Genomic DNA, 72,089 nt, shown 5'->3' on the forward strand with positions numbered 1-72,089 from the left:
TATATGTTTTTACATATTCTGAATCTGCATAAAAAACTGAGCCTAACCCCAATTTTTCAGAATTTTTGGAGCCCCAGAACTATTTTTAATTTGCATTTTAAATTTATATGGGACTAAAAATTTGTTCTTATGCTGCATGGGCCAACTGTCATTCTATGAATGTTAGTGTCATTCTATCGATTGAAATGGATTATTGTTTGCTGTTCAAAAATGTAAATAAAAGGTTTACAAACAAAATAAAAATATGTTGGAGATCAGGAAAGCATACTCTTTATGTTAAACTGCAAAAAAAGTAGATATTTTTCTGAGCTAAACAACCCAATTGAGCATTGTATAGCCACCCACGATTTGTACAATCACATATCTGCCATAATCTGGAAAAGTGACGTAACAGCCATTTTACAACATGCATGTTTTACATTTTTCTGTTAAAGAGCTCGATGAGTAGTACTCGTTAACACCATTTTTGGAAAATGGCGTATACGTTACTTTTTCAGATTACGGCAGATATGCTATGCTATGCTATGCTATGAAAAAACATGTCCCAGCAATTATACATAATTTGCTTGCATTCGTCGAGGATTGAAGAATTTAATGTAAATAAATATTATTTATATGGAAGAGAGATTATCACCGCTAGGTGGATTATTCTAGGTTTTTATTTTTTCCGTGTGGTGGTAACTAATCAATTTTTGGATGTTTCTAAAGGGTACGAAACTTTTCTATTTCCTGAATTTTCAATAAACTTTGTTGCAAGCTGATGTTGATTGACAGATCTACAGAGACGTCTCTCACTTCTTCGCCGAACAACAGAAGGTGCAGTAGAGTTTTTTTGCACCTAAAATTAAATTAAATTTCATTTTCTTTTTTCTAGTAAATTCCAGTGATAGTAACGAAGGTAGTGAAGTATCCACTGATTCTGGCGACTATTCCATTACGAACAGCAAGCAAATAATCTGCCATGGCCGCAAGTGCTAGACTTTTTTCTCGAGTGAAAGGTAAGTTAAAATCGTCCTCCATTAGACAATGATTTGCCTTCTTGTGGAAGAATTATGTAATCTGTCTTCTAAAATTAGGTCCAATCAACTAAAACATATGTTATTTCCACCACTAATACTGTGTGACAAAAAAAAACAAACAAAATGTTAGGACTTGAGAATGACCTTTGAACATTCAAACAAAAGTTTAATGCTGGACGCGAATCGAATGAATGATGATGATTCACACCACATTTTCCTGTATGCCATATTTCAGACGGTTTCACAACGAGTGTTCGATTCGCGAGTTATGAAAGCACCCGCAAGAATCTGAAGCTGAACTCTAATTCCAAAGTCATCTGCCAAGGATTCACGGGAAAGCAGGGCACCTTCCACTCGCAGCAAGCTCTGGAGTATGGATCGAAACTGGTCGGAGGAGTGTCCCCCGGCAAGGGAGGCCGCCAACACCTAAATCTGCCCGTGTTTAACTCCGTGAAGGAAGCGAAAGCTGCCACCGGTGCCGATGCAACTGTGATTTATGTTCCACCACCTGGTGCGGCCAATGCCATCATGGAGGCCATCGAGGCCGAGGTACCTCTGATTGTTTGTATCACAGAGGGGGTTCCCCAGCACGACATGGTCAAAGTGAAGCACGCTTTGTTGGCACAGGATAAATCTCGCCTTGTCGGCCCCAACTGCCCGGGAATCATCGCTCCTGAACAAGTAAGTTGCGTTATCTATTCGAGTTTATTATTTTCCTTTATGCTCTTCATGCGCTTATCAATGAGCAAAAGTCAATTCGGGTTCAAACATCATTCGTTGGTAATGACGTTGTTGTTTTGCTTCTGATCAACGAAAAGCTATTGCATTGTATATTCTTATTAAAAGATAATAAAAGTGAATGTAATGGGTGATCGAAATGTTGTATTACACGTGTTGAATGAATATGAATTTTTCGAATAGAAAACAAAATTACTGGTACATACGCGAAGCCTAAGAGAAATCTGTGTGACTCATTGCACAATTAATTATGGAAACCCTCATCTTTTCAAATTTAATAATTTGTCCAAGACTTTGGCACACACCTTTAAATCAAATATTTATAATAATTTATTTCGATAATTATTATTTTTGAAATTTGTTTTCGTTAATTATAATTGCTGATGAAAAGCTTCGTGTGCAGTTGTGTATTTCGTGTTGACAGATGACAGGCAATCAATCGCACAACCAGTATGTGCGTAGAGTTATGACGTTATAAGAATAAGATGTTTTACTGGCATTGCATCCCACAACTGTGATATAGCTATCTTGCAGTTCATTATTCAATAAGCACCCTACATTTGTATATTATTAACATATTATTGTTCATTTTTACTTGTAGTGCAAGATCGGTATTATGCCCGGACATATTCACAAGCGCGGCAAAATTGGCGTTGTGTCACGTTCAGGAACCCTGACATACGAAGCCGTGCATCAAACGACGGAGGTGGGCCTCGGTCAAACGCTTTGCGTTGGTATCGGAGGCGATCCTTTCAATGGAACGGATTTCATCGACTGCTTGGAAGTCTTCCTGAAGGACCCGGACACGAAGGGAATTATTCTGATCGGTGAGATTGGCGGTGTGGCCGAGGAAAAGGCAGCCGATTATCTGTTGCAATATAATCAGGTGAGTGAATAGTAGAATAGATCAGACAATCGTTTTAAGATCGAACAAAATTGTGTTGTGCTGTGCTGTTTTTGGTCATGTAATCATGCTAGTCCAATAATCGAAAGAAAAAAAAACGAGTTTCTGCGCGGTTTCTAGAGAGATGTATTTAGAGTATCTAAAAGATCCGGTTCTTCTTATTTATTGGCATTACATCCCCCACTGACTGGGACATTGCCGCCCGAAACCCGACGGGAGGTTAAGGTATTATTATTATTATTATTATAGAGTTTTGGCACTTCCTCAGCAAGCGTGCTGGGAATTTTCACCTACCCCGGGCAATCTGAATGCCAAAGGGGATTAGGCTCTGTGGATCTCATTCGCCGGTTGACTTAAAATCCTATAATAAACGTTTGCACCGGATGTATTAGTTATGGTGGTTCAGGAATCTTCTTACGATGCTGCAAGTTCCAAGAACCACTGTCTTTTGGATGCTATGGAGGTTATGAGATAGTTCCAGCTCTCCTAAGGATCTCAGAAGAGATTTCCGGACGATTCCGGTTGCTGAGATAACAACCGGAATTATACGCACGTCCTCCAGGTGCCACATCTGCTTCAACTCCTCCGCCAAGTCGTGGTACTTCGTTATCTTGTTGGAGAATGTTGTTTGGACATTATGGTCTAGCGGTACAGCAATATCGATGAGGGTTACCCGCTTCATCCTCTTGTCGTAGACCACAATATCGGGCCGATTGGCACGAATGAGGACATCCGTTATGATCTCGCGATCCCAGTACAGCTTCACGAAACTATTTTCCAGAACCGGGACAGGCACATATTTGTAGTAGGCGACAAACTGATTAACCAAGTTGTGCTTTAAAGCAAGCTGTTGGTGCACAATCTTGGCTACTTCGTTATGACGACCGAGATAGGCTGAATCAGCTAAGGCTGAACACCCGGACACGATATGTTCGATCGTCTCTCCTACTGAATTGCACTTCCTGCAGCGGTCCTCCACGTTTTCGTGCAATATATAGTGCCGATAGTTCTTCGTCGCAATTACCCGGTCCTGGATGGCTACCATGAATCCTTCTGTTTCCGAGAAGAGTTCACCCCGCACCAGCCACGTATTCGACGCGGCTTTGTCGATATATTCCAGCTCCAGTTGATGGGGGTGCGTCCCATGTAACTCCTTCTGCTTCCACGATGCGATCATCTCGTCGACAGATTTGATGTCGCAATTCAGCTGATAGTCCTCCTGCGCCAGATGCAGGGCACTGAATCCGTGGTCAGCTTCACACACAGCGCGATAGATTTCGTGGCGGTTCTGGCTTTCCACGAAGTATCTTCGCAACTGCTGGATCTGGGAAACACATAGTGTTTGTATATCGGTGACGCCTCTTCCTCCTACTGTACGTGGCAGGGTGACTCTCTCAATGGACGATTTTGGATGGCGCATGCGATGCTTAGTGAACGCCACTCGTACTGCTCGTTCTAACGCCTCCAAGTCAGTCTTGGTCCACTTCACCACCCCGAAACTGTATGTCAACAAGGGCACAGCAAACGTGTTTATCGCCTTCACCTTGTTGCCGGCCGACAAGAGGCTCTTCAAAATACCGTTGACACGATGCAAGAACTTTTCCTGCAGCTCTTTCTTGATCGTTGTATGGCGAATTCCTTTCAGTTGCAGGAAACCTAGGAACTTGTACGTTTCGCCTTCAACCATGTTTCGAATCTCCTCCTGTTCGTTGACGCGGAAACTGTCGGCATCCACCAGGTGACCCCGGTGTAGATGTATGGATCGACATTTATCGATACCAAACTCCATCCGGATGTCGTTGCTGAATACCGTTACAAGCCGCAGAAATTGGTGCAGCTTCTCCACAGATTCCGCAAACAGCTTCAAGTCGTCCATAAAGAAGGTGTGGGTAATGTTTGTACTCCTTTCCCCACTCTTCAAATGATAGCCATAGTTGTGTTGGTTGAGTGCTCTGCTAAGAGGGTTCATGGCAAGGCAAAACCATAGAGGACTAAAGGTATCGCCTTGGAATACCCTCCTGATGCTGAGAGTCCTGGACCGTAACACCTTTTCTCCGTCGGTAATGTGTAGGGATGTGCTCCACATCCCCATAGCGTGCTGCATTAGCCTGATGACGTTACCGTCTATCTTATACAACTGCAGTACCTCAAGAAGGTACGAGTGAGGTACTGAGTCGCGTATGCCTTTTTATAGTCGATATACGCCATGCTCAGGTTTCTTTGCTTGTGGGTGGCCTGCCCAACAACGACTGCATCAATGATGACCTGATCCTTGCAGCCTCGTGTGTTACGTCGACAACCTTTTTGTTCCTCGGTCATCAGGTTGTTGACGTCGCAATGGTTCTGCACCCTCCTCGCTATTACCGATGACAGCACTTTGTACAGACTCGAAAGGCACGTTATTGGTCTGTACTTGGCTGGGTTCAAAGTGTTCCGATCCTTCGGCAGAAGATAAGTGACACCTCTAGTGATGAATTCCGGTAGCTGCCCGGGGTTATCTAGTACCGTGTTGAAGCATTCCGCCATCCGCCCGTGGACCGTTGTGAGTTTTTATACCAGAAATTATGCACAAAATCGGGTCCTGGTGCAGCCCAATTCCTGGTATACCGAGTAGCCTCACGTATGTCTTGGGCGGTCACGTTGATAGCGGTCATGTCTCCAATTCCACCACAATATTCCTCTTCTTCTGCCATCCACACCCCATCGCCGTTGTGTATGACGGGGTTCTCCCATAGATTGGACCAAAATTGCGTGACTTCTCCAATCTCCGGAAGGCCCTCGCCAAAGTCGGCTTTGTCATTTCGGATGTGGTTGTAGAACTCCCTTTCGTTGATGTTGAACATTCGATTTTGCTCCTTCCTCTTCGAACATTCTCCATAACGTCGCAGTCGTTTAGCAAGAGCACTCAACCGCTGTACATGGGTGTCGAGGATCTCAGTTATGTTCGCCTCGGTGAGATCACGGAGTTCTGTGGGTTTCACAATTTCAGCAACATTCCGAACTAGCCTGGTTGATCGATTCCCCTGCTTGTACTGTGTTAATCGACCAACCTTTGACCGCAGTATGGCGATGCGGTTCTCCAGACGTCGCATCCACGCGGGTTTTCGTGCTTTGGGGCGTGCGCGTCCATCACTCTCACCTTGTGGGCGCGTTCGCAATCCCAACGTTCTTACAACAGCCACTGCAGCCGAATACACGATAAATTGCAGCTCCTCAAGGTTCTCCACGGTTTCCAAGTACTGTGGCAAAATATCCTGGTTAAGGATGCTTACTGTACTCGTCAACCGATAGGAGTACTGCAACTTGGGTATCCGGTGTCGGGACATGGGGTCTGTCCCACGGAACTGTGTAACTGCTGTGCCCATATGATTAGCTAGTTCGTCCTTCAATTGCTGTCGTTGCAATTCCACTGTTGGGTGCAATCGAATCGCGACGGTTACTTGCGATTGATGCATCCAACCCAACAGAACTCCTTCTCGACGTATCGCTCGATCTTGCCTCCTCCTCCTCTCCTAATTCCCTCTGCACTTCCCGCTTGATGTACTCTACGTCTTCTGGAGTCAGCATATTATGTGACATAATAGCTCTCTGGCGTGTGTACAATTTGTTCTGGTCAAGCTGGGGTGCAAACCGAGGGAACCTCTCATTGAACATCTCCAGCATCGCCGGTCTGCCGGACATATCCGTCTCCATCCTGGTGCAAACGTAGTAGCAACGGATCACGTACTGATTCATCTCCCTTGTCCACATGATCCGTTGCCGTCGGCGGCCCGCTAACGTGAGTGATTGACGTCGATCAACCACAGCAACATCAGCAGGTGCAGCATTGCCTTGGTGATTTCTTCTGCTGCCGTTTCTGTTTTGCCTTGTCGGCACGGGCTGAGCCCGATGACTAGAGGGTCGCTGTTGCACCTCTCCTTCCTCTAGCCGCTGGCCGCTCGCTCTGTCCCCGTTCCAGGACCAGCTCCAGTAGGGGCTCCCTCCTCGGGCAATCGCATGGGTGGTATTGTTCTTGAGCGTAACTCCATATTTGGGTGTGCTTTCATTCCCGGAAGCTACGGGTTCTGTAAAGTTATTTAATTCTTTACAGTGCTAAATAGCTAGGTTCAAACGCCAGTGCTCGCCCGAGGGTGGTCATTGGTGCTTAGGAATTGGGCCTTCGGCTCCCACCTACTCGAAATGGTGGTTTTTCATGGACGCCCAGGGTATTTCACCTGAGCTCCCACCTATTTATTATTATTATTATTATTATAGAGTTTTGGCACTTCCTCAGCAGGCGTGCTGGGAATTTTCACCTACCCCGGGCAATCTGAATGCCAAAGGTAGGCTCTGTGGATCTCATTCGCCGGTTGACTTAAAATCCTATAATAAACGTTTGCACCGGATGTATTAGTTATGGTGGTTCAGGAATCTTCTTACGATGCTGCAAGTTCCAAGAACCACTGTCTTTTGGATGCTATGGAGGTTATGAGATAGTTCCAGCTCTCCTAAGGATCTCAGAAGAGATTTCGGGACGATTCCGGTAGCTGAGATAACAACCGGAATTATACGCACGTCCTCCAGGTGCCACATCTGCTTCAACTCCTCCGCCAAGTCGTGGTACTTCGTTATCTTGTTGGAGAATGTTGTTTGGACATTATGGTCTAGCGGTACAGCAATGTCGATGAGGGTTACCCGCTTCATCCTTTTGTCGTAGACCACAATATCGGGCCGATTGGCACGAATGAGGACATCCGTTATGATCTCGCGATCCCAGTACAGCTTCACGAAACTATTTTCCAGAACCGGGACAGGCACATATTTGTAGTAGGCGACAAACTGGTTAACCAAGTTGTGCTTTAAAGCAAGCTGTTGGTGCACAATCTTGGCTACTTCGTTATGACGACCGAGATAGGCTGAATCAGCTAAGGCTGAACACCCGGACACGATATGTTCGATCGTCTCTCCTACTGAATTGCACTTCCTGCAGCGGTCCTCCACGTTTTCGTGCAATATATAGTGCCGATAGTTCTTCGTCGCAATTACCCGGTCCTGGATGGCTACCATGAATCCTTCTGTTTCCGAGAAGAGTTCACCCCGCACCAGCCACGTATTCGACGCCGCTTTGTCGATATATTCCAGCTCCAGTTGATGGGGGTGCGTCCCATGTAACTCCTTCTGCTTCCACGATGCGATCATCTCGTCGACAGATTTGATGTCGCAATTCAGCTGATAGTCCTCCTGCGCCAGATGCAGGGCACTGAATCCGTGGTCTGCTTCACACACAGCGCGATAGATTTCGTGGCGGTTCTGGCTTTCCACGAAGTATCTTCGCAACTGCTGGATCTGAGAAACACATAGTGTTTGTATATCGGTGACGCCTCTTCCTCCTACTGTACGTGGCAGGGTGACTCTCTCAATGGACGATTTTGGATGACGCATGCGATGCTTAGTGAACGCCACTCGTACTGCTCGTTCTAACGCCTCCAAGTCAGTCTTGGTCCACTTCACCACCCCGAAACTGTATGTCAACAAGGGCACAGCAAACGTGTTTATCGCCTTCACCTTGTTGCCGGCCGACAAGAGGCTCTTCAAAATACCGTTGACACGATGCAAGAACTTTTCCTGCAGCTCTTTCTTGATCGTCGTATGGCGAATTCCTTTCAGTTGCAGGAAACCTAGGAACTTGTACGTTTCGCCTTCAACCATGTTTCGAATCTCCTCCTGTTCGTTGACGCGGAAACTGTCGGCATCCACCAGGTGACCCCGGTGTAGATGTATGGATCGACATTTATCGATACCAAACTCCATCCGGATGTCGTTGCTGAATACCGTTACAAGCCGCAGAAATTGATGCAGCTTCTCCACAGATTCCGCAAACAGCTTCAAGTCGTCCATAAAGAAGGTGTGGGTAATGTTTGTACTCCTTTCCCCACTCTTCAAATGATAGCCATAGTTGTGTTGGTTGAGTGCTCTGCTAAGAGGGTTCATGGCAAGGCAAAACCATAGAGGACTAAAGGTATCGCCTTGGAATATGCCCCTCCTGATGCTGAGAGTCCTGGACCGTAACACCTTTTCTCCGTCGGTAATGTGTAGGGATGTGCTCCACATCCCCATAGCGTGCTGCATTAGCCTGATGACGTTACCGTCTATCTTATACAACTGCAGTACCTTAAGAAGGTACGAGTGAGGTACTGAGTCGTATGCCTTTTTATAGTCGATATACGCCATGCTCAGGTTTCTTTGCTTGTGGGTGGCCTGCCCAACAACGACTGCATCAATGATGACCTGATCCTTGCAGCCTCGTGTGTTACGTCGACAACCTTTTGTTCCTCGGTCATCAGGTTGTTGACGTCGCAATGGTTCTGCACCCTCCTCGCTATTACCGATGACAGCACTTTGTACAGACTCGAAAGGCACGTTATTGGTCTGTACTTGGCTGGGTTCAAAGTGTTCCGATCCTTCGGCAGAAGATAAGTGACACCCCTAGTGATGAATTCCGGTAGCTGCCCGGGGTTATCTAGTACCGTGTTGAAGCATTCCGCCATCCGCCCATGGATCGGTGTGAGTTTGTTATACCAGAAATTATGCACAAAATCGGGTCCGGGTGCAGCCCAGTTCCTGGCATACCGAGTAGCCTCACGTATGTCTTGGGCGGTCACGTTGATAGCGGTCATGTCTCCAATTCCACCACAATATTGCTCTTCTTCTGCCATCCACGCCGTCGCCGTTGTGTATGACGGGGTTCTCCCATAGATTGGACCAAAACTGCGTGACTTCTCCAATCTCCGGAAGGCCCTCGCCAAAGTCGGCTTTGTCGTTTCGGATGTGGTTGTAGAACTCCCTTTCGTTGATGTTGAACATTCGATTTTGCTCCTTCCTCTTCGAACATTCTCCATAACGTCGCAGTCGCTTAGCAAGAGCACTCAACCGCTGTACATGGGTGTCGAGGATCTCAGTTATGTTCGCCTCAGTGAGATCACGGAGTTCTGTGGGTTTCACAATTTCAGCAACATTCCGAACTAGCCTGGTTGATCGATTCCCCTTCTTGTACTGTGTTAATCGACCAACCTTTGACCGCAGTGTGGCGATGCGGGTCTCCAGACGTCGCATCCACGCGGGTTTTCGTGCTTTGGGGCGTGCGCGTCCATCACTCTCACCTTGTGGGCGCGTTCGCAATCCCAACGTTCTTACAACAGCCACTGCAGCCGAATACACGATAAATTGCAGCTCCTCAAGGTTCTCCACGGTTTCCAAGTACTGTGGCAAAATATCCTGGTTAAGGATGCTTACTGTACTCGTCAACCGATAGGAGTACTGCAACTTGGGTATCCGGTGTCGGGACATGGGGTCTGTCCCACGGAACTGTGTAACTGCTGTGCCCATATGATTAGCTAGTTCGTCCTTTAATTGCTGTCGTTGCAATTCCACTGTTGGTCCTGGAGCGGCGGGTGCAATCGAATCGCGACGGTTACTTGCGATTGATGCATCCAACCCAACAGAACTCCTTCTCGACGTATCGCTCGATCTTGCCTGCTCCTCCTCTCCTAATTCCCTCTGCACTTCCCGCTTGATGTACTCTACGTCTTCTGGAGTCAGCATATTATGTGACATAATAGCTCTCTGGCGTGTGTACAATTTGTTCTGGTCAAGCTGGGGTGCAAACCGAGGAACCTCTCATTGAACATCTCCAGCATCGCCGGTCTGCCGGACATATCCGTCTCCATCCTGGTGCAAACGTAGTAGCAACGGATCACGTACTGATTCATCTCCCTTGTCCACATGATCCGTTGCCGTCGGCGGCCCGCTAACGTGAGTGATTGACGTCGATCAACCACAGCAACATCAGCAGGTGCAGCATTGCCTTGGTGATTTCTTCTGCTGCCGTTTCTGTTTTGCCTGGTCGGCACGGGCTGAGCCCGATGACTAGAGGGTCGCTGTTGCACCTCTCCTTCCTCTAGCCGCTGGCCGCTCGCTCTGTCCCCCGTTCCAGGACCAGCTCCAGTAGGGGCTCCCTCCTCGGGCAATCGCATGGGTGGTATTGTTCTTGAGCGTAACTCCATATTTGGGTTACTATTTCCTCGCTATTACCGATGACAGCACTTTGTACAGACTCGAAAGGCACGTTATTGTCTGTATTATTATTATTATAGAGTTTTGGCACTTCCTCAGCAAGCGTGCTGGGAATTTTCACCTACCCCGGGCAATCTGAATGCCAAAGGGGATTAGGCTCTGTGGATCTCATTCGCCGGTTGACTTAAAATCCTATAATAAACGTTTGCACCGGATGTATTAGTTATGGTGATTCAGGAATCTTCTTACGATGCTGCAAGTTCCAAGAACCACTGTCTTTTGGATGCTATGGAGGTTATGAGATAGTTCCAGCTCTCCTAAGGATCTCAGAAGAGATTTCGGGACGATTCCGGTTGCTGAGATAACAACCGGAATTATACGCACGTCCTCCAGGTGCCACATCTGCTTCAACTCCTCCGCCAAGTCGTGGTACTTCGTTATCTTGTTGGAGAATGTTGTTTGGACATTATGGTCTAGCGGTACAGCAATGTCGATGAGGGTTACCCGCTTCATCCTTTTGTCGTAGACCACAATATCGGGCCGATTGGCACGAATGAGGACATCCGTTATGATCTCGCGATCCCAGTACAGCTTCACGAAACTATTTTCCAGAACCAGGACAGGCACATATTTGTAGTAGGCGACAAACTGGTTAACCAAGTTGTGCTTTAAAGCAAGCTGTTGGTGCACAATCTTGGCTACTTCGTTATGACGACCGAGATAGGCTGAATCAGCTAAGGCTGAACACCCGGACACGATATGTTCGATCGTCTCTCCTACTGAATTGCACTTCCTGCAGCGGTCCTCCACGTTTTCGTGCAATATATAGTGCCGATAGTTCTTCGTCGCAATTACCCGGTCCTGGATGGCTACCATGAATCCTTCTGTTTCCGAGAAGAGTTCACCCCGCACCAGCCACGTATTCGACGCCGCTTTGTCGATATATTCCAGCTCCAGTTGATGGGGTGCGTCCCATGTAACTCCTTCTGCTTCCACGATGCGATCATCTCGTCGACAGATTTGATGTCGCAATTCAGCTGATAGTCCTCCTGCGCCAGATGCAGGGCACTGAATCCGTGGTCAGCTTCACACACAGCGCGATAGATTTCGTGGCGGTTCTGGCTTTCCACGAAGTATCTTCGCAACTGCTGGATCTGGGAAACACATAGTGTTTGTATATCGGTGACACCTCTTCCTCCTACTGTACGTGGCAGGGTGACTCTCTCAATGGACGATTTTGGATGGCGCATGCGATGCTTAGTGAACGCCACTCGTACTGCTCGTTCTAACGCCTCCAAGTCAGTCTTGGTCCACTTCACCACCCCGAAACTGTATGTCAACAAGGGCACAGCAAACGTGTTTATCGCCTTCACCTTGTTGCCGGCCGACAAGAGGCTCTTCAAAATACCGTTGACACGATGCAAGAACTTTTCCTGCAGCTCTTTCTTGATCGTTGTATGGCGAATTCCTTTCAGTTGCAGGAAACCTAGGAACTTGTACGTTTCGCCTTCAACCATGTTTCGAATCTCCTCCTGTTCGTTGACGCGGAAACTGTCGGCATCCACCAGGTGACCCCGGTGTAGATGTATGGATCGACATTTATCGATACCAAACTCCATCCGGATGTCGTTGCTGAATACCGTTACAAGCCGCAGAAATTGGTGCAGCTTCTCCACAGATTCCGCAAACAGCTTCAAGTCGTCCATAAAGAAGGTGTGGGTAATGTTTGTACTCCTTTCCCCACCCTTCAAATGATAGCCATAGTTGTGTTGGTTGAGTGCTCTGCTAAGAGGGTTCATGGCAAGGCAAAACCATAGAGGACTAAAGGTATCGCCTTGGAATATGCCCCTCCTGATGCTGAGAGTCCTGGACCGTAACACCTTTTCTCCGTCGGTAATGTGTAGGGATGTGCTCCACATCCCCATAGCGTGCTGCATTAGCCTGATGACGTTACCGTCTATCTTATACAACTGCAGTACCTTAAGAAGGTACGAGTGAGGTACTGAGTCGTATGCCTTTTTATAGTCGATATACGCCATGCTCAGGTTTCTTTGCTTGTGGGTGGCCTGCCCAACAACGACTGCATCAATGATGACCTGATCCTTGCAGCCTCGTGTGTTACGTCGACAACCTTTTGTTCCTCGGTCATCAGGTTGTTGACGTCGCAATGGTTCTGCACCCTCCTCGCTATTACCGATGACAGCACTTTGTACAGACTCGAAAGGCACGTTATTGGTCTGTACTTGGCTGGGTTCAAAGTGTTCCGATCCTTCGGCAGAAGATAAGTGACACCCCTAGTGATGAATTCCGGTAGCTGCCCGGGGTTATCTAGTACCGTGTTGAAGCATTCCGCCATCCGCCCGTGGACTGTTGTGAGTTTTTATACCAGAAATTATGCACAAAATCGGGTCCTGGTGCAGCCCAATTCCTGGTATACCGAGTAGCTTCACGTATGTCTTGGGCGGTCACGTTGATAGCGGTCATGTCTCCAATTCCACCACAATATTGCTCTTCTTCTGCCATCCACACCCCATCGCCGTTGTGTATGACGGGGTTCTCCCATAGATTGGACCAAAACTGCGTGACTTCTCCAATCTCCGGAAGGCCCTCGCCAAAGTCGGCTTTGTCGTTTCGGATGTGGTTGTAGAACTCCCTTTCGTTGATGTTGAACATTCGATTTTGCTCCTTCCTCTTCGAACATTCTCCATAACGTCGCAGTCGTTTAGCAAGAGCACTCAACCGCTGTACATGGGTGTCGAGGATCTCAGTTATGTTCGCCTCGGTGAGATCACGGAGTTCTGTGGGTTTCACAATTTCAGCAACATTCCGAACTAGCCTGGTTGATCGATTCCCCTGCTTGTACTGTGTTAATCGACCAACCTTTGACCGCAGTGTGGCGATGCGGGTCTCCAGACGTCGCATCCACGCGGGTTTTCGTGCTTTGGGGCGTGCGCGTCCATCACTCTCACCTTGTGGGCGCGTTCGCAATCCCAACGTTCTTACAACAGCCACTGCAGCCGAATACACGATAAATTGCAGCTCCTCAAGGTTCTCCACGGTTTCCAAGTACTGTGGCAAAATATCCTGGTTAAGGATGCTTACTGTACTCGTCAACCGATAGGAGTACTGCAACTTGGGTATCCGGTGTCGGGACATGGGGTCTGTCCCACGGAACTGTGTAACTGCTGTGCCCATATGATTAGCTAGTTCGTCCTTCAATTGCTGTCGTTGCAATTCCACTGTTGGTCCTGGAGCAGCGGGTGCAATCGAATCGCGACGGTTACTTGCGATTGATGCATCCAACCCAACAGAACTCCTTCTCGACGTATCGCTCGATCTTGCCTCCTCCTCCTCTCCTAATTCCCTCTGCACTTCCCGCTTGATGTACTCTACGTCTTCTGGAGTCAGCATATTATGTGACATAATAGCTCTCTGGCGTGTGTACAACTTGTTCTGGTCAAGTTGGGGTGCAAACCGAGGGAACCTCTCATTGAACATCTCCAGCATCGCCGGTCTGCCGGACATATCCGTCTCCATCCTGGTGCAAACGTAGTAGCAACGGATCACGTACTGATTCATCTCCCTTGTCCACATGATCCGTTATTATTATAGAGTTTTGGCACTTCCTCAGCAAGCGTGCTGGGAATTTTCACCTACCCCGGGCAATCTGAATGCCAAAGGGGATTAGGCTCTGTGGATCTCATTCGCCGGTTGACTTAAAATCCTATAATAAACGTTTGCACCGGATGTATTAGTTATGGTGATTCAGGAATCTTCTTACGATGCTGCAATTTCCAAGAACCACTGTCTTTTTTGTTGCTATGGAGGTTATGAGATAGTTCCAGCTCTCCTAAGGATCTCAGAAGAGATTTCAGGACGATTCCGGTTGCTGAGATAACAACCGGAATTATACGCACGTCCTCCAGGTGCCACATCTGCTTCAACTCCTCCGCCAAGTCGTGGTACTTCGTTATCTTGTTGGAGAATGTTGTTTGGACATTATGGTCTAGCGGTACAGCAATGTCGATGAGGGTTACCCGCTTCATCCTTTTGTCGTAGACCACAATATCGGGCCGATTGGCACGAATGAGGACATCCGTTATGATCTCGCGATCCCAGTACAGCTTCACGAAACTATTTTCCAGAACCGGGACAGGCACATATTTGTAGTAGGCGACAAACTGGTTAACCAAGTTGTGCTTTAAAGCAAGCTGTTGGTGCACAATCTTGGCTACTTCGTTATGACGACCGAGATAGGCTGAATCAGCTAAGGCTGAACACCCGGACACGATATGTTCGATCGTCTCTCCTACTGAATTGCACTTCCTGCAGCGGTCCTCCACGTTTTCGTGCAATATATAGTGCCGATAGTTCTTCGTCGCAATTACCCGGTCCTGGATGGCTACCATGAATCCTTCTGTTTCCGAGAAGAGTTCACCCCGCACCAGCCACGTATTCGACGCCGCTTTGTCGATATATTCCAGCTCCAGTTGATGGGGTGCGTCCCATGTAACTCCTTCTGCTTCCACGATGCGATCATCTCGTCGACAGATTTGATGTCGCAATTCAGCTGATAGTCCTCCTGCGCCAGATGCAGGGCACTGAATCCGTGGTCAGCTTCACACACAGCGCGATAGATTTCGTGGCGGTTCTGGCTTTCCACGAAGTATCTTCGCAACTGCTGGATCTGGGAAACACATAGTGTTTGTATATCGGTGACACCTCTTCCTCCTACTGTACGTGGCAGGGTGACTCTCTCAATGGACGATTTTGGATGGCGCATGCGATGCTTAGTGAACGCCACTCGTACTGCTCGTTCTAACGCCTCCAAGTCAGTCTTGGTCCACTTCACCACCCCGAAACTGTATGTCAACAAGGGCACAGCAAACGTGTTTATCGCCTTCACCTTGTTGCCGGCCGACAAGAGGCTCTTCAAAATACCGTTGACACGATGCAAGAACTTTTCCTGCAGCTCTTTCTTGATCGTTGTATGGCGAATTCCTTTCAGTTGCAGGAAACCTAGGAACTTGTACGTTTCGCCTTCAACCATGTTTCGAATCTCCTCCTGTTCGTTGACGCGGAAACTGTCGGCATCCACCAGGTGACCCCGGTGTAGATGTATGGATCGACATTTATCGATACCAAACTCCATCCGGATGTCGTTGCTGAATACCGTTACAAGCCGCAGAAATTGGTGCAGCTTCTCCACAGATTCCGCAAACAGCTTCAAGTCGTCCATAAAGAAGGTGTGGGTAATGTTTGTACTCCTTTCCCCACCCTTCAAATGATAGCCATAGTTGTGTTGGTTGAGTGCTCTGCTAAGAGGGTTCATGGCAAGGCAAAACCATAGAGGACTAAAGGTATCTATTATTATTATTATTATTATTATTATTATTATTATTATTATTATTATTATTGCAACAACCAAATCCAAACCAATCGGAGTTCGAATACCGCATCAAGGCTGTGCAGAGGAGTGGCACAATCAAATAACTGGTCAGCCAGCAGGTGGCAATACTCACCGCAACAGTGGCACGGTTAAGAACGATGATCAATGTAGAACCGACAAAGAGCAAGGCCCAGAAAAAGAACAAGGAAACGAGCAAGGGGGAAATGTCAGACAAAACGCACATGGAAATAATCAAAGCGGACAAACCAAGAATGGAAGAATGGTATGAGACCTTCAGTGACAGCGACAACATTGTCGTGACACCAACATAAATTCCAAAACGTGATCCTTCGTCGAGGGATTCAAACGAGTGCAGCGACTACTTCACTAGATTACAAGGCCAGTCTGCTTTTCTTATACACCAGTAATTTCGATCGAGACCACCCTCTCCATATTCAACCCAATTGATAACACTGGAACACATCACAGAAATGTGCAGGTTGGTCTCCCAGACGAGAATCAGTTACTCAAACTACACACTTCCTTTCACCACCCACCAACACGTCTTACGCACTCCGATCGCACAGAAACTTTCAAGCCGCAGACGAGCATCCGAGTAGCCAGGTCCCCGTCAGTGCGAACGTTACACCCTAGCGAGAACTGGTGTCAACTCCCGACACTCGGATGTTATTCCTGCAACCGAAGATCATCATCCGCAAGCCTTCGTACTTGTCTCCCCCGAACACTACGACAGGCTCCACAAACGTAGATTTGGTCCAAACGGTTCCTTTTAGCCCGGCCACTCATCATTAAAAAACCAGAGCTTCACCAGAAGAGCTCTGAGGTGAGCACACCTCCGCCGGACACCGTCTTTGACCCGTCCGTTACGGGTCCCGGACCTGGACCTCAGCACCTGGCAATGCACCATCGGCACTCCAGTGGAACATCCACAGGTACTTCAACAACCCGGGTAACCTGGAGCTGCTGGCAGCCAGCCAGAGAGATGCCGATCGCGATTCAAGAGCTGCAAATGGTTCGCCGCGGTAAGTCCGCGGCGTTGCATTGAGTAGCCCTTCACCGTCACTATCGCCTCAATTTACATCGCCAATGGAAGATGCCAGGACCTCCAAGGCATGATTGAGACAATTTTCGACAAGCTTTCTCCACCTATGGTGTCATCCTGAGCGACGCGAACGGCTGCCACCGAAATCACCCGAAGACCGCGCTGGCTTTACAACCAAGTCGACTGGAACAGCTAGCAGCAGCTGATCAAGGGAGAACTGGAGGCCAGCCCACCGACAACGATCATCGAGTTATTCCAAACAATTCTAAGCCGCACAAGAAGCAATCCCGGAAAAGGCCAAGAAGCGTCTACTGCCAGACAAACCATGCGGGAGGAAAAAGAACGAAGCTGGAGCGATTTTTCAAATGGAATAAGCACCGACTAAACAACAACCAAACTATGGCGTACCCGGCCACTCCGGCGTTCGGGGTTACGATTTCGAGGCCACACTTGCCAATCTTGGGCGCAATAGTAGTTTCCTGAACCGAGAAGTCTTCGGATGCAAAGCTATCCCGATCAGGAATGAAAAACAAAATTATAACAGGGAGAGTTATTCATTAAAAAAAAATGAGTTTGCATTTCTTTGGAGTGATTTAACTTACGAACGGATGGACCGATTTGCAAGATAGTTTGAAATCCGTGGAAATGTAAAAATTGATGAGGTGTGAAGAAATCCAAAACAAGTTTGTAAACGAGTTGTAAGCCCTATGTGTGGCCTTCAATCGTTTCACTTTCAAAGGACATTATGGGCAATATATAGATCGCTGAATAGAAGAAGATGGGGCCCTCCTTAGCCGTGCGATAAGACGCGCGGCTACAAAGCAAGACCATGCTGAGGGTGACTGGGCTCGATTTCCGGTACTGGTCTAGGCAATTTTCATCTTGGAAATTGTCTCGGCTTCCCTGGGCATAAAAGTATCATCGTCTTAGCCTCATGATATACGAATGCACAAATGGTAATTTGGCTTAGAAACCTCGCAGAAACTTAGAAACTAAACTGCAAGGCGGCAATATCCCAGTGGGGGATGTAATGCCAGAGAAGAAGAAGAAGGAGATCTTTAAACTCCACGTATTTAATAATGCAAAGAAGCATTATGTTGCTGCTGTAAACTCGTAATAAAAAAAAATTGGTTTGAAAAATCATTTATAAAACATTGTCAATGCCTCAACCCGCCAGCCATTGCCTCCAGTGTAAGCTCCTAGCATATTGTAGACATCTTCAAGTTACTTTTGATTCAGGTCATCTGTGATCTTATTATTAGCTAATGGAACTTGTTTAAGTCCGAAGATGTATTGGAACCAGTTTTACTAATAAAAGGCTTTTTTTTCTTGAGCAAGGGTAAACGGAAATCTGTAAACAGACACCTGAGGAAGTTAATGGGATCACCTGACCCACTAAAACCAAAACCCTTTCGCCAGTCCATATTCCCCGCCGGCCCGCAATTAAGCAATACATCAGGGTAGGACTATTGAGAACGTTCACGCCTATGCTAACGCAACGTTATAACGCAACATCAACTTCAAGGGTGGTAACCTCACCACCCGTCGATGGCAAGCTATGATAGTAACCTATCGGTCTGTATCAGAAACTCGCGTAGGAGACAAGCACCCCGACAACAAACGCCACGCGTAAACCGCAATGACCTCTATATCTACATACGGAGGTCCCCCTACCTCACCTACACATTCCGGGCAGTCCGCAAAATCTGCGAACCCGAACAGGAACTTGCAGGAACTTTTTAAAGCAGCCATTTTCAGACAACACCTGTGATAGGTTGAAGTTGACCTGACCATGCTTCCTACTAATCCATTCGATACCTCCGGAATCAGTCTGTGGGTCCAACGACCTTTGACTGCAGTGTCCCACGCTCTTTGCCATTTGAGCAATGAAGCTGCACTCTTGACATATCGCATTTGCAGCAAGTGCCTGTCGTTGAAGCACTCCACATCTTCCTCCAGAAGTATGTCTATCGACATCATCCCAGCATACCCAGGCATCCCTTTGGCATACATAATCTACGTGGCTCGTAAAATTGAGCTTATCGTCAATCATCACGCCCAGAGGCTTTCATGACCTTACGGAGTTAACTGTGTTAACTAACCCTACGTTGATCCTCGCTTGCTGCAACCCATGGTGGTTATGCACCACAACAACCTCAGTCTTGTGATGTGCTAACGCCAACCTCCTTTAGTTGGCTAATCGCGTACGAAGCTTTCAATTTTAACTTCGTCGAGAGTGTCCCCTGTGACATCTAGCATTACATCATCCGCAGAGCCTTCTTTTTTCACACCAGCCGGGAGATTTAAGCGTAATACCCCGTCATACATGATATTCTACAAAACCGGTCCGAGGATCGATCCCTGTGGAACACCTGCTGAAACTTTAATCGACTGCTGACCAGCGAAAATAGCTTTTCAGAATCCTGCACAGATAATCAGGGACTCTCAAGCGATGCAGGGAATCAGCTATATCTACTCAGCTAGCGTTATTAAATGCATTCTTCACATCTAGTGTAACAATGCACAGTACCTAATACCTCTCCTATTCAAACCACGTGCTATCTAAGCCGTTTCCTTTTCCGACCGAATTGCTTCCAAGGTAGAACGGCCTTTACGGAACCCATATTGGTTGCTTGATAAGTACCAGCACACTCCGTATAGTCCGCCAATCTATTCAGGATCACCCTCTCTAACAACTTACTAGTTGTGTCGAGTAGGCAAATTGGTCTGTATGCCGAAGGCTCTCCCGGGGATTTTCCAGGCTTAGGCAATTGCGCCAACTTCTGCCGTTTCCAACGATCTGGGAAGTTTCCTTCGTCCAGGCAAGCGGCAAGAACCGCGTGCTTAAGGACCAAACTAGGAATACAGTTTGGCCCTGGTGCCTTAGTTAGCTTAAGTTTTCTTGCAACGGCGATAAGCTCATCGTTAGTCACTAGCGGTACCACGTTCATTGACTCGTACGGTGTAGCGGGCCAGTTCGATAAGTCATGCTTCGGGAACAAACTTTCAACGATCCTGGCTAACATTTCCGTGGATTTCTCAGGAGGTGTGCTGTTGGTCCTAGCCATCACTATCCTGTATGCATCCCCCCATGGAGTATTATTGGCCATCCTACACAGCTCTTCAAAGCAGGCTCTCCTACTACATTTGATTTCGTAGTTCAGATATCTTCTAGCTGTTTGGAACATCTGGCATCCTTCTAGCCTGTCCGCCTCGGTCATAGCACGTCTCAACCTTCTTTTAGCTTCTAAGACAGGTTCTGCGAAGATCAGCTATCGTGCTCGTCTACCAGTGCACTAGTTTGCGGTTGCCGGTTGGCATAGTCCTCCTGGGCATTGTCACGTCACATGCTCGTGTTAGTAAATTCCGTTTACCTTTGCTATAACGTAACCCTCATCATCAGGAGATGACACTATCTCCTGGATGGGGTACCACCCTCAAGTCCAGATGGTCACTATTCCGGACCTATCCGCAACCAACCTGCTATGTTTAGCAGGGATGCGGTACGGGTCTTACAACAAGGGAACATCAGTCTTATTCTCGTGTACCGACTGTTGTAGCAGCGCTTGCGCTGCCTCACAGTAGTTAATATTTAGCTGAGCTAGTTGCATGACCGAGCCCGTCTGGAGGTCGGACAGGCCAGCCCACCGGATGGGTAATTTCGTCCAGGCATCAGCATTGAATTACCTCTATTGGGCATAGGGCTCTCACCTGAACCGCATCACCCAACACCTCTTCTGTCAACTTTTTATACGCGGAACTCTTCCGCGCAGCATCTCGCTTCAGGACGAGGATCATCTCGCCTTTCTGCGTTCTGCGAATGCAGTTGACATCATCCCCTAGGCCAGTGAGCTTTTTATCGCCCCGCAAAGCCTTCAGAACGTCAGCATAGCTCTTACCATCAACCTTGACGATAATTGATTCGCCTCTGTTCTTCCTGTAATGACCATTGGAATGTGTGCCTTTTCCTCTACGGGCACTCCCCTTCTTGGCCAATGGCGCCTTCGCCTCCTCTGTCACTTTTTGCTCCTTCTTCGCCTTTTTGGGGTTCACAACTTCCCTCCAGGGCAGGCCTTCCTCCCAGCGAACTTCAATAGTACTCGTAGAAGGTTTTTTTTTTAAATCTTTATTTAAGTGATTTTAAAACTCGTAGAAGGAGGAACTGGTTTCCATCGTTCCTTAAGGTAGCCTCACACCTCGGGAATTTGGTCCGCGGATTTTTTCCCCATGTATTTTTACATATGCGATGTTTTCGGAATTTGGGCACGGAAAATAAAAATCCCGGCCCCTTTAAAATACACGGGGACCAAATTCCGGCGGAAAATTTTCCCGAGGTGTAAGGTAGCCTTTAGGGCCGGCTACCTTCTCCCGACGGATCTTAGTCAGAGCATAAAATATTCATCTTCATGAAGCAACTTCGGTCCGAATTTTGACAAACATCGCATGAATGTTCAAAACATAGAATGACATAGTCAGACGACTACTTCACTAACTCATTCATTTGACTGTCACTGAATGTGCTTACTATATGCAGACAAAAATATAATTATCATTGTTTATGTTGATGTTTACCGTTGAAAGTGCCCCGCGGATGAAAATCTGATTCAGTTCTATATGATAAATTACTTTACTCATTTGAAACGTGTTTAGATTTCAGATAATTTATCAATTTGTAAAATGTGCATAAATATTCAATGACTATACAGAGTGTAAAATAATCGAAAATTTTTGGTAAAGTCCACCTTTCTTCACTTGTCAGCTCCAGGGTGGCCAGTGAGTCGGGAAATGCGAGAAATATGCGGGAATTGAAAGTTCATGCGGGAAATGCGGGAAAAAGTCGGGAATTTCTTGAAATTATACAAAAATCGGGAAAAAAGTTATCAGTTGTTCTTTTTATTAAATCATGTATAACTATTATAAAGTAAAACACAAAAAAAAATACTGTTTTAAATGCATATGTTTTTCCACGTAACGTTTGAAACTATTTGAGGTATCCGGCTTTGTCAAATCTATTTACATAAAAACGAATTTCTTTCTGTCTGACCCTTATAGACTCGGAAACTACTGAACCGAAAATTTGTATGCAGACTGCAGAGGTTTTTGGTCCATGAGTCCATGAAGAAGCTTATTACCATTTCGTTGCAGCTTGTGAATTCATAAAGAAGATGCTTGATCGATATTCTCTTGAAAGCGACTCCAGTTTTGTCGGGAGACTTGTTGACAGTTTCGAGTATATCTAATTATGTTCAATTCCACACATCTCAAGAATCTCTGGTCATTCGTTGTTAATATCTTAATTTTGACACATTTCGAATCATGCGTGACTCAAATGAGTCAAATCCTATCAGAATTATTGCCCAGTGAATCGCTCATGATTCGAATCGCGATTTGCATCATTGCATGATTTTAACGTGTTCTTCATTGTTGAATGTATTTAACTATTTTTTCGCTTATAACAATGGCAAATAAATCCTTATGTAAACAAAACATACACCTCGATTGCGTTTTGACGCTTTTTAGAGTGAAGTCATTTAGGGATTGGTAACAAGCAATGAAGAACATGATGGTTATTTTTATTAAAGTGATTTGCAGCAGTAGGCTGGTTCATCTCTGAAGTAAAGTATTGGAGAAGATGGATGTCAAAATATTGGCAGACGCAAAATTCTCTCAACGAATGCTTCAATATATTTAAAGTTAACTATAGACCAACACTTGACAAGGGCGTAAAAGCCAAAATTTATTCTTCCCGGTTCGTCGTCTACATACATGGACAAAGAACTGTAAAGAATGAACTTTGGCTGTTACACCTTTTTTAATTGTTGGTCTAAGGACAATTAATTTTAAATATAGTAAGAGGTTTTAAAAATTTAACTCAAATTAGTCAAAGAATCAAAAGAAATGAAAAGCACTTTTGAAATAAAATATAATCACCCACGATTTTCTATTTTATATCTTCAAAATTATATCGGGAATTTTTCAAAAATATCGGGAAAAAGTCGGGAAATATGCGGGAATTTCAAAATGGAAGATAAGTGGTCACCCTGCAGCTCACTTCCAGACATTCATGGTCGGCTCTCGACTGTCAATATTCAGTTGAATATTAGTCATTGAATATTTATGCACATTTTACAAATTGATAAATTATCTGAAATCTGAACACGTTTCAAATGAGTGAAGTAATTTATCACATAGAACTGAATCCGATTTTCATCCGCGGGGCACTTTCAACGGTAAACATCAACATAAAACAATGATAGTTATGTTTTTTTTCTGCACATAGTAAGCGCATCCAGTGACAGTCGAATGAATGAGTTGGTGGAGTAGTCGTCTGACTATGTCATTCTATGTTTTGAATATTCATGCGATTTTTGTCAAAATTTGGACCGAAGTTGCTTCATGAAGATGAATATTTTATGCTCTGAATTGACTAATATTCAACTGAATTTTGACAGTCGAGAGCCGACTATGGATGTGTCTGGAAGTGAGCTGACAAGTGAAGAAAGGTGGACTTCACCAAAAATTTTCGATTATTTTACATTTTACACTCTGTTAAATACTCTAGGTGGCTGTGGTAGTGAAAACAGCTTTAAGGTAGCCTCACACCTCGAGAATTTGGTCCGCGGATTTTTTCCCCATGTATTTTTGCATATGCGATGTTTTCGGGATTTGGGCACGGAAAATCAAACTCCCGGCCCCATTTAAAAAGCACGGGGACCAAAATCCGGCGGAAAATTTTCCCGAGGTGTAAGGTGGCCTTTAAGGTAAAGGTGGGTTGAGTACCAAAACAAAGCTTTGAAAGTATTGGTACAATAAAAACTGTCATATACTGTAGTAGTATTGGTGTCATATTTATAAAAAACTAAGAATATTAGTAGGGTGGTTCAAAAACGACCTAGCACCACCACGCTCACTCGATTCCGTCCCATGCTCCGTGTGTCCTCCAAAAACCGATTTGAACAAAAACTAGTTGAGCGCAAGCCGGTTCAAGTTTATATAAAAACTAGTTTGGGGAACTGAACCTTTTATTACGCTGGCTAAAGCGCCTTCCCTCCAAACGCTGGCGAAAAGAAAATCCGCATAGCTGAAAGCAACATTCCAGAGACTTCACTGAACGAAAACCGCATCGCAGGAAAGATCCATTGATTTCGTAACGCAAAAATAGCATTTTATACCCCACTCACCCCCATGTCACACTTTTTGTTTGAAGCATCTGCCCCTGGTGCGATAGTGTAGACTAGACTAGAAGTATCTGCCCCTGGTGCGATAGATATCACAGATAAATTCTGGGTACATATTTTGTTGAATTGCACGTTTCACTAATGCTTCTGAGAAGCCCAATTATCATGCTAAAGATTCGCAACCTCGATTAAAATCGACTCCTAACTATTGGAACGACCATTCAATATGAATTGTCTATGGAGTTAAAGCTCGTGAATATTTCTTCCAGTCATATGGTCTCCCTCCTCGCCATCGCCCAATGACGGAGTGCCAGAATCAGAACAATGTTAAATTCAAGCTCGCCATATAAACTGTCATACAAACCTGAAACGACCTGTGCACGGTAAGCTTCTATTCAAACCAGCCCAAACCATCGGATGACACCCAAATTATAAATCATATTCGACTGAGCGTGGCGGAGCAAAATTATTTTTTGAACCACCCTAGTTACTAGTTTGCTGCTGCCGGTGCCGTTGTTGACATTCGCTCCGCGATCAGTTTTTGATCGTTTTTTTCGTGCAAAAATAGCAGTTTATATTAAGTTTTCGGTTTGAACAAGTGACTGATTTCGAAAAGTGATGTTTAATTTGCATTCCATGTGCGGAGAAGTGAGTAAAAACTTGATTTTTCAGTGCCCTTTGAGAAGTGAAGTGCAGTGATAAACCCACCAAATCGCGAACGGCTAATAAATTGGCACGAAACTGCTGATTAATGATATTATTCGAGCCGAAATACATAGGACTCTTTGGATAAACATGTACATTATCACGGGAAGTGAATAAATATGCTGTGAACAGGTTAGTAATTTGAATATTAAACTTTTGTTCGAAGCTGTTCGATGAATTCGAATGTTGGTGGGAGAGGAGTGCGAGAGGTGTGGGGTTGACCCGTAGAAGGTCCGGTGCCATATTGACTGCCATCGTGGTACTCTTCCAACTATGTCCTTAAGGTAGCCTCACACCTCAGGAAAATTTTCCGTCGGATTTTGGTCCCCGTGCATTTTAAATGGGGCCGGGATTTTTATTTTCCGTGCTCAAATCCCGAAAACATCGCATATGCAAAAACACATGGAGAAAAAATCCGCGGATCAAATTCCCGAGGTGTAAGGTGGGCTTTAAGGCTTCCTTACACCTCGGGAAAATTTTCCACCGGATTTTGGTCCCCGTGCATTTTAAATGGGGCCGGGATTTTGATTTTCCGTGCCCAAATCCCGAAAATATCGCATATGCAAAAATGCATGGGGGAAAAATCCGCGGACCAAATTCCCGAGGTGTAAAGGCTACCTTACACCTCGGAAAAATTTTCCGCCGGACTTTGATCCCCGTGCATTTTAAATGGGGCCAGGATTTTGATTTTCCGTGTCCGAATTCCAAAAACATCGCATATGCAAAAATGCATGGGGAAAAAATCCGTGGACCAAATTCCCGATGTGTGAGGCTACCTTAAAGGTAGCCTCAGAGACGGAATTCTGAAAAAAGTTGTATGGCGGACTTCTAGCGCTGATTCCCCTCTACAACTTTGTCCAAGGGTACTTTGCTCTATGTCTAATATTTACAGCGTGAAACGCTAGTATCATTTAATATACTAAGGGCCGATTTCTTCACCTCCGCTTAGGGCTTAAACCAGGTTTAAGCGTATGGGTAAACACCGCTTAAGAGTTAAGCGGAGGTGAAGAAATCGGCCCTAAATGATAATAACACTTATTATTGCTTATTTCACTTATTTCCGGAACAATACCATACAGCGTTTTCTTAGTTTTTGTGAAGGAATTTTGGAATGAAAGCTTGGAGTAAAGCTTCGAATCAATCTGAACAATATTCTGAATTATGTATGTGTATTCACTTATACGATACAACGATAAAAGAACTCTTAATAATATTAATCGATGAACCGGTGCCAGCGAAAGTGGTACATAAACCATTTTTGTCGATTTTGTGTTTTTTACACCAACTGCTTCTGTGAGCAAAGGTTTAGTAAGGGAATAACGAAAAAGTTTTTTTTTACAACTAAATCTGGAGATATGCACTTTTTAATTTCTGGTATATATCACAATGGCAATTTCGTTGCCAGGAAAAGTGGTACATGTGCAGTTCTGCCCACTAAAATCTGCTTTTTAAAAAGAAAATTTGACAACGTGAATATTTCCGCAACAGATTTTAACCCTATTTTGAATTTCAAGATGGTCCACTGCTGTTTAAAATAATTTTAAAAATGTACATGTACGCACCACTTTTACTGGAAACGATTTTCGGTTTCTGTTGCATTTTGTTCCTATTAACAGTGGCACATGTCCGTTTTGTTCTAATAAAAAGGAAATTTCTGAAGAAACTTCGCATATTTCTCATTACTACCTTTAAGCACATCAGTCATAACACGTTGGTACAGTTGAGATGTAGAAAATTGCTAATTTGAATTTTATTTTTGAAGTTTTTGGAAAAATGCGTCTCCTGTAAAATTTACCCAATGTAACATGTACCACTTTCGCTGGCACCGGTTCATATAGTCCTGTCTAATTAGCAGGTTGAAGTCGCTCTCGTTTCCATTTGTTGACAAAAACCAACGAGCAGGATGTTTTTTTTTAACTTTATTAAAGCGTTTTACGCAACCAACATCTCAGTGTAAAATTCATGATAGTATGTGTTTTGTTTACAAACATCACATTTGATTCTCATTAGGATACAGAACTGTCAGTGGGATACGGTCGCGCAATGTTAGCTGCAAAATAAACCTATTGTGTGAGATAAGGATGCCACCGGGCTGGTTTTACGAGCAGCATGTGAGAAACTTGGAGCGACTTCAACCTGCTCATGAGACAGCACTAATATGCACATTCCTATATCCATCCTTCCTAATTCCTAACACCTAATTTTTCCTGCATTTTTAATTTATCCAATATCGGTGTTGAACATAATTAAATTTGTAGTTTAGAAAAACATTTAAATAAAGCTAAAAAAAAATTATCCAATATTACTCCAAAACATATTTGTTTATAAATGATACAGTCCTTAGTCGGCATATTCGAAAAAATATCGAAGTATCATCATTCTTTAAACTACTTATAAAAGCTTTTAACATCTTTTAAACAATGTTTTGAGCAGCTTACTTCAACGTAACTAGTTATGTTCTTTTCAAATACTAAGCTTTGGCAATTTGACAGCACAATTATGCTAACTTTAAAGCGTTGTATTAACATAGATTTTTCTCCACAAGTAGAATTCTTTCGGTGAACGCGTACAACAAGCAAACCGTAGCGCTGCTGTAAGTTTTATGTTTTTAATAAAAGCTTGGAACCAATATACCCTCTCATACGTTGGGATAGATTTTACTCAATTGGCGAATATGTTATTGGTACATTCATCGATTCAAGTCATGTGCTATCGTAGCTCGATCTATTGTTAATCATTTTTAAAACTTTTTATAAATTTACATCAAAATCTATTCTTATAATCATTGTAAAAATGTACTCATCATTTATGTCAGCTTCTAACAAAATATACATTGATCGCATAAACATAATTGTTAAAGAAATAAAACAAAATAATCGAAATTGAAAAGTAAATCATGCACACGGTGAGAAAAAGGCAATTTATCGGTATTTTTCTCATTCGTTTGACTATGCTAGGAATACAATATCATCTTATCGAAATAATATGTAATATTCTAAGATGATGCTTGGTACACTGCAACCACTAAAGTAAAAATAACTACAAATTTAATCAGTATACTTTTTTCTTGCCGTAAGAGTCATTAATAAAACATTTCACTTGAAAGTATAATGTTCAGTTTGTCGAACTTTTTGCTGAAGAGCGTATAATAAATCTGGCTGAATCCGTGGTAGCTAAATTTGCAAGTTTCCTCCCGCATCACAGAATCCTCAACTGAAAATCAACCATTTCTATGCCCGTCAAAATATTGGAATCACAATAAGAAACGGCCCTCATCACTCATCAATTTATTCTTTCTATGTCACAGGGCATCAAAGCCAAGCCGGTTGTTTCATTTATTGCTGGCCTGTCGGCCCCACCCGGTCGTCGCATGGGCCACGCCGGTGCCATCATCTCCGGAGGAAAGGGAGGCGCTCAGGATAAGATCAATGCGCTCGAGAAGGCCGGCGTAATTGTGACCAGAAGTCCAGCTCAGATGGGCAAAGAATTGTTCAAAGAAATGAAGAGATTGGAACTCGCTTAAGTAAATGTAAGTTTAACCAACATCTATCATAAATCGACAGCAAAAATGTGTAGTAAATATAAATAGGAGAATTGTCTTCAATGTTATCTTCGGTCGATTGTTTTATATTTTTCATTTTTGTATACACAAAAATAAACCTGAAGTGGGCCATAACTATCCGATCAGCTCGTAAAATATACTCTTACAAAGTAATAAGCAGGTTTATGATGCATTAACTGAATACGGGAGGATTTCTAGTTACACACTTATGCAAATGTACATTAATGGAAATCTTGTCGTCATATTGCAATTTATTTTCCTCTCTCTGGTGTTATAACTCGATATCCTATTGTAAGACAAGATTGAACCGTCATAGTAACATGCAAAGGTGCCGTTTTCTGGAATTTATTCCCTTCGAAACGATTGAATTTTAAACAAGCTTTTTGTGTATTTACACTCGACATTATTGAACTGCACAATATGATAGAAACGACTGCGTTTGAATCTATGCCGATAGTGTTATCATTAGTCATCCTAATAATGAACAATTGGATGGGTTAACGATGGGAAGTGGGATTGTTGAAATGAACTGAATCTGTATTCGATAAAAAACCAAATTACATAAATAAAAAAAAAATGTAAACGTTTTTTAACAATTATTCATTTATCCGAAATTTCCACACTGATTGATGGGAGGTATATTAATTGCTACGGAATCGCCAACCAGTTGAAAAAAATAATGAAACAATTAACTGTGGATTAGTTGAGCTGAACAGAGTGTGATACGTCGTGGCATGTTTGATAACGGGATAGAAGCTCCCAAAGCTATGAAGTGTCATTATACGGGTCATTGATGAATCAGTGCTATCGTTCGTCCGTTCCAATTGAAGCTGATGCTTTGTAATCTTGCAGTTGGGTGTACACAGTTTTTTTTGCTTGATTCAGATCAGCCAATCTCTTCAAGCCACGGGCTAATTTTTAGAATGACCACTTGCTGGTGGGCCAGAAAATATTTGGTACATATTTTTTTATACATTTTCATAATATCAATGTAAAATATATTTTATTCCAGAACGGCTAATTTTTTTTAAAGATTTTATTGCGTTTGAACAATCTTTTTTGTGTGGTTTTGTTTTCTTTTTCTTTTCACGTAACAGTTCTTTTGATCGATAATTGAGAAACATGAAATTGTTGACAACTTCTCAATACTCAACGAATATTGATTTAAAATCGGTGGCCAAATTTTGGAAGTCCCTAGCCAAGGGCACGGGGGTTGACGGCACTGAAAATAATATTCATCTGTGTATCATATCACATTTGGAGCACTTCAGTGCACCTCTAACGATTCACAGTGAATCGGCTGCTAGGCAGACTGAGCACCTGTTTGTATGTCCCGGCATATTTATCAGGTTGCTCTTTAAACATTAAGGATTGCTATCTAACAATGACTAATACAACACTAATAAGACAAAGTTTTATAAGACCTTAATGTTGAAACTACATAGATAATAAACAATACTATGCTAGCGCAATGACAATAACAGACCTAAAGGAAGGATTCGACAAATTATTATAGACTAATTACCTAAAGACATACATCGTACTTACAGAACACCAAGATGTTTAAACTGAACTAAACTTCATCTTTATTGACTGACTTGACTTACCAAAACACGTTCCTGAAAATTTCCAAGAAGATTATGTAAACTGATTCCTACAGTCCGGTGTTTATTTGGTCAACGTAGACTAATTCTTCCACTAATTCAGTCACTTGTTAATTCTAGACCAACATTTGAAAAGGGCGTAACAGCCAAAATTTATTCCTTCTGATTATTCGTCCACATACATAGCTATATATGTAGACGAAGAATAAGAAGGAATAAATTTTGGCTGTTACGCCCTTTTCAAATGTTGGTCTAGAATTTTCAAAAAAACCGACCCACCCCGATCATAGCAATCCAAAGGGGCAACATTTCTCCTTTCAGTTGGTTGATGATGGTTATGGTTTGTGGCTGCAGGTAATAGCCGTAGTTGCGCATAGAGGTGCTGGTGCGCGTCGTAGGATTCCTCGAAGATGATGAAAATGGACTTGATTTTCGTCTTAGCGTACGACAGCCACCATTCCATCAACGACCCGTAGTTTCTGCGCTGCCGGGTTCAATATTGCCACTTATATCGTATCTCGGCAACGTTTTCTTCGTTTAGAAGGTACGGTCGAAAAGCCCAGAAACCACGCCCGGGCTCGTGTTCCAGTGGAGGAAGACAGATTCTGAGCGTCAACGCTTTGTGATTCGTGAAACATCAGAGGCGCGTGTACATACGCAGACTGCAATTTGTCGCTAAGACCACGGCTTACGTAAATCCGATCGAGTCACGATCGCGCGTTTCGACAGACATGTAGCTGCAGCTGCTGTACAGCGGTTTTCGGGCTGGACGAAACGCGCGCACGCAGCACGCAATTGAAATCGCCAGCAACGATGGCGTTCTCGGTGTGGCGGCGAAGATAATAGGCAAGCGTGCCATTGAAAAACAGTGCCAAGGGAGGGTAGATGATGTAGATCGTTGCGTCGTGCACTCGTAGCGCGATTAGTCGGCTGTCCAGACTCTTCTCCACGTGAGTGACGTAGATGTGCTCCTTCACTGCAATAGCTGTGCTTCTCCTCATGTTGTCAACATTCGCGAACACGACAAAGCCAGGCAAGGAAAGCTGTTTGTTCTCGACTTTCTGCAGACACACGTTATCGAGGTTCGAAGGGCGTTGAGTTTTGTGGAATTCGTGATCGTTCCGATGTTGATGGATGCGCGGTTGTATGATGTGAGAGCCATTGGCAGAAGGTCCACATCCTGCTCGTCGTCACCGTCGTGGCAACGCAATTTCAGGGCTGTTACAAACTAGTCGAATTCCAATCCGCGAAATCAGCGACAAGCAAATTGAAAACCGCGACTGTAAAAACAAATCCGCGACAAACAAAAATATGGTTTCTTACTTATAATTACACGTTTTATAATTTTAAATTTTTCAATATTTTTGCTTTTAATCTATTGGCATATTCGTCAATAGAAAACAAAAACAAAGAACATTCAGGCAAGCAGCTTTCATTGCCAAACTACTGCTATCGGAGTGCCCGATTTGCTAGGTAAGATTCAACTTTATGCGCCTGCTAGAACACTTCGACCTAGAGCTTTGCTGTTTGAATCAGCACAAAACACCAACTATGCAGCTAACAGCTGCTTCTTCGCCATGATTCGCCGTTTTAACGAAGGTTACACTGTATTTGATTTTGACATCAGCTCATTCGAATTTCGGCAACGTCTGTTAAGATTTTATAACAACTGATACTGTTTAGCTTTAAGTTTTCATGTAGACAACACAGTCAGATGAAATATAATACAAATAAATAAATAAATTTATGTGATATCTAAAACTGCATAGTTAACGCATAGTCATGAGCCACAGAAAATATATGTGCAGCGTTGAACTATGCCCGGAAGTAATTAAATGTTTAATGTTGCCGGGAAACCCCCCATATGAATCGATGTTGTATCATTGTATTTCTTTATAAGTAAGTTGTGCAGATGGCAGTCTGTTGCAGTGATGGGAAATGTCAAAAAAATGTCATGGCATTGCTATTACTAATTTCGTAATAAGTCATTTACAGTTCGGATTTTTTAATCAACATGTAGTACTTAAAGGGTCCTAGAACTTTGTCGAACAGATCATTGTTCTAAATACAAAGTGTGAGCCATGAGAGCGAGATTTAAAAAATGTCACGGAATGTCATGACATTAATGTCATCTGACACTAATTCGGCTCTCACGCCGCCAATATCACATTTAGAGAAATTACCCATTAGAAAAAGTTTTCGGGTCATTTGAAGGCTACATGTTTATATGCAAAACATTATTGTAAATGACTTGTGAGAAAAGTTATTAGCAAGTTAGTCCCATGACATCGATATGACATTTCCCGTCACTGGTCTGTTGTCATAGGTAAATACCAGTTAGATGCATGGCTATATTTGAATTATACTTTTTAGTACGCTATATAGTATTCTTCTAATCTCTACTATCGTTTTACAAGGGCTTGGACGCATCAATAATCCGTCAAGCTATTTATTGATCAGTCATTGCATTGTGTACTACCATAAATCCGCTAGTTAGGAAATGATATAAGACCAATTTTTTTTTAAAGCAAGCGATTCTCTACAGAACTCTGCAGAGGTCCTAGCAAAGCCTGACGAATCTGATTTAAAAGCACTCAGGCAAAATGAAACCAGAGGTGGACAGGAACGGTTCTAAGGCCTGCGAGTTTTTAAGAACTTGGATAATATTCACGATTTGAAAAATGATGTCATTATAGCTACGTATAAGGTAATGGATGGGTATTGCTAAGCTTATACAACACGGCAGTCTCGACACGTTGTTCATTTCACGGAAGAGCGCCAAGCGAAGATAACATGCAGTTGACATCCCAGAAGAGGCCATAGGCTTCATAGTAGGCCGCGTACACGATGCCGTTTTGCCATCTATAGTGAGCATTACAACGTCGTATATCGTGGTATATCCTATCCATCCTAGGATTCGTTTGGAGCAGTGGTGCTCAGCATTTTGGGCGTTTTTCCCATTTATTTGCTTGTTACACAATGAAAAAGAGCTTTCTTCTAACAAGTTAGTACTTGGACGAAAGCTTTCAAATAAATCTACGGAGTGAATTTAACACCAATATCCAGTTTATTACCATCAGCAGAAAGATATATTTGATTGAAAGCTTTAGACCAAGTGCCAATTTGTATGGTCAAAACTTATTTTTATTGTGTGAGAAGCAAATTGAGGAAAAAAACGCCCAAAGTGCTGAGCACCACGGGCTTGGAGTCTCAAGGCTCGAGTTCAGTCAGACAGTTTGCTGCAACTGAGTAATCACGAACGAACTCTCAATGGATATAAGAACAGCGAGGAATTTTGTAGCGAAGGTAATGGAACAAAAACTAGCCTACCAAAAAGCTATTGGAATGCATTATAGAACAAAGGATGAATACTGAATGGTTTGAATGAGATGCCTGCAATAGTCATTGAGCATGGTACAAAACTAGACGCAACTGATGGTCGGGTAATTAAAAAAAAAACCTCGCGTTCGACCGACGATATTCGGATTTCTGAATATGGCCCCAACCTGGGAGGGAGAAACAGATACGAAAAATGTGTGTGTCAAGCCGAGCCGAAATCTAGCTGTCAGTGTGAGCCGAAAACGAAACTCTCGGCAAGCAAATTTTTGAAGGCAATATAACAACAATAACACGCAAAACAGAATTTAGTCATTTCGTGTGGCGCCTACGTTGATTGTTTTTTCTTGTTGAAAATTTACTTGTTGCATGACGACAGTATATACTTAATTTGATGTGTAGTATCGAGAGCTCCCTCCCAGGCCCCAACCATTGAAAGGCAATCTGATCCTTTCTGCTTGAGCTTGAGCTTGATTGACTGCTCGTAGTTGCTACTCCATTATGACCATATCAGCTGTTCTTGCACAGGGAATTAACAGATGTTTGCTTGGGACTAGCACACATCTTCAATGTACAAGTACTGGTGATCTCATTTGTTAGGTCATACTGGCGCCTGCCACGTCAGAATGCAAGTCAATGTAGGGAAGGGGGAGGAAATGATGATGCAATCACTCGCCCACTGCAAGCCGAATATACCTCTGCACTTGCCACGAGTTCATGCGGAATTTGTTGGAATTTCTGGGTTAGGTTGGAGAGGCAGAGGTCCGTCTTGGTTAACGAACTGCCAATGTGATAGATAGGAGAAGGTAACTGATGGAATTTCTAATTGGATGAAGGAAACGAGCTCTATAAGTTCATTTCCAATTCTAGCAGATTAACTGTTAGAATACTCAAGTTGAAGGTATAGGAATAGTAATGGAATCGTTATGGAAGTCCATTTCCAGTTCTAGTGATTGCTAGAACATGAGAAATAAAGAGAAAGATAAAAAGTAGAAGAATGGAACGGGCCTGGGATTGAACCCACGACCTCCTGCGTATGAGGCAGAAGCAGTAGCCATATGACTACCAAGCCCGCTTAATTGAAAGGGAATCTGATCCTTTCTCACAAAAAGAAAGGTCGAACAATCCACAAGGATTTTCTGTTTGGGAGCTAATATTGGCGAGAATGGTCAAAATGTGGCATTCCCAACCTAGACATCAATCTTTCAGCTTCAGCAGCAAGTTAACATACCACCGGAGAACAGATATACAGAACCATATTTGCACCACCCTTAGGAAAAAAAAAACTATACAAAGCGGCAGGAGCTCCACAATTCCAGTCCTCAGGGAGAAGCCGGAACCGTCAGACCCTATCATCGCAATTTTTGTCTAGTTTATTGGTGTTCTTGTGTTTTTTTCTACCAAATTTTATCCTTACAATCATTTTAATGTGACAGTCCGTCTGGTCTTCCTCTTAATTAAAATAGCTAAATCCTTCTAATTCCTTTCCGCATTGGCGTTGAACCCAAAATTATAAATTTCAAAACACCTAAATAAAGACAGCTTCGATCAGCTATCAGTTTCGTCCCGGCAGTTGCATGTGTGAATATTACTGCGTTTGATCCGACTTTATCGTCGACCTCTATGCAGCGCAAGTAATCATAATTGTAATACCGCAATTTGCAGCACAAAAGTTCTAAGCAATAAAATAAATAGCTCTCGGCATTTCGGTAATCCAGAAAAGAATATGATCGATCTGACAATTCGACAGACTTTCTATGTGTCCACTTAAACCAGTGGTGCTCAGCACTTTGGGCGTTTATTTCCTCAATTTGCTTCTCACTCAATAAAAATGAACTTCGACCATACAAATTAGCACTTGGTCGAATGAAAGCTATCTATATCTATCTGCTAAGGGTAATAAAACGGATATTGGTATAAAATTCACTCCATACGAAACGATCAAAGCAAAACAAAGATGCGGCCCGCGGGCCGCAGTGTAATTTTACTTTGATCAAGTCGTACGGAGTGGTTTCGACACCAATATTCGTTTTAATACCCTCAGCTGATAGATATATTTGAAAGCTTTCGTCCAAGTACTAACTTGTTACAAGAAAGCTCTTTTTCATTTTGTGACAAGCAAATTAATGGGAAAAATGCTCAAAATGCTGAGCACCACTGACTTAAACCAACATCCATACGACTATTAAAAGATTATTCAAATACCATGTGTTTGAATCTCGACGGGTTGCCTATTTTGCAAACGCCCACATAAATGGCATGTTGAATTAATCCTAAAATTAAATTGAGGGAAATCGCGATTTTCGCGAGAGTGTAATTAAAAATCCGCGATTTTCGCGACAATATTTGACGGAACCGCGATTTTCGCAACTGGAAGGGTAAATCCGCGAAATTCGCGAAAAACGCGAAAATCGCGAAATCCGCGACTGTTGTAACAGCCCTGCAATTTCTTATCGGGCGAGCGTCCTCGGCTTCGGCTACTTCGATCTTTCGATCGCATCGCGTTTACTGGCTTTTTAAATATGTCAACCAATACCGTAAGCGGTCTGTGGTTGTGTCTGCAATGACGCCGATGAGCTGAGCGCATTTTGTGTTTGTAACGGACTGGAAGACACCTTCCTTGTAATTGGAGCAGTCGACTGGCTTGTATACTATAGTTGGATTTATTTAGCCAGCCGGTTCGTTCTGACTCGCCGGAATCCGTTTGAACAGAATCCGTTTGAAGGTTCTGAACAGAATCTGTTTGTGGTTCTGAAAAGAATTCGAATAATATTTTGATAGTGGATAGTTGATAGTCAGCGTATTTTCTGGAAATAAAAATCCAGCACAATTTCAGTTCAATATCGTTAAAACCTAACCTATTTGGAAAAATAAAAGCATTTTCACCTGGAATTCAACCTTTAGTTCCTCTAAATATGTGATTTAATACAAATTTGTTACTATCATAAGCCAAGGTGATACCATCGAAATATATTTGCTGTTGACCTATATAACATCTATGCATTGTATGAAGTTATGAGTTTCATGAATCATAATGATAAAACCATTACCGATATAAATAATTCTTCAACATCATAATGATGTGAACTTGGACAGGTTCCCGAGTACACCGAAATATTGAAAATGATAAAAGCTTTTCCTGTCAATGGGCCACATGTAAAATATTCTCAGAAATCCTTCGCGGGCCACAGGAAAAGGCTTAAGGCAGTGATGAACTTAATTTTGAAATTAAAAAATCACTTGAATAAAAATTAAAAAAGAGGCCGCATTTAGGCCGCAACTCAAGTTTCGAAATTGATATGCTTTCAAACTTTAAAGTAACTTGGATCACATTTATTTTAAAGAGCAGCACAGCGATTATGGATAAGATAGCGATCATATACATCACCCACTGGTAATGCTGGCAAAATAGTTTTTATGGGTTCCACAGCGGTTTCGATTATTCACCAAGTTTATTTTATTTGCTTCACTAAATGTGGAAGAAACTTAAATCCGTATTGAACCCTATATTGCATAAGATAGGCTAAATGTCTGAGAAATTTTGTTTCGATCCGGTCTATAGTGAGGATCATGTCAGGTGGTAATGATTCTCAACTCCCTAGTCACAATGTGTCCATAGTGCTCTGTCCCAAAAAATGCATATTCATGTAATGCAGACAGAAAAACCTTTGAATAATTAACTGTTTAAATGCTAATTAGAAGTAGTTGAAAACCAGTTAAGTTGCAATGAGGAATGTAGATTCGTGTGTATCACCCCATCAGATGCTGTGTACTTCATACCACACTCAGTACATTGCAGTGTGATACGTCGGTGTTCTCCATGTAGAGCCTATTATAAGAATAACCAATAATGAAACAAGACCAAGGCATAGCTGTGGGACCTAATCACCTCCAACGTCTATGAACTAACAATGGTTATGTTAGTTCAAGGTTTAAAAAGCAGGTTAGCGCAACGAGTCGTAACTCACGATCAGTCAAGGCCATTTTCACTAGATAAAAACCATATAGAAATTCAATCAGCTCGAACACGTTTCACGTGAACTAATATTTCTTTTATTCTACATATATATCAATATCACTGAAGCATTTTTTTTGTATTTTGATAAGCAACAGATAGTGGCAAGACTAGGTGATTATTCGTTGAGCCAAACATGATTCTTACGCCTATCGCTTAACAGTTGTTCATTTTTAAGAAAATGAATATGCAGAGAGCATCATCAATAGAGTACATGGAATGTTTTAGAGTGGGATTATTGTTATTAAGAGATTGTTTATTCTGCTATTACCAGCTCTGTTTTTGAATCCTTGGTAATCAATTTCACGAGGCTGCCACTGACGGGACGTTCTTCATTTTTGGTCCATTTATGGAAAAGCCTAAACGGAAAATAAACAAATATTCAGTCTCTTACATAATATATTTAAAATGATTGATACATACTCAGCGATAAATTCCAACGGGGTCCAGGTTCCGAAGTCAGCCTTTGGCATCCATTTTCGGTTCATAGGAGTATCCAGCGTGACGGGAAGAATCGAAACAACAAGCGACTGATCCGGCAGCCCAGAATCTTTTCCAGCCAAGCTTTTAGTAAGCTGATGCACTGCAGCTTTTGCCATTCCGTAGCCAATCATACCGGGAGTACCCGCCAGGGCTGGATTGGCACCGGTCAAAGCTAGGAAGCCTCCGGTTTTTAGGTGATTTGCCCCGACCGTGGCCGCAATAGCCGATGACCAAACCGATTGCTTCCACATTAGGTCCGAGTTCTTAGCCAGCTCTTTCGAAGCATTACCGCCGGCCCAGCCACCGGCAACGCAGATTACAGCATCCAGTTTGTCTCCCTTCAGAGATGATTCAACCTGCGACAGCACACTCTGTTCTTGGGAAACCCAGTCTGCATCCCGATCAACAATGATGTTCACATCGGCAGATTCGTTCGCGGCTAGGTCGATACACCCAACCCACTAAATATAATGTGGGAAAATAGAATGGAAAAGGTTGTGAGACACTAGCGAGTAACATTTCATGACGTACAACGTGGCCAGAGAAAAGTGAAAGGCCATTTGCAAGCGCACAGCCTCCGTCCATAGCGTATTTAGGTAGATGTTTTATCAAATTTTGCTACCAAACTTACGAAGTTGTTGTTCTTGAAGTATTGTACGCAGGTAGCTCCGAGGGCGCCTCGTCCTCCGTAGATTAGAACCTTTCCGCTGGCCATTTTGCTGTTACCGACAAATAAATAAATCACACAAGATACAACTCTCAGTCAACTGTATGTGAGGAGACAATAAAACGAGTAAGACCTCGCTCGCGTAAGTACTGTTACGAAGTGGCGATGCCGATTATTGCGATATAGGTACATACCTATGATCAAGCCAACCAACCATTTGTTGCTGGCCCCGTATCTGGAGGCAAACGCTTGCAAGTGTGAAGTATAAAAATGAAGATTGTGTGCGGCTCTCACGCGCGAGGGAAACTGAGAGTTTGATGGGAGAAATAAAACCGCAACCGCAACTATCGGCTATGCGGAAGAAATAAAAAAGAAAATAATTCATTCTACCAAAGTTGATTTTTTCCTCAACTCGTTTGAGCAAAAGATTATTTCACTTTGTACCTATTATCGTTCTAAGTATAATATGTTATATGTCTCGTTCAGGGTCAAGGTGCATCACGTCAAAATTGAACAAAAAAAAATAAAGTTAAGCATTTGAACGTTATTCAGGACATCGATGTAGTGTTCAAGCGGTTCAAGCCATTACATTTGATAAAGACTGGAGCATCAGCATTTATTAAGCGCTTTATTCATAGTACCGAGTTCATTTATGTACGGTAGTTCACTACCAGTGCCATGGCGAGAGTATAAATACACCCTAATTTTCTTCAACACAAAATTCACAGTGAAATGATTTTTACGAAACGAGTTGCAAAATAAATAAATATTTTAGGTTGACAAATCGAGGCTTGTACTGCACTATATTTTGCGGTGCATAATAGCTCGCGGATAGAGATGTCGCAAATTAATCGATTATTTCGATTAATCGATTAATCTTTGTGATAATCGATTAATTTTGAATCGATTATTACCCAACGACTAATCGATTCAATAATCGAGAAGAATAAACAGTAATCGATTAGTTACTAATCGATTAATCGGGATTTTACGACATCATAAGGATGTCGCAAATTAAGCGATTACTTCGATTAATCGATTCATCGTTGTGATAATCGATTAATTTTTAATCGATTACTACCCAACGATTAATCGATTCAATAATCGATAAGAATCGAGAGTAATCGATTAGTTACTAATCGATTAATCGAGATTTTACGACATCTCTACTCGCGGATTGAAAATCTCGGTATTAACTTCATTTCCTGCAAATCTGGGTTCAATCGGGCTTTTCCATCCAATTCCCTGTACGAAATAGTAACAGAGGTGCATTTTCCCATATATTTCGGCTGAAACCCCCATATTAACTTCAAATTAATTGCGCCAGCTTATGCAATAACCGATCAGGCTGAAATTTTCAGAGAATGATTTTATTACCCAAAGGCAAAATCCTGGGGGTGCCCCGTAAAATCGGACGATTTTTTTTCTCCCCATACTAGGCTGGGCCACTCTACTATACAATGCTCAATTGAGCAATCTACTGCATATTGTCGCAAATTGGTACTTGGGATTAGTACCTTTTCCTATACAGTAGCAGTTGTATACCTGGCCACGTCCTTACAATCACGGAATGAAGGGAAGGAATGTTAGTTCAACATCTACTAGTGAAGATACATACATACTACCTTCATAGATGTCTCGGGAAGGAAAATTGGTGTTAGTAGGTAAGGTGAATAATAGGGAGCTCTATTCGACAATATAGAGTGTTTGTCAATAACAGTATATGCTGAAAAAATAATAAAATATATTCATCAATTTACTTACGAACCGTCCAAAGGAGGCAAAGTAACCTGGATGTTACAAATGTTTCGCATTATATACAAAACCGTTCAACCGCACACTTATTCACCGAACATTAAAATCAGAACCAAAAACTCGGATTTTACGAATGTTCTAAACCCTACCTGAAACACGTCCGATCGCGCACCAATTGTTTACTCACTCGGCCGCGCGAACTATCTGCTTACTGAGCAGAAACACGACAAAACAGGCACTCAAATCAATTTCAGTATGTAAAAATTACCATAAAATAACAAAATAACAAAACAAAAATCAATTTAAAACGTAACAAAATTTAATCCTTTGTCCGTTGCTCCCGAAACCAAATCTCAAAGCCAATTTAATTTCTGTTGAACTCGATTCCTCACAGAGGTGTGCGCCTCCGCCGCCGGCACTTTTGCATAGGCACGCCATTGCCTCAAATCTGTAACGCATCGGAACGTTTCAAATTTGTAGAAAACCGAACAATTTTCAGAACTTCGAAAAATTTTCGAGTTGAGTCCCAAGAATTTCCTTCTAGAATCCAAAAGATTTCCCGTTATTAGAAATTTTCAGTGAAAATTTAAATTTATTTCGAGGTAATTTTAAGTTCAAACGAACATTTCGAAGTATTTCCCGTGGAATTTTAGAATGGTTTCCTACGATATTTTAATATTTCTGTTTCAAATTTGAGCAATTTTCACATTTCAAAGAATTTTTCCGAATAATTTTCGATGGTAACTATGAAGAATTTTCTATTGAAATATGGGTGAATTTCTCGTAAAAATTTCGAATAAATTTTCGTGAAAATGATAAAGGCTTTCTTAAAAAAGTTGCAAATATTTTATTTGTGGAAACTCATAGAGTTTTTGGTGGGAAATTAAAATAATTTCTCGTGGAAATTTTCAACAATTTCTATAGCAATTCCGAATATTTATATATTTACAATAATTCCAAAGAATTTGCCATAGAACTCTTGAATAAATTGCCGTAAATTTTCTAATAATTTGTTATGGACATTCCGAAAAGTTTTTTACCGAAATTTAGAAAAGATACCCAGGGACTTCCTAGAAAATAGGGCTTCCATTCTCGGGAAGGATTTCCCGAGATATGAACAGTATTTTTCCGAATTTCCCAGGAAATGTTTTTACGGGTTTTAAATTTTATACCAATATTAGTTTTATTAACTCAATCTAAGGAACTGATCTATCATATTTTTACTAATATTTGCTCTTCGTTCTCTTAATAAAAATTCGTCTAAAAACTTGATGGAGGAAATGTCTTATTCCAATAAACAATTCAAATTCCTTTTCATTTCCTCATTGATAAGAAATGAAGTCATGCATGACTTATGCATGCATAAGAAGAGTTGCATGATTTGAGCGATGCAATCTTGAAGCTATTAGGTGAAGTCGGAATAAAGCAATAGTGTTTTGAGCCCGCAGATGCTGGTGCAGAGCGACATGTTTCCAATATCACAGATCTTTGACTACTATATCGAATAGGAATACGTCATATTATAGATCTCATCAGCACGCTTTAAATTAGTAACACAGAGATGTGTTTGCTTCACACAAAACGGACCTAATGTAGAACAACACCTAGATGAGCGACAGTTACACAGGCACAAAAATGCCTCGTACGGTCGTGATAACGTTTCTTTTTAACTTGTAAACGTTTGTACAGATTCCTTGTTTCATGAGGAACCAAATACTGTTGAAAATATTGAATTAAAGCTTCAATAAAACCACACGAGCTATTTTTGTGGCTGTGTAACTGTCGCTCATCTAGGTGTTGTTCTGCATTAGGTCCGTTTTGTGTGAAGCAAACATATCTCTGTGTTATTGATTTTAAGCGTGAGGACACCGCATACCTTATGCTTTTTTTTTTTTTTATCTATTGCATTTATTTGACAGGCTCAGGCGTGTATAACACTTAACGGAGCCGAGACTGATATTGATATTTAAAAACTATATCATTATTATTAACAGTTAGTAAGGGGAAAGGGACATTGACCAAGATACTCGTGGTGACTCAAGGTTAGATTGCGTAATTTCAGGATGGACAGGTTGGGATTTTTGGTTTTGGGTTTTTCAGCTGCTCATCCGGGTATTTGACGTCAAAACGTTGTAGCGTAGCGTCGTGCTCCAGTTGTGGTTCGTCAGGAGCATCTTCCGGATGGCCAGAGCTTCATGGTACACGGAACAATAAGACAAAGACAAGAGAAAAACTTGGAAAGAAAAAAATGAAATATTAGACTTTGATGTCAGACGAGCAAAGAAAGACATGGATAGCCTGCATATATACCACATCGCGATCCCCAAAACACTTCTTACTTCCCTGTAGGGTTGTTTACCTCCGGGCCACAAGGGTATCCAATAGTTGCTCTCTGAGGCGTCGTTTTCCGAGCAATACCAAACTACGTGATCGATGTCATCGTAACCGGCTCCACACCTACATATATTGCTATCGACCAGGTTTATTCTATAGAGATGTGCGTTTAGTGAATAGTGATTGGACATAAGCCTCGACATCGTGCGGATAAAGCCTCGACATCGTGCGGATAAAGCCTCGACTTAAGTCCTCACCTCTGAACCACGCTCGCGCAGAAACTTTAGGAACTATGGAAAATAGCCACCGTCCAAGTTCATTGTTTGACCAAATCATTTGCCAATTTTGAAGAGTACTCTGACGGACTAATGGGAAAAACTCGTTGTTCGAGATTTGTCTATCATAAACTTCACCTTCCTGTGCGCCCACCTTTGCTAGCGAGTCCGCCTTCTCATTGCCATAGATTAGGCAATGGGATGGGACCCATACAAAGGTAATCTTGAATGATCTTTCGACCAAATCACGCATCTGCTCTCTTATATTTGTAAGAAAGTAAGATGCGTGCTTAACAGGTTTCATCGACCGGAGTGCCTCGATAGAACTAAGACTATCCGAGAAGATGAAATAATGGTCTACGGGCTGATCGGAAATTATCCCCAAAGCGAAGTTAATTGCTGCCAGCTCAGCAACATAAACCGAACACGGTTCCTGAAGTTTTCGGAAGGTGATTGAATTTACATTGAAGATACCGAAGCCAGTGGATCCGTTGATGCGAGAACCATCAGTGAAATATCTGTTGTTGCAATTGACATGTTCATATTTTTCGGAAAAAATAGGGGGAATGGAAAGATTTCGAAGATGATCTGGTATTCCTTGAATAGCATGTTTCATGGACAGATCGTATTCAATGGAGGAACTGTCGTTGATGAATCTAACTCGTGGTGGATTATAACATGGAAGACAAAGATCTGTCGATATGTAGTTGAGGTAGACCCTCAGGGATCTTGACTGACGAATCAGTTCGAGCATATTATCGAAATTTTCTAAGACAAGTGTTACTTTGTTCCACATTTGATCAGTATTCTAAGTGAGAGTTCCCAGTAGCGGTGCTTTAAAGGAGTGACTCAGCAAGCACCTCCAGGCTCATGTTATGCGTTGAATGCATACAGCCAAGAGCAATACGCAAACAACGATATTGAATTCGTTCCAATTTGATCAGGTGGCACTCAGAGAGAATAGTCGTTCTATATAGTTTGATGAGATCTTCCGGGTGAGCGCCCCACCAAGTTCCGGAGATAGAACGTAGAAAATGAATCCTTTGCCGGCATTTCTCTATCAAATAATCAATATGGGTTTTCCAGGTACACTTAGAATCAAACCAGACCCCAAGGTATTTTTGAAGATAAAGATTGGTTTATGTTATCATTCAACAGCTTTAGTTTCAGTTGAGCAGGGTACCGCTTTAGTAAACACAACCAACTGAGTTTTTGCGGTGAAAACTCGATCCCTAAATGTCTGGCCCAAACAGTCAGATTATTTAGGAACTTGCAATGGTCTTTGCAGGACTTCTGCACATGAACCTCTTAGCGAGATCACGGCATCATCTGCAAGTTGTCTAAGTGTGCATTGTTCTTCCAAACAATCGTCAATATCTTTAACATAGAAATTGTAAAGCGAGGGACTTAAACATGATCCTTGGGGAAGGCCCATGTAGCTATTTCTGGAAGTTCTCAGAGTACCGAGAGTAAAGTTCATATGTTTCACTGACAACAAGTTGTACAAGAAATTATTTAAAATAACGGGTAATCCACTACTGTGCAGATTTGCCGACAGTATTTCTATGGAGACTGAATCAAAAGTGCCTTAATATCCAAGAAAACTGAATTTCATGTGTAAAGGTTCGTTTTGAAAAATCCTGCATACGGTCGTTTTCAGTGTTGTCCTCTGAGCCATTATGCCATCCCATGCTGTTCATGCCTGATCAATTTCATCAACTCAGTGATCTGATTTGATGAGTTCGAATTGAACATTTAACCTTCAGTATACAAACTGCCTGAATTAGATTGGCCCCTGGTCTCACACTCCTGGTCCTGCCTGTTGCTTCTCACACCCCTGTACCTTTCCACTTTCAAATATCAACACGTTCAAACACTTTAATTCTTTACTGTCTTAATTTTAAATGTTGAATTGTTTATATTTTGTCACCTCATTTTTACTGCTCAATCTCATTTTTTGAATCTTTTAATTTTACCTTTCAATTTTTGTCTTTTTGATTTCAATTTTCACTTAAATTGCAACCTTTCGATTCAAATGTTGAAATTTCACCATCACCTTGAATTTTGACTCACCTTTAATTTTAATTTTAATTTTCAATTTTTAATTTTTAATTTTACCTATAATTTCACTTTTAATTTTCTCCTCATTCAATTTTAAAATCGAGTAACTTCAAAATTTGTAAAAATCTCAAATTTGAATTTTGAATTTTAAATTCCTTCAATTTTTACTCAAATAAATGAAATTTTAGTTTCATTCTCTCTGATCTTCAGAACACCGAATAAGTTCTCATTTCTCCTGGTCACATGCACATAAATAAATAAATTTCCTTCCCACCACTTCCTGTTGAAATGTCGCGCACTTTGTTTGGCTCTGATCGAAAGTGTTTTAATGCATATTCTCAAAACACTGGGCTCTCCAGGAATTCCTCTCGAAGCCTGATTTCTCCGAAGCCTCCTGGTTCTCCTGGCTCCCTCCTCCACCTGAATTTCTCCGGGCCTGGAGTCTCCGTGCCTGAGCCTTCCGAATTCCTCTGAAGCCTGAGCTCCTCCGAAGTTCTCTGGCCTGGAAGTTCCTCCGGGAATTCCTGAGGAACTTCCGAGGAGTTCCTGGAGGAACTTCCGGGGGAATTCCTGAGGAACTTCCGGAGGAATTCCCGGAGGAACTTCCGGAGGAATTCCTGAGGAACTTCCGGAGGAATTCCTGAGGAACTTCTGGAGGAATTCCTGAGGAACTTCCGGAGGAATTCCTGAGGAACTTCCGGAGGAATTCCTGAGGAACTTCCGGAGGAACTTACGGACGAACTTCCGGAGGAATTCCTGGAGGAACTTCCGGAGGAATTCCTGAGGAACTTCCGGAGGAATTCCCGGAGGAACTTCCGGAGGAATTCCCGGAGGAACTTCCGGAGGAATTCCCGGAGGAACTTCCGGAGGAATTCCCGGAGGAACTTCCGAAGGAATTCCTGGAGCCAGTGTTTAGAAATGTACATTAAAACACTTTGATTATGCGAATGTTTATCTTTTTTTCAGTCAAATTTCTTGCGCCAAACAAGCCGAAACAGTTTGCCAAAAAAAATGTACGCGACATCGTGACATTTATTTTTCCGATGAAGAAAACTGTTTGCTTGCTGCTACGTTAGAGTCGTGCCGGCGCGCGGTCATCATTTGCGTGAGATTTTTTTGTTTCGGCTCGTGCGCAGCGCAAACAGCACAGAATCGAGTTTAATTACCTGTGGCGCAAAGCCTAGAAGGAGTGCTATCCGTAGGTACTGATTTATTCGTTCTTGTCTCTAAATCAAGCAAGTAGTAATGAAATGAATATTTCCCACCAAAAACGGTTATACGTTGTGAAATTATTGTACGAAAACATTAATTGTGGGGAGAGAAAATGGTAAAAGCATGTGCTGACTGTCGTCTGCTTGGCGTGGCTGCTGTTGTGGCTGCCGTGGTTTTGTTTTTATTTTTTTGCATAGAAGAAGGAATGGTAAAAAGAGATGTCAACCATTCCCGTCCCTGCCTGGAGAAACTTCCGGAGGAATTCCTGGAGGAACTTCCGAAGGAACTCTTCTAGGAACTTTTTATTTGTCTTATTTGTTTTATTTGTCTTATTTGTCTTATTCGTCTTATTTGTCTTATTTGTCTTATTTGTCTTATTTGTCTTATTTGTCTTATTTGTCTTATTTGTCTTATTTGTCTTATTTGTCTTATTTGTCTCATTTGTCTCATTTGTCTTATTTGTCTCATTTGTCTTATTTGTCTTATTTGTCTTATTTGTCTTATTTGTCTTATTTGTCTTATTTGTCTTATTTGTCTTATTTGTCTTATTTGTCTTATTTGTCTTATTTGTCTCATTTGTCTTATTTGTCTCATTTGTCTTATTTGTCTTATTTGTCTCATTTGTCTCATTTGTCTTATTTGTCTCATTTGTCTTATTTGTCTCATTTGTCTTATTTGTCTTATTTGTCTCATTTGTCTTATTTGTCTCATTTGTCTTATTTGTCTTATTTGTCTTATTTGTCTTATTTGTCTTATTTGTCTTATTTGTCTTATTTGTCTTATTTGTCTTATTTGTCTTATTTGTCTTATTTGTCTTATTTGTCTTATTTGTCTTATTCGTCTTATTTGTCTTATTTGTCTTATTTGTCTTAATTGTCTTATTTGTCTTATTTGTCTTATTTGTCTTATTTGTCTTATTTGTCTTATTTGTCTTATTTGTCTTATTTGTCTTGTTTGTCTTATTTGTCTTATTTGTCTTATTTGTCTTATTCGTCTTAATTGTCTTATTTGTCTTATTTGTCTTAATTGTCTTATTTGTCTTATTTGTCTTAATTGTCTTATTTGTCTTATTTGTCTTATTTGTCTTATTTGTCTTATTTGTCTTATTTGTCTTATTTGTCTTATTTGTCTTATTTGTCTTATTTGTCTTATTTGTCTTATTCGTCTTAATTGTCTTATTTGTCTTATTTGTCTTATTTGTCTTATTCGTCTTAATTGTCTTATTTGTCTTATTTGTCTTAATTGTCTTATTTGTCTTATTTGTCTTAATTGTCTTATTTGTCTTATTTGTCTTATTTGTCTTATTTGTCTTATTTGTCTTATTTGTCTTATTTGTCTTATTTTTCTTATTCGTCTTATTTGTTTTATTTGTCTCAATTGTCTTTATTTGTCTTATTTGTCTTAATTGTCTTATTTGTCTTATTTGTCTTATTTGTCTTATTTGTCTTATTTGTCTTATTTGTCTTATTTGTCTTATTTGTCTTATTTGTCTTATTTGTCTTATTTGTCTTATTTGTCTTACTTACACCAGCACCACTGATATCACCCAAATACTTTTCAAAGCTTGTGTGAAAACCTTGTTCAGAAATCCTCTCACGATATTTTCCGGATAAATTCTCGTAGAAGCTACCGGAAGAGTTCCATGAGGAAATCCGGAACGATTTTCTAGAGTAACGGAATAATTCCAGGAGAAAGTTCCGGAGGAAATTCCTGAGTAACTTCCGGAGGAATTTCTGGAGGAAATTCCGGTGGAATTCCTGAAGGATCTTCCAGAGAGAATAAATTTAAAATTTCATATTTGAAATTAAAAATTTAAAATTTAAAATTCAAAAATTTAAATTTAAATTTTTAAATTTTAAATTTTCAATTTTAAATTGAAAATTAAAATTTAAAAATTAAAAATTAAAAATTAAAAATTAAAAATTAAAAATTAAAAATTAAAAATTAAAATTAAAATTAAAAATTAAAAATTAAAAATTAAAAATTAAAAATTGAAATTAAATTTAAATTTCTAACATTTTAATTCAAAAATTCAATTTAAAAAATTGAAAATAAAAAACAAAAAAAATAAAAAAATTTGCATTACAAATAAAAAATTAAAAATTCAAATAACAAAATAAAAAAATTGGGCAATAAAATTAAAAATTTTAAAATTTATTGATTAAAATATAAAATTCAACATTTAAAATTAAAACAATAAAATTTAAAATTAAAATTAAAAATATAAAATATAAAAATATCTATAAATTTTAAAACTTGAAATTTAAAACTTAAAATTCAAAATTTCCCATTTTTTTTGTTTTACACTTCTTGCTATGATTGTTTTCCATGAGCAGCCCTGCTCAAACAATAATTCATACGATGGATGCAACAGCCCTGGCCTAGCCCTGGCCATGAACAGATTTTTTGATTTTGTTCTCACTCCGGTAACAATTTATTCGAAACATTACTCTTAGCATACCTTTTATGAAGGTCCGGTTAAGTTGCGGTCTCGATGGTGATCGTTTGACGGATCAGCTCCCGATTGGTCCCCCAGAAACACTTGTTTCACAAGACGCCAGATTAGTTTCCAATACTGTTTTCACTGTAATAAAACCAACCATTGAGCGATCCGGCAGGTGGTTTAAAACTGTCGATGTTTAGCACTTACCTTTGAAACCGAAAATCCGGTGACAACGAACAAAGCGAAGCAAAATTGCTCTTCCCGCTGGAGGCCAGCCACGGCTGTTCATTCTGCCGAATTCATTCGCGAATCAGTTTTACTGTAGCACAATCATTTTATGGATAACCAATCACTTCCTTTTTCAACATTTAACACTTTTTCACATCTTATTTTTAACTAGAACTCGAATTAAACCGGTTACCTGGTGACTCATGTGCAGCCATTTTCTTGCTGCAGCAAAGAAAATTATCTGACCGGCTGTCAGTTGAGGATGTTATTCTAGATGCTATTTCACGTTGTAGCTCGTAAAAATACATTAAATCATACACAATGCACCATTTTTAGAGGTAGCAATAAGTTTGATTTGCAATCTGAATGATGTGCACAATTTTGAATGTAGTGGAATGCGCAGTTAGACATGTAATCTTAGGTCAATTTCACGTAATGAATGAATTTTTCGGATTGACTAGATATTACAATGAGCAATGCAATAAGACATTGATTAGATGTGAAAATACATGAAATCTCTTATTACATAGAATTTTCAAATACGTTTTCGGTAGTTACGTCGCAGCATATTAATATTTTTTTTTGCTGTGTGGCTTCTCTTGAGCCTCTTCCTATCATGTACTTCGCCTTGGACGTGTTGATGACTAGTCCAATCCGCTTAGCATCCCTCTTCAGTCTGATGAAGGCTTCCTCCATCTTCTCAAAGTTACGTGCCATAATAGCAGGTACGAAAGCATAGCGACCAAATATAGCATTCGTATGCGGGTACAAATGAATACCAATCTATTTTTACATTTTATTTACTGCTACTAAGTAATAGGCAGCTTTTTATAACAATTCTATATTTAGAATCATACTTGCTAGCAATGAGAATTTGATTTGCAAAGAGATTGAGTTATATGATTAACGAAATTATCTAATAGGAAATTGGAAAGGTCCAGGGATCAAACCCTTAATCTCCTGCTTATGAGGCAGAAGCAGACACAAGGCCACCAAGCAGCCCTACAAAGGAAGCATTTTAGAATATCAAAGAAAAAGTATTCAAGTATTCAAAAGTATTCAAAATTATTATTATTATCAAAAATAAATTTTGCTCAATGTGGATATACCTACATTACAAAAGTAAGAAATTTGCCAATTTATTTTTCAACAGGGGTAAGACAAAAAGGTTGATTCATGTTTTCCCAAGAAGATGAATATATGATCTTCATTAAAGATACATTTTTAAGGACTGTAAGACTCTCTGGTCAATTTGAGGCAGGTTCCGGGTGTTCTGCGAAAGTAACTTTTTTCAGGGTATATGGCATACGGAACTTCTCCGTTGGCCAGGGGCCAATCTGAGGTTTTGCAAGGGGACAGTATACTAGAAGAGTTTCCGCGACGGTGGTTCCGGTTTCATCAAAATCAGATCATTCTACGCAAAGTTGAATGGATGACAAAATTATTCAAGTATGCCGTATACTTTATATCCATGTTGTAGCATAAAATGTAAGAATTCCTATCTTTTGATAGATTCTTTTAGAATCTGAGAAGTCAATTAGTCTGAGAAGTCAACAACCAATCTATTTTAGCCACCTCGAAATTTTGACCAATTTAGCTAAAAAAAATATGAAAAGCATATCTCATCATGCGAAAACGATTATGAGCAGACGCATAGAATCGCAAATATTTTTCGAAATCATCAATACGTCTAATAAAAATGAGAGCATAGAAATGAAAAAAAAAACAAAGAATTAACCATATGGCTAAAGAAAAATACGAAACATAGACTTGAACGACTTTCAAAGCATTTAATTGCTGAGAATGAAAATAAGGGCTCAATTTCAGTGGATATGGCTTCATATAAACAAAGAATTCTTGACTATTCTGAATAAGTTTACCGTCCATATCCAAAAGCATTATCTTCTTTGCACCAGAGAATTTGGAGATTTCATCTTTTTTGCAGATTCTAGCTCTTGCTCAAGCATAAGGTATGGGATGGGATGATGAATGTACTAAGTTGTATTCTGATAAATCTGATGCCTTCAAGGCTTTCCGTAAACACGGAAGGTCTGAGCTTTTCGAAGAGTATTTGAGGCTTGAAAGAAAGCTCAAAAATCTTCTCAAGGCTAAAAAACGTAGCTACTGGCGACGTTTTGTCGAGGGACTATCGCGAGAAACCTCAATGACAACACTTTGGAAAACGGCCCGCAACATGCGGAACCGCACTTCCACCAACGAGAGTGAAGAATACTCCAATCGATGGATATTCAACTTCGCAAAAAGGTCTGTCCAGATTCCGTACCAGCAGAACCGCTATTTCGAGAATCAGTCACTGATCCCGGTTCTTTGGGTGGACCATTCTCAATGCTGGAACTTTCTATGTCTCTTCTTTCATCGAATAACTCTGCTCCGGGATGCGATAACATCAAATTCAATCTTCTGAAAAACCTCCCAGATATCGCAAGACGATTACTTGACCTGTACAACTGTTTCATGGAGTACAACATTGTGCCACCTGAATGGCGACAGGTCAAAGTAATAGCTATTCAAAAGCCTGGGAAACCAGCGTCTAATCACAATTCATACCGACCGATTGCCATGCTATCGTGCATGAGGAAATTATTGGAGAAAATGATCCTTTCAAGAATTGATCATTGGGTCGAACAAAATGCATTACTATCAAATACTCAGTTCGGTTTTCGAAAAGGTAAAGGAACAAATGATTGTCTAGCGTTGCTCTCTTCAGATATACAGCTGGCCTTTGCGCATAAGGAGCAATTGGCTTCAGTTTTCTTGGATATTAAGGGCGCTTTTGATTCAGTTTCCATAGAAATACTGTCGGCAAATCTGCACAGTAGTGGATTACCCGTTATTTTAAATAATTTCTTGTACAACTTGTTGTCAGTGAAACATATGAACTTTACTCTCGGTACTCTGACAACTTCCAGAAATAGCTACATGGGCCTTCCCCAAGGATCATGTTTAAGTCCCTCGCTTTACAATTTCTATGTTAAAGATATTGACGATTGTTTGGAAGAACAATGCACACTTAGACAACTTGCAGATGATGCCGTGATCTCGCTAAGAGGTTCATGTGCAGAAGTCCTGCAAAGACCATTGCAAAGTTCCCTAAATAATCTGACTGTTTGGGCCAGACATTTAGGGATCGAGTTTTCACCGCAAAAAACTCAGTTGGTTGTGTTTACTAAGAAGCGGTACCCTGCTCAACTGAAACTAAAGCTGTTGAATGATAACATAAACCAATCTTTATCTTCAAAATACCTTGGGGTCTGGTTTGATTCTAAGTGTACCTGGAAAACCCATATTGATTATTTGATAGAGAAATGCCGACAAAGGATTCATTTTCTACGTTCTATCTCCGGAACTTGGTGGGGCGCTCACCCGGAAGATCTCATCAAACTATATAGAACGACTATTCTCTCTGTTTTAGAGTACGGCTCTTTCTGCTTCCTCTCAGCAGCTGAGTGCCACCTGATCAAATTGGAACGAATTCAATATCGTTGTTTGCGTATTGCTCTTGGCTGTATGCATTCAACGCATAACATGAGCCTGGAGGTGCTTGCTGGAGTCACTCCTTTAAAGCACCGCTACTGGGAACTCTCACTTAGAATACTGATCAAATGTGGAACAAGTAACACACTTGTCTTAGAAAATTTCGATAATATGCTCGAACTGATTCGTCAGTCAAGATCCCTGAGGGTCTACCTCAACTACATATCGACAGATCTTTGTCTTCCATGTTATAATCCACCACGAGTTAGATTCATCAACGACAGTTCCTCCATTGAATACGATCTGTCCATGAAACATGCTATTCAAGGAATACCAGATCATCTTCGAAATCTTTCCATTCCCCCTATTTTTTCCGAAAAATATGAACATGTCAATTGCAACAACAGATATTTCACTGATGGTTCTCGCATCAACGGATCCACTGGCTTCGGTATCTTCAATGTAAATTCAATCACCTTCCGAAAACTTCAGGAACCGTGTTCGGTTTATGTTGCTGAGCTGGCAGCAATTAACTTCGCTTTGGGGATAATTTCCGATCAGCCCGTAGACCATTATTTCATCTTCTCGGATAGTCTTAGTTCTATCGAGGCACTCCGGTCGATGAAACCTGTTAAGCACGCATCTTACTTTCTTACAAATATAAGAGAGCAGATGCGTGATTTGGTCGAAAGATCATTCAAGATTACCTTTGTATGGGTCCCATCCCATTGCCTAATCTATGGCAATGAGAAGGCGGACTCGCTAGCAAAGGTGGGCGCACAGGAAGGTGAAGTTTATGATAGACAAATCTCGAACAACGAGTTTTTCCCATTAGTCCGTCAGAGTACTCTTCAAAATTGGCAAATGATTTGGTCAAACAATGAACTTGGACGGTGGCTATTTTCCATAGTTCCTAAAGTTTCTGCGCGAGCGTGGTTCAGAGGTGAGGACTTAAGTCGAGGCTTTATCCGCACGATGTCGAGGCTTTATCCGCACGATGTCGAGGCTTATGTCCAATCACTATTCACTAAACGCACATCTCTATAGAATAAACCTGGTCGATAGCAATATATGTAGGTGTGGAGCCGGTTACGATGACATCGATCACGTAGTTTGGTATTGCTCGGAAAACGACGCCTCCAGAGAGCAACTATTGGATACCCTTGTGGCCCGAGGTAAACAACCCTACAGGGAAGTAAGAAGTGTTTTGGGGGATCGCGATGTGGGATAGATGCAGGCGATCTATGTCTTTCTGTGCTCGTCTGACATCAAAGTCTAATATTTCATTTTTTTTCTTTCCAAGTTTTTTCTCTTGTCTTTGTCTTATTGTTCCGTGTACCATGAAGCTCTGGCCATCCGGAAGATGCTCCCTGACGAACCACAACTGGAGCACGACGCTACGCTACAACGTTTTTGACGTCAAATACCCGGATGAGCAGCTGAAAAAACCCAAAACCAAAAATCCCAACCCTGTCCATCCTGAAATTACGCAATCTAACCTTGAGTCACCACGAGTATCTTGGTCAATGTCCCTTTCCCCTTACTAACTGTTAATAATAATGATATAGTTTTTAAATATCATAATGAGTCTCGGCTCCGTTAAGTGTTATACACGCCTGAGCCTGTCAAATAAATGCAATAGATAAAAAAAAAAAAAAGCATAAGGTATGCGGTGTCCTCACGCTTAAAATCAATAACACAGAAATATGTTTGCTTCACACAAAACGGACCTAATGCAGAACAACACCTAGATGAGCGACAGTTACACAGCCACAAAAATAGCTCGTGTGGTTTTATTGAAGCTTGGATTTCAATATTTTCAACAGTATTTGGTTCCTCATGAAACAAGGAATCTGTAGAAACGTTTACATGTTAAAAAGGGCTGTTATCACGACCGTACGAGGCATTTTTGTGCCTGTGTAACTGTCGCTCATCTAGGTGTTGTTCTACATTAGGTCCGTTTTGTGTGAAGCAAACACATCTCTGTGTTACTAATTTAAAGCGTGCTGATGAGATCTATAATATGACGTATTCCTATTCGATATAGTAGTCAAAGATCTGTGATATTGGAAACATGTCGCTCTGCACCAGCATCTGCGGGCTCAAAAACACTATTGCTTTATTCCGACTTCACCTAATAGCTTCAAGATTGCATCGCTCAAATCATGCAACTCTTCTTATGCATGCATAAGTCATGCATGACTTCATTTCTTATCAATGAGGAAATGAAAAGGAATTTGAATTGTTTATTGGAATAAGACATTTCCTCCATCAAGTTTTTAGACGAATTTTTATTAAGAGAACGAAGAGCAAATATTAGTAAAAATATGATAGATCAGTTCCTTAGATTGAGTTAATAAAACTAATATTGGTATAAAATTTAAAACCCGTAAAAACATTTCCTGGGAAATTCGGAAAAATACTGTTCATATCTCGGGAAATCCTTCCCTGAGAATGGAAGCCCTATTTTCTAGGAAGTCCCTGGGTATCTTTTCTAAATTTCGGTAAAAAACTTTTCGGAATGTCCATAAGAAATTATTAGAAAATTTACGGCAATTTATTCAAGAGTTCTATGGCAAATTCTTTGGAATTATTGTAAATATATAAATATTCGGAATTGCTATAGAAATTGTTGAAAATTTCCACGAGAAATTATTTTAATTTCCCACCAAAAACTCTATGAGTTTCCACAAATAAAATATTTGCAATTTTTGTAAGAAAGCCTTTATCATTTTCACGAAAATTTATTCGAAATTTTTACGAGAAATTCACCAAAATTTCAAATGAAAATTCTTCATAGTTTCCATCGAAAATTATTCGGAAAATTCTTTGAAATGTGAAAATTGCTCAAATTTGAAACAGAAATATTAAAATATCGTAGGAAACCATTCTAAAATTCCACGGGAAATACTTCGAAATGTTCGTTTGAACTTAAAATTACCTCGGGAAATAAATTTAAATTTTCACTGAAAATTTCTAATAACGGGAAATCTTTTGGATTCTAGAAGGAAATTCTTGGGACTCAACTCGAAATTTTTCGAAGTTCTGAAAATTGTTCGGTTTTCTACAAATTTGAAACGTTCCGATGCGTTACAGATTTGAGGCAATGGCGTGCCTATGCAAAAGTGCCGGCGGCGGAGGCGCACACCTCTGTGAGGAATCGAGTTCAACAGAAATTAAATTGGCTTTGAGATTTGGTTTCGGGAGCAACGGACAAAGGATTAAATTTTGTTACGTTTTAAATTGATTTTTGTTTTGTTATTTTGTACATTTGTATTTAATGTACATTTCTAAACACTGGCTCCAGGAATTCCTTCGGAAGTTCCTCCGGGAATTCCTCCGGAAGTTCCTCCGGGAATTCCTCCGGAAGTTCCTCCGGGAATTCCTCCGGAAGTTCCTCCGAATTCCTCCGAAGTTCCTCCGGGAATTCCTCCGAAGTTCCTCCGAATTCCTCCGGAAGTTCCTCCGGGAATTCCTCCGGAAGTTCCTCCGAATTCCTCCGGAAGTTCCTCCGGGAATTCCTCCGGAAGTTCCTCCGAATTCCTCCGAAGTTCCTCCGGGAATTCCTCCGGAAGTTCCTCCAAATTCCTCCGAAGTTCCTCCGGGAATTCCTCCGAAGTTCCTCCGAATTCCTCCGGAAGTTCCTCCGAACTCCTCCGAAGTTCCTCCGGGAATTCCTCCGAAGTTCCTCCAGAATTCCTCCGGAAGTTCCTCCGAATTCCTCCGAAGTTCCTCCGAATTCCTCCGGAAGTTCCTCCGGGAATTCCTCCGGAAGTTCCTCCGGGAATTCCTCCGGAAGTTCCTCCGAATTCCTCCGAAGTTCCTCCGGGAATTCCTCCGGAAGTTCCTCCGAATTCCTCCGGAAGTTCCTCCGAATTCCTCCGAAGTTCCTCCGAATTCCTCCGAAGTTCCTCCGGGAATTCCTCCGAAGTTCCTCCGAATTCCTCCGGAAGTTCCTCCGAATTCCTCCGGAAGTTCCTCCGAATTCCTCCGGAAGTTCCTCCAAATTCCTCCGAAGTTCCTCCGAATTCCTCCGAAGTTCCTCCGGGAATTCCTCCGGAAGTTCCTCCGAATTCCTCCGAAGTTCCTCCGGGAATTCCTCCGGAAGTTCCTCCGAATTCCTCCGAAGTTCCTCCGAATTCCTCCGGAAGTTCCTCCGAATTCCTCCGAAGTTCCTCCGGGAATTCCTTCTGAAGTTCCTCCGAATTCCTCCGGAAGTTCCTCCGGGAATTCCTCCGAAGTTCCTCCGAATTCCTCCGAAGTTCCTCCGGGAATTCCTCCGAAGTTCCTCCGGGAATTCCTCCGGAAGTTCCTCCGGGAATTCCTCCGGAAGTTCCTCCGGGAATTCCTCCGAAGTTCCTCCGGGAATTCCTCCGGAAGTTCCTCCGAATTCCTCCGGAAGTTCCTCCGGGAATTCCTCCGAAGTTCCTCCGGGAATTCCTCCGGAAGTTCCTCCGGGAATTCCTCCGGAAGTTCCTCCGGGAATTCCTCCGAAGTTCCTCCGGGAATTCCTCCGAATTCCTCCGAAGTTCCTCCGGGAATTCCTCCGGAAGTTCCTCCGGGAATTCCTCCGGAAGTTCCTCCGAGTTCCTCCGGAAGTTCCTCCGGGAATTCCTCCGAAGTTCCTCCGGGAATTCCTCCGGAAGTTCCTCCGGGAATTCCTCCGAAGTTCCTCCGGGAATTCCTCCGGAAGTTCCTCCGAATTCCTCCGAAGTTCCTCCGGGAATTCCTCCGGAAGTTCCTCCGAATTCCTCCGGAAGTTCCTCCGGGAATTCCTCCGGAAGTTCCTCCGAATTCCTCCGGAAGTTCCTCCGAATTCCTCCGAAGTTCCTCCGGGAATTCCTCCGAAGTTCCTCCGAATTCCTCCGGAAGTTCCTCCGAATTCCTCCGAAGTTCCTCCGGGAATTCCTCCGGAAGTTCCTCCGAATTCCTCCGAAGTTCCTCCGAATTCCTCCGGAAGTTCCTGAATTCCTCCGGAAGTTCCTCCGGGAATTCCTCCGGAAATTCCTCCGGGAATTCCTTCGGAAGTTCCTCCTGGAGGAACTTCCGAAATAATTCTTGGAGGAGCTTCCGAAGGAATTCTTGGAGGAGCTTCCGAAGGAATTCCTGGATTAACTTCCGAAGGAATTCCTGGATTAACTTCCAAAAGAACTCCTTTCGAAGTAATTCTTGGAGGAATTTCCGAAGGAATTCCCGGAGGAACTTCCGAAGGAATTCCTGCAGGAACTTCCGAAAGAATTTCTGGAGGAACTTCCGAAAGAATTTCTGGATAACCTTCCAAAGGAATTTCTGGACGAACTTCCGAAGGAATTCCTGGAGGAACATCCGAAGAATTCCTGGAAGAACATGCCGGAGGAATTCCTGGAAGAACATTCCGAAGGAATTCCTGGAGGAACTTCCTTAGGAATTCCTGGAAGAACTTCCGAAGAAATTTCTGGAGGAACTTCCGAAAGAATTTCTGGATAAACTTCAGAAGAAATTTCTGGAGGAACTTCCGAAAGAATTTTTGGATAAACTTCCGGAGGAATTTCTGGAGGAACTTCCGAAGGAATTCCTGGAGGAACTTCCTTAGGAATTCCACGAGGAACTTCCGAAGCAATTCCTGGAGGAACTTCCAAAGGAATCCCTGGAGTAACTTCCGTAGGAATTCCTGGAGGATCTTTCGGAGGAAATCCTGTAGGAACTTTCGGAGGAACTTCCGGAGGAATTCCTGGAGGAACTTCCGGAGGAATTCCTGAAGTAACTTTCGGAGGAATTTCCGGAGGAAGTCCTGGAGTAACTTCCGAAGGAATTCCTGGAGTAACTTCCGCAAAAATTCCTGGAGGAACTACCGGAGGAATTCCTGGAGGAACTTCTGGAGGAATTCCTGAAAGAACTTCAGGAGGAATTCCTGGAGGAACTCTCGGAGGAACTTCGTGTAGGGGCTTCCTTAGGAATTTGTCTTATTTGTCTATTTGCTTTATTTGTCTATTTGTCCTATTTGTCTTATTTGCTTTATTCGTCTTATTTGTATTATTTGTTTTATTTGTCTTATTTGTTTTATTTATTTTCTATTGTTTATCTCATCTCATTCCTATATTTGATTTTAATTCATATATTTGGTATTCTCGTGTTCACAAATAGGATTACGCTTTTTATAGTGTCACGCTAGATACAAAGTTGACGGACGTTCTATCGCTCTCATCGCTTCTTTCCTGCCGTGCGCCACAAGGAAATATGCTGTTGGCTGCTCTCCCTTAATTATTTGTGGATACAATAAAATTCGGTTTTGAAAAGAAAAATTTAGAATTTAAAATTTCATGTTTAAGTATTTGTGGATACAATAAAATCCGTTTTGAATTATTAAAATTTGAAATTATTGCATCTGAAAATGTATTTTTGAGCATCAAAGAAAAATCCGAATACCCCTAAAACCGCTGCCGAAAGCGGGATTCATCCAGACCGGTTTTTACGTCTTTTTTCCAGTTACATCAAATATATTACGTCGAAAATGAATTACATTGCTTTAATATGAAGACGATACATCAAGTACGTCAACTTTTTGTTACGTCATTCAGATGTAATAAAACATTATATTTACGACGGCGATGATGTGCATCAAATCTGATGTGATATTACTTTTTATTTTTTACTGTGCAATGTATGCCACCCACCGCGAGTTTGGTGACGAAATCGAAGTGGTAGAAGAATTTGTGTACTTGAGCTCATTGGCGACTGCCGAAAATGGTACCAGAAAAGAAATCCGGAGACGCATAGTGGCTGACAATCGTACGTACTTTGGACTCCGCAAGACGCTCCGATCGAATAGAGTTCGCCGCCGTACCAAATTGACAATCTACAAAACGCTCATTAGACCGAGTCCTCTACGGACACGAAACCTGGGCGATGCTCGTGGAAGACCAACGCGCACTTGGAGTTTTCGAAAGGAAAGTGCTGCGTACCATGGGGTGGGGTGCAGATGGCGAACGGTACGTGGAGGAGGCGAATGAACCACGAGTTGCATCAGCTGCTGGGAGAACCATCCATCGTTCACACTGTGAAAATCGGACGACTGCGGTGGGCTGGGCACATAGCCAGAATGTCGGACAGTAACCCGGTGAAAATGGTTCTCGACAAAGATCCGACGGGCACAAGAAGGCGAGGTGCGCAGCGGGCAAGGTGGATCGATCAGGTGGAAGATGACTTGCGGACCCTCCGTAGACTGCGTGGTTGGCGACGTGTAGCCATGGACCGAGCCGAATGGAGAAGACTTTTATATACCGCACAGGCCACTTCGGCCTTAGTCTGAATAAATAATAATTCTTCCAAACTTAGACGTACATGTTCATGATAGAATTAGAGGCGAAAGTATAGTATTGATTGTTCCGTTAGGATACGGCAGGCATGAAGCCAAACTCCCATATGAAGGGGGAGGGAAGAAGCTGAGTGTGGAAGCTCAGCTGAGAGAGAAGAAGCTCAGTGTGGAAGCTGATATATCTTCAAATCGACTTCTATAAAAACATTCTTCATGCCTGCCGATCCTAACGGAACTATCAATTTTATACTTTCGCCTCTAATTCTATCATGAACATTTTTTTGGAAGATGATATTAGCATTTCCATATCATTGTAAATCGTTTTACTTCACGTAGAAGTATACGATCCCAAGCAGCACAACTTGTTTCACTACTGAACATTTCACTGTGTTGCAACTATTCGGCAAGAAACAATCTTTGCGTATGTGCCATCAAACATACATAACTCTCTTGCAATCTAAAAAGCGCCAGAGGTGGAGCCTACGGAAACATCCTTCGATTGCAGTAAAATTGCAATATTGTTGCAAAATACTACAGCGAAAAAAAAAATAAAATAAAAATATAAAACTGGATTCGGTTTATGGATCTTGTGATTGATAGTCCTTCACTCTACCACAGCACCATTCAACATTTCGAAGGGACTGCATGTTGACTCACCATAAAAACCATACGATTATGAAGTTTTGTACTCGGGTTTTCTGTTACTTGATTGCACCATCACCGGGAAAAATTGTTAGTTGTCAAAACGTTAAACGATGCTAAATTAAACAAGAAGTCACACTCAACTTATCTGCAACTTAATTTAAACAAACAAATAAATTTTGAAAGACGCATTGAAGTTACATGATAAAAAATATGCAACTTGATGATTTTGTTTCGTATTTGCAACATAAAGTGCAGTATTCTTTGGTTGTTTGTTTCCAACTGTCAAACACGTACTGCATTGCAATGCTAATGAAACATTGATGACAACTCGAACGTTTTTGACATCTTGATGCAACTTTTTCGTGCTTTGATGTTTTTTCAATGCCTAATGAAACTGAATAGAAACAATGTGCTTTTTGGAAGATGTTGCGTGTGCTACTTGGGATAAGTATACGATAAGTATACTCAAATCATTAATTAGATTAAAAACTTCCTTCAGCAAAGAGAGAAAAGAACCGCCCAGCAGGTCTGAGAAGGAAATACATTAATCATTGCTTTTCACTGGGAAAACCATGTGTTCAAACTTGTAGTTAATTGTACGCCCTAACCGAACGGTTGGATCGTATAACAGTTTAATACCATTATAATTTCTCTCTTATCACAAAAGATATTTCAGTTACCAGATAAAGATTGTCGCTTCGGTTCTCTTTGTTATGCTGTCCGAAACATGTGTGGTACCTAACTGTCAAATCGTATGTATTTTTCCTTCATTGACATTTAGATCCCCTATCCTCGCCAGCAAAAGATGTTCCGGACAGCGTCGATAGCGACAATCTTTATCTGGTAACTAAAATATCTTTTCTTATTACATATCCTTCAGATAGGGGAGCGAAATCGATTCGTGTTGATTACCGATCGGGCGCTGTGCGTAGCCTATAAATGATTATAAGATAGTCAGACCAGTCAGTCAAACACAGATCTCCAAACGAACAAGACTGTATCTTTTTTCCGAAATAAAATCGTTGGCAAATACCGAGCCAATCTAGTTCAAATTTCTGCATAGAAGAGTGGTCCTTCGAACCGGATGGATTGGCTGCGGTATAATAGCATAGATTTCTAGTCACGTCAGTGCAAAGCTTGGCGTGAAAAATAGCATATCGTTTTTTATTTCTTTATTTAAGTTATTTTAAAATTTTAAAATCAAGTTCATCACTACATAGCATATCGTGATATCCACGACTAAAGGGCTCGTGGTAAATTCAGTTTTGCTCCGGTCGATAGTAAAGTACCGCGTTGGTGTCGTACGATACTGAGTGATTGTGGGGAATGAACAAACCTACAGTGCAGTGCACTATGTGATCAAACTTTGAAGTGATCCCGAATGCTATAGTGGATCGAACAGTAAAAGAAACTATTCACAAAAGTGTTATCCGCTTTGATCGGAAAAATATAGTGATGCATCAAAAAGGCTACCAAAAAGATTGGCGCCAGATCGTGGATAGTTCAGTCACATGTGAAGAAGCTGGCGTGGCTTGGGTACCAACAATAGAATCGTGGATAATAGCGATCGTCACAAAGGGCGATCATCTCTGGCACGCCGCCGGTCAATCCATTGATGCTGGTTGATGTCTCATACTTGACTCGACTTCTGGACTCAGTAAATATTTTGGTATGCTCGTTACAAAACTAGACCTGAAATTGTGTAGGTTAGGCAAAAAAGTTTCAAAATAATCGAATAGAAGATTGGAAAAATCTATATTTTCTTCATCTTGGTTTTGATGAAACATCTAATATGGAGGACCAAATAAGGGGTATGGATGGTATGCGGGACGAGAAAGGAGGCAGACAATTTGTTTTGGATAGACCTGTAGTGCGAAACAGATAAAACTCTACCAGTGCGTGAATTCAGGCTTTTCTATAGAATATTAGTTATCATTATTACACCGAATTATTGATAAACACATTAGTGACTAGGTAAATGAATTAATATACTTACTTGCTACGATACTACCCTATTTCTTACAGATAAACCAATCCTAGTAGTACGGTTGAATTATGAGCGAAATAATTAGAATTGCTTAACCTAGAACCTAAAATAAGTCATGCAAGTCATGCAACAGATTGACAGAAATTAATTGTCTATTAAAGTTTTCATGCTAGGTGATTACATTATTTCGATATTAGTTGAAGAGTTTCGGAAGAAAAAGGAATAACACGAATATGTAAGTTGTAAAATGTAATACCCAGTAATTTAGATTATTGACTATAATTTGATTACAGCTTTGAAGCTATTTACTGCTCTCAAAACGTGTTGGCGACTTCCCTTGGACTATCCGAAACATAACTTCAAAGATATTCCTGTGCAGCTGTGTAGTATACAGCACATCGGATTGGAGTAAGCACAGTAGTGCATAGTTTGCAAGATGCAATCTACAAGAGAGTGTGGAAAATGTTCGTTGACCAGCCCCACCGAGCAGATGTTCGGATGTGATATGTGTGATGTCTGGTTTCATCCTGGTTGCGTGGGAGAGCCGGAGTCAAGCCTCAATCCAGACCAGACCTGGAGATGCAGTAATTGTGCCAAGGATGACGTAAGAGAAACCGGTAGTCAGGCCGGAAAGTCGATACGAAGCTCTGCTAGTAGCAGGTCCCGGAAAGAATTGCTACTACTCCAACTGGAAGAACAGCGGGCCCTTAAGTTAAAACAACGCGCAGAAGAGGATGAAATCTGGAGGAAGCGAGCCGAGGAGGATGAGGCCTTCTTGCAGCAAAAGATGGATCTACTTCTGGAGGACGACAATGCGTCCAGACTCAGCAAGTTGGGCAGTCGAACGAGCAAACAAAATGTTGCGGATTGGTTAATCAACGGCCAAGGCGGACAAATAGTAGGGACGAGCTCATCATCCTATATGGTCAACCCGCAACATGACGTAGTCCATCAGCCTGTTAGTTCTGCACCATCTGCAACAGATCCTGCACCAACATCGTCTACTTCAGTACCAGTAAGCGAAGCTCCTGTCTCGACCTCCACACCACAGTCAGGTAAAGTGATAGGGCCCTTAGAAGTAGATGTCTCGCAAGCTATCGTATTGCAAAAGTTAGGGAACAGCTCTTCTCAGATAAATTATGTGAGCGCTCATCCTGGGCCTAGGGTGCTGAGCCAACCTCGTTTAATAACGGAAAGTGTGGCTGGGCAATCTCTACCATTATATACGTCATCTCAAAACCTGCCCTTCAGAAATTATAACGCTAATTCATCAATCGCTAATACGAATGTGACCTTCTCGGGACAGTGTGCACAGTCGTTTGCACCCAAACGATCAGTAGTATTTGGTCCACAGTTTGAAAGATCCTATGTTGGACAGACATCATCAGTAATTCCCCAAGGTGCACCGGTTACCACTTATCCTTCGCTAGTAAGTGCATCCGAAATACCGTGCTTAGTGTCAGAACCCAAGCAACACCACTTGTTTCTCAGTGAGTAACCTCAACTGTGGTGTGACTTACTAAAGGTCTGAGTTATGCACAACAAGTCGTATTTGGAACTCCTTTGTGACACAAAAAGCGCAAGAGGTGGAGCCTATTTGCAACATCTTGCGGCTGCAATGAAAATAAAAACACAAAAACCAACCGGGAGTTGAACCATGGACCTTGAGATTTGCAACCTTCTACCATAACCAGCACACCATCAATTCCATTTGGAGATACTGCTACAAGTGCACTACATAAACAACAAAGTCATTTGAAACTTTATTGTACCTTATAAGGAACATGCAGGGGACTGTCAAAAATAAAATACTGCTCAGCTGAGCTCAAAGTGCTTTGCAACATATCAGAAACATTGTCGTAACAGCAATGGACCGAGGTGTTATCAATTCTGCAACTTAACTGTTTTGTTTCTGATATACAACACATTGAATTCCAAATCATCCAAGAAGTCAGATGCATGGCGTATTGCGACGCCACTTAAACGTAAATGAAACGTTGTGTGTTTCTGAAACTGAAAAGTGGCTTTGATGTGACTCGATGTATTGCCAGTGTCTTCAATGCAATTTAATAGGAACCAACAGCTATTTGAAATATGTTGCGCGTGCTGCTTGGAAACCGGATTCAGTGTCATACAGGGCAGCAGGTTTACCGTCATACGGAGTCACTGGTTCTTCTGGTGGTTGGAATTCTCATGCGGGGCTAGCTGGTCCTCATCATCTCAATTTGGCGCCACCAGTGGGACACCATGCGTCGTCGATTGGGGAACCACATCAGCCGATGCCAAGCAGTGTGCAGTTAGCAGCGCGACAGGTGATGCCACGTGAGCTGCCTATCTTCTCTGGAGACCCGCAAGATTGGCCGTTGTTTTCGAGTTCGTTCTACAACAGTTCAGCTGCTTGTGGGTTCACAGATGCAGAGAACCTAGCTCGTCTTCAACGATGTCTAAAAGGACACGCCCTTGATGCGGTGAAAAGTCGCTTACTGATGCCACAATCAGTGCCGCACGTGATGGAAACCCTTAGGAAATTATACGGTAGGCCGGAAATCTTGATTCACACGCTGTTAAATAGATTGCGAAATGTGTCACCGCCACGATCCGAGAATCTGCAATCCATAATCACCTTCGGAATGGCCGTGCGCAACTTAGTTGATCATATGTTCGTTGCTCAACTTATGGATCACCTTCGGAACCCGATGCTTCTTCACGAGCTGGTGGAAAAACTCCCATCGCAGACATGCACAACTATTGACAACGTTGAAGGTGCGTGAAGGCAGAATAAATGAACCGGTAGGCGTGAAGACACGGCTAGGCTGGTGCGTATACGGCAAACAGACTGGAGATTCCGCAGCCGTCGAACTGATTCATGTTCACACAGAGAAGAAGGAAATCGGTTACGTCGAGCTACACGAATTGATGAAGAAATACTTTGCAGTCGAGGAGGCAGCAGTGGCAACGCCAATCGAATCCATAGAGGACAGTCAGGCACGTACAATACTCGAGAAAACAACACGCCGAATAGAGGGAGGGTTTGAAACCGGCCTCCTCTGGAAATACGATCAGCCGACGTTCCCAGATAGCTATCCATTAGCCTTTCGCAGATTACAATCACTGGAGAAACGATTAAGTAGAGACCCATACCTTCGAGAAAAGGTGATTATGTTGATCAGAGAGTATGCGATGAAAGGATATGCACATCAGATTCGCAAGGAGGAGCTGGAACTCGCTGACCCCAATCGTGTGTGGTATCTGCCTTTGGGTGTGGTACAGAACCCGAAGAAACCGGAAAAGGTTCGTCTTATCTGGGATGCTGCGGCGCGCGTACATGGTGTATCATTCAACGACATGGTTGTGAAAGGTCCAGCATGGTCGTTCCTACCAAGCGACAAGTTTTAAGACTTGTGATGTCGCTGTTTGATCCCTACGGACTTATCGCTCACTTTGTTATATTTGGCAAAATTCTAATGCAACACATTTGGAGAACCGGTACGGAATGGGACGATGAAATCTTACCGGAGCTGTACGGAATGTGGATAGATTGGATTCGTTTACTGACACGGTTGCAGGAAGTTGAAGTCCCACGATGTTTTTTCGGCAATTCAAGCAGCAAAATACCCGCCATCATCCATCTGCACGTATTCGTCGACTCAAGCGAGCAAGCCTATATGCGTGCGCGGCATATTTGCGAATCGTACAAGCTGGGGTAATTCGTTGTAGTTTGGTTGCAGCAAAAACGAAGGTTGCTCCTTTGAAGCCGCTCTCTATTCCTAGGCTTGAACTGCAAGCTTGCCTAATTGGATGTCGCTTGGCGGAAACTATTCGCACGTCGTTGAGCCTAACTATTGATGCACGATATTTTTGGACCGACTCAGCAACAGCACTCGCCTGGATCAAATCGGATAGCCGACGCTATCATTCCTACGTGGCGTTTCGAGTAGGCGAGATACTGAACACGTCAACCGCAGACGAATGGTATCATGTTCCATCGAAACAAAATGTGGCCGACGATGCCACGAAGTGGGGATCTGGCCCGGACTTTAGTCCGAATAGTCGCTGGTGCATCGGTGAAACTTTTCTCTACCACCCAAAATCGGAATGGCCAAAACAGACCGGGAAACAATGGAATACAAATGAAGAATTACGTTCCGCTTTCAACTTCCACCGAGGACTTCCACAGCCATTGATCGACATCAGTCGGTTTTCCAACTGGAATCGACTACTACGGGCTGCAGCCTATGTACAGCGCGCAGTGCAAAAGTTCAGAAGACAGAAGGTCTATGGGCAACTGTCTAGCGATGAGCTTCTTCTGGCTGAGAATTTCCTGTGGCGCCAAACTCAACTCCATGCCTACACGGACGAATATAGCACACTGCGATACAATCAACAGCACCCGAACGAAACCCAAAAGCAAATAGAGAAGTGTAGTGTACTGTTTCAGGAATCACCGTTCATAGACGATAAGGGCGTGATCAGAATGAATAGCAGAATTTCAGCCGCACCTACCGCTTCGTTCGAGTTGAAATATCCGGTGATTCTACCAAAGGATCATGCTCTGACACGTCTACTTGTCGATAGTTACCACCGAAGGTTTTTCCATATGCACAACGATACAGTGTTTAACGAAGTTCGACAGCGGTTTCGAATTCCGCAGCTTCGGTCGGTCATCAAGCGGATTGCCAGAGAATGTCAACATTGCAGGATTGTTAAAGCAACTCCTCGTCCACCAATGATGGCGCCACTTCCAGCTGTCCGGCTTACTCCGCACGTCAGAGCGTTCAGCTACACAGGCGTTGATTATTTCGGCCCTATTTTAGCGAAACAAGGCAGAAGCCTGGTGAAGCGCTGGATCTCACTGTTTACGTGTCTCACTACACGCGCAGTGCACCTTGAGATAGTACATAGCTTGTCGACGCAATCGTGCGTCATGGCAATTCGTCGATTCGTGAGCCGCAGGGGTGCCCCAGCAGCATTCTATTCTGACAACGGGACCTGTTTTAAAGGGGCAAGCAACCTACTTGCAGAGCAGATTAGAACAATCCATGAGGGCTGTGCGTCGACGTTCACAAATGCCAGAACAACTTGGCAATTCAATCCACCATCGGCGCCCCATATGAGCGGATGGTTCGTTCTATCAAAACGGCAATGGAGGCCATCGCAGACCATCCTCGCCACTTAAATGATGAAGCGCTAGAGACTGTAGTCTTGGAAGCTGAAGCCATCGTCAATTCGCGCCCTCTAACCTACATTCTACTCGACGATGCAGAACAAGAAGCTCTTACGCTGAACCACTTTCTGCTCTACGGAGCCAAAGACACTGTACAACCAAGGACGGCCTTGGTCGTGGAAGGAGAATCATTGCGGGATACTGCCCATGATCACATAGTTGACGTATAAGCCAAAATGACCAAAACACACTTTTTTGTGGATATGGATTCTTCGTACGATTATACATATGCTCCATGAAAAAATATTCATGTTTTGTTCTGAAACATTCGAGTTATGGCGATAATTGTTTTTGAAAAAATGGTCATTTGATCGCATAAGTTGACGTACCTCCATTACCTGCTGCAATATGGAGCAAAAACCTGTCTCATATTTTTTTCGACATTCACAATCCACTAATTAAGCACAACAGAGGTTTTCGCTTTACTTTGTTGTATTTCAGGACTACTTTATGATTTGGGCGTAACTGATTTTGTAATCAAAAATTTATATGCAAGTTCCTGCTAAAGCAAGCATTTCTTGTGAAATCCACGGTATAATCCAACAAAATAATCTTTCATCCATCGAGGTGTAGCTCTGGATATATATGATAATGTTTGTTTGCTAAATATTGTCGCCAAAAGTTTTGATTTAAGACAATCGCGTTCATTCAAAAGGAAGTATAATATAAAAGAAGAATGAAAATCCATTAATTATATAACACAATGATTAGCCATTTGTGTCACACTTTTTTTTAGAAGCATATCAAAATTGTGTATGGGAAATCACACTTAGCTTAATCCCGATTCCTTCTCTAAAGTGTAGTAATTTATGGGTATTTTCTAAAAGTGCATATCAGAACCAAAATCTAGCTTCATTATTTGCGTGGTAGGAGAGGTCTGCCTCTGAGGACTTAACACATAAGAATTAGTGCGTGTTAAATGGCTTTTTATTTGTACCTCAGCTTGATAATATTGGTATGTTTATTTCGAACACATTTACCGGGAAGGATCCTAATATATTCCACGGATGTTATTTTAGTTTTTACAATTGCAATGCAATTCTTATTCATATTTTCATTACCTTACCCGGACAAAACTGAATTATAAAACATGATATGGACTTTGATGTAGGATTCAAAAAAACAGGCAAAAAATATCAACAAAAATGCACCGAAGTGTTATTTAAATATCAAAATGTGTTTTGGATAAAAACAAACTTTGGGCTCGAGATATTAATCACTTCTTCCAAATACCAAATACCATTAGCTAATAACCTCATGATATTTCATAGCAAATTTGAATATTGTCGTCTGATATTTTGTGCTTTTAAATCGTACAAATAAATCAGGACCATATCTCATTTTGCAATCTAATCACGATTGATTTACTTCTAATCCTCGTCTAATCGTGTTTTTTTTAAAAATAGGGATTGGAACCATGTTTGCTTTAAATTTGGTTGGAACGAGGGCTTTGGCCAATACATGAAAAAGGGTAACTGCTTGCACACTTGTTACAGAACCATTCTAATGCTATAATAGTGCAAAAAACCCTGTACGGTACTGACGGCAACACGAACTCTTCCACACATAATTTTATCTTTACCACATAATTTTAATTTTCACGGAAAGAGCTATCCGAAAAACTTTTCCCGGAAACTCGAACTTTTCAAAAGATTTCCCTTCTTCAATCAATAAATCGTTGGAACTAACTACAATTCTAATTCTTTAGCGCTATATAGCCACACATAGTAGCCTGGTTTTTACGCCATGTTATGGGAACAAACATTTCACAAAACGTTTGTTTGATCGCATAAACTGTCGTATGCATATTTTGACCACTTCAATCAAAGGAATAATAATTAATTCCCCGCGGCCTTAAAATAACTACTAATATTGTCCTTTTGGCCAGATTAGTTCATGTATTTTGTTGATTGATATGATGATTCGGGTAAAATTTATAAAAATGCGTTTTCCCAACATCGATGGTGTTGGTTGTTACGTCAACTATGAAATCATGGGCAGGATAGTTGGAAACTCACGCAGCACTTAGTGGACTTATTCTGGAAGCGATGGGTGCACGAGTATTTACCAACACTGACAAGGCGCACAAAGTGGTTCCAGCCAGTTAAAGCATTGGAGCCTGGAGACGTAGTATTTGTGATCGACGTGAATAAACGAAATGGATGGGTCAGAGGCCGTGTCATCGAGGTGTTCCCTGGTCAGGATGGACAAGTTAGGAGAGCTGTGGTACGGACCAACAACGGAGTCCTAACTCGCCCGGTCGTCAAGCTAGCGTTGCTGGATATTCATAAGAACAAGAAGCAGGCCGAAGATGGAGATTCCCGGAACATCACGGGCGGGGGAATGTAAAAGAATCACAGGGCTGCCGCATTCAGCATCACCTCGGTGAGTTCCGGATCACTCGCAGCAATGACGTCTGATATGGAGGACCAAATAAGGGGTATGGATGGTATGCGGGACGAGAAAGGAGGCAGACAATTTGTTTTGGATAGACCTGTAGTGCGAAACAGATAAAACTCTACCAGTGCGTGAATTCAGGCTTTTCTATAGAATATTAGTTATCATTATTACACCGAATTATTGATAAACACATTAGTTACTAGGTAAATGAATTAATATACTTACTTGCTACGATACTACCCTATTTCTTACAAATAAACCTATCCTAGTAGTACGGTTGAATTATGAGCGAAATAATTAGAATTGCTTAACCTAGAACCTAAAAGTAAGTCATGCAAGTCATGCAACAGATTGACAGAAATTAATTGTCTATTAAAGTTTTCATGCTAGGTGATTACATTATTTCGATATTAGTTGAAGAGTTTCGGAAGAAAAAGGAAGAACACGAATATGTAAGTTGTAAAATGTAATACCCAGTAATTTAGATTATTGACTATAATTTGATTACAGCTTTGAAGCTATTTACTGCTCTCAAAACGTGTTGGCGACTTCCCTTGGACTATCCGAAACAGTACCTAAATAAAGATAAAAAAAAACATTTTGTCAGCAAGTTGATGCGCTTTTTTGGAGTTAAAGTGAGATGAAAATAGTAGTTTGTGCAACTAGTTGCAAAAAGATGATTTTTTTCAGCACGAGTTGTACGTTTATCCAACGAGGCTTGCCGAGTTGGATAAATACTACGAGTGCTGAAAAAATCGAGTTTTGCAACGAGTTGCACACGCTATTTTTTGCAATGACGAAAAATTGGCTTTAATATGATAAATCTGTACCAAAATTGTATAGTTTAGTTCAATCCTCATGATCATTCTTACCAACAAATCATGTTGCTGCAGAGAGCAATCAGATTTCATGTTATCGTGCCACATTGCATAGTTCGACAAGGCAAGAAGCAAAGTTGAACTTGCTTTTGAAAAATTTCATCAAACTATTTCATTTATTACGAAGCGCCGAAAATACACTATTTGAGCACTTACCCAAGCTAATTCAGCAAAATGTAGTCATTTAATTACTGTTCTGATTTTGGTTTTCCATTATAGCACCCAAATGAGTGCTATAATGAACTTTATGCAACTAATTTGAGTTGCATAATGTTCATTAAAGCACCCATTTCGTTGGTATGGAAAAGTAGGCCGTTTTATCACTCAAAGAAGAACTGTAAACCAGGTAAATCAGGAATTGCAAAAATTAAATTTTCCCACTTCACAACATATAAGGTTTGATTCTTCATAAAAGTTGTGGCAAAAGTTCTCATTAAAAGCTTTGTCGAAGACACCAAGTTCGTAATTCTGTTACTTTTGGAGATTTTTTACTTTTTATGCAGTCAACCCCTTAAAAATGTTTTTTTTTCGTTATATCTCTTTCACTTTAATTTCTACATTTTTTGCATGTTCTAGAAAGTTTTAGATAATATTAAAATACGCCGTTTAGTGGCTTTTGTGAATTAAAAACTTGAAACTTGTTACAACAGTTTTATTGGATTTTTTAGTCATATTTGATACAATTGCTACTCAACAACGGGCAAATTGTGGCAGTCAATCTCATACGCATAATAAAGTACAAGTAATGAACTTTAGATTAATACCTGAACTGTAGAGTTGTAAGCGAATTATGGAATGTTTCATTAAAAACCATTTCCTACTATGCAAGGTAGAAACCAATCACCTATCACAAGGAGTTGATGAACCAATGCATCATGCGTCTCCATATGTTTGTATGCTTATAATTCGGACATGTTCGAAATATGTTGGCATAAAAATCAATAAATCTCTAAAAGTAATGAAATTACGAACTTGGTGTCTTTAACAAAGTTTTTCAGGAGAACTTTTGCTACAACTCTCGCGAAGGCGTATACCATCCATGTTTTAAAGTGGAAAAAATAAATTGTTCATCTCACTTTTAGAGGGATTGATCATAAGGCTGAATACCTACAAAGAAGCGCGTCGACTTACTGATAAAATGTC

At 41.7% G+C, this 72,089-nt stretch overlaps 3 protein-coding genes across 5 annotated transcripts; 2 read left to right on the forward strand and 1 right to left on the reverse strand.

The window, feature by feature from the left end:
- Window positions 1–695: 695 nt before the first annotated feature.
- On the forward strand, window positions 696–29,197 carry LOC134220508 (succinate--CoA ligase [ADP/GDP-forming] subunit alpha, mitochondrial). 2 transcript variants are annotated; one of them, XM_062699586.1, is made up of 6 exons: window positions 696–816; window positions 875–998; window positions 1,255–1,700; window positions 2,359–2,643; window positions 27,597–27,641; window positions 28,356–29,197. In XM_062699586.1, exons 2-6 carry the CDS (start codon window positions 962–964, stop codon window positions 28,569–28,571), a joined length of 1,029 nt encoding a protein of 342 aa, XP_062555570.1. In that variant the 5' UTR covers window positions 696–816; window positions 875–961; the 3' UTR covers window positions 28,572–29,197. The 2 variants fall into 2 exon arrangements, with proteins under 2 accessions (XP_062555570.1, XP_062555571.1); XM_062699587.1 differs by lacking the exon at window positions 27,597–27,641 and having other exon boundaries at window positions 705–816.
- Window positions 29,198–37,561: 8,364 nt separating this feature from the next.
- On the reverse strand, window positions 37,562–38,885 carry LOC134225786 (dihydropteridine reductase). Of its 2 annotated transcripts, XM_062706140.1 has the most exons (4): window positions 38,680–38,885; window positions 37,989–38,509; window positions 37,837–37,924; window positions 37,562–37,720 (listed from the first exon to the last, which is right to left on the reverse strand). In XM_062706140.1, the coding sequence occupies exons 1-4, from the start codon at window positions 38,761–38,763 to the stop codon at window positions 37,715–37,717; spliced, it is 699 nt and encodes a 232-aa protein (XP_062562124.1). In that variant the 5' UTR covers window positions 38,764–38,885; the 3' UTR covers window positions 37,562–37,714. The 2 variants fall into 2 exon arrangements, with proteins under 2 accessions (XP_062562124.1, XP_062562123.1); XM_062706139.1 differs by having other exon boundaries at window positions 37,562–37,924; window positions 38,680–38,883.
- Window positions 38,886–65,848: 26,963 nt separating this feature from the next.
- Window positions 65,849–70,017, forward strand: LOC134221413 (uncharacterized). The gene is made up of 4 exons (XM_062700603.1): window positions 65,849–66,147; window positions 66,216–67,386; window positions 67,518–67,826; window positions 69,670–70,017. The coding sequence occupies exons 1-4, from the start codon at window positions 65,849–65,851 to the stop codon at window positions 70,015–70,017; spliced, it is 2,127 nt and encodes a 708-aa protein (XP_062556587.1).
- Window positions 70,018–72,089: the final 2,072 nt, after the last annotated feature.

This window comes from Armigeres subalbatus, chromosome 3 (assembly GCF_024139115.2).
Source record: "Armigeres subalbatus isolate Guangzhou_Male chromosome 3, GZ_Asu_2, whole genome shotgun sequence".
In the NCBI taxonomy this organism is placed as follows: domain Eukaryota; kingdom Metazoa; phylum Arthropoda; class Insecta; order Diptera; family Culicidae; genus Armigeres; species Armigeres subalbatus.

Excerpts from the sequence above, each read along its gene's own strand:
- LOC134225786 (XM_062706139.1), bottom strand. The coding sequence starts at position 38,763 with ATGGCCAGCGGAAAGGTTCTAATCTACGGAGGACGAGGCGCCCTCGGA. Across the intron at positions 38,510-38,679 it reads ACTTCAAGAACAACAACTTC|TGGGTTGGGTGTATCGACCT; the intron begins GTAAGTTTGGTA and ends CATTATATTTAG. Across the intron at positions 37,925-37,988 it reads CCGTTGGAATTTATCGCTGA|GCTTTTCCATAAATGGACCA; the intron begins GTATGTATCAAT and ends TTTTCCGTTTAG.
- LOC134221413 (XM_062700603.1), top strand. The coding sequence starts at position 65,849 with ATGTCGCTGTTTGATCCCTACGGACTTATCGCTCACTTTGTTATATTT. Across the intron at positions 67,387-67,517 it reads TCATGGCAATTCGTCGATTC|AACAACTTGGCAATTCAATC; the intron begins GTGAGCCGCAGG and ends CACAAATGCCAG. Across the intron at positions 67,827-69,669 it reads ATACTGCCCATGATCACATA|GATAGTTGGAAACTCACGCA; the intron begins GTTGACGTATAA and ends AATCATGGGCAG.
- LOC134220508 (XM_062699586.1), top strand. The coding sequence starts at position 962 with ATGGCCGCAAGTGCTAGACTTTTTTCTCGAGTGAAAG. Across the intron at positions 999-1,254 it reads ACTTTTTTCTCGAGTGAAAG|ACGGTTTCACAACGAGTGTT; the intron begins GTAAGTTAAAAT and ends GCCATATTTCAG. Across the intron at positions 27,642-28,355 it reads AAGCAAACCGTAGCGCTGCT|GGCATCAAAGCCAAGCCGGT; the intron begins GTAAGTTTTATG and ends TCTATGTCACAG.